Source organism: Dermacentor variabilis, chromosome 6, assembly GCF_050947875.1.
Source record: "Dermacentor variabilis isolate Ectoservices chromosome 6, ASM5094787v1, whole genome shotgun sequence".
Lineage (NCBI taxonomy): Eukaryota > Metazoa > Arthropoda > Arachnida > Ixodida > Ixodidae > Dermacentor > Dermacentor variabilis.
Window position 1 is genome coordinate 31,562,626 of NC_134573.1, and position 72,089 is coordinate 31,634,714.

The 72,089-nt window shown below is 46.6% G+C and overlaps 1 long non-coding RNA gene and 1 pseudogene across 1 annotated transcript; one reads left to right on the forward strand and one right to left on the reverse strand.

Annotated features, from left to right (window-relative positions):
• Nucleotides 1-28,961: 28,961 nt before the first annotated feature.
• LOC142584117 (uncharacterized) lies at nucleotides 28,962-32,209 on the reverse strand. Its single transcript, XR_012828703.1, has 3 exons — nucleotides 32,147-32,209; nucleotides 30,093-30,167; nucleotides 28,962-29,001 (listed from the first exon to the last, which is right to left on the reverse strand). It is a non-coding gene; the product is annotated as an uncharacterized LOC142584117 (long non-coding RNA).
• A 4,305-nt stretch (nucleotides 32,210-36,514) lies between these two features.
• Nucleotides 36,515-38,296, forward strand: LOC142586084 (uncharacterized; annotated as a pseudogene).
• The last annotated feature ends 33,793 nt before the right edge of the window (nucleotides 38,297-72,089 follow it).

Consider the following 72,089-nt stretch of genomic DNA (forward strand, 5'->3'; position numbering starts at 1 on the left):
AGAGGGTTCCAGAGGGGGCAAGGGCGTTGGAGTGACGAGCATGCCCACTGCCCCTCGCCCCTTCTCTGCATGCGTTGGAACTAACGAAGAAGCACCGGTCCTCATCGGCTTGGGCGCTTGGGTCACTTCTCTGAAGCGAACTTTGCCCCCCAAGCTCTTCGCAGTCCTCTTCTTTAATTTGTGCTTCGACGGCTCAGACTGTGACGGACCAAGACGCTATGACAGTGGCAGCATGTCGGCGAAGTAGAAGCTGAGTATGCTGCCAATATATTGCACAAGACGCTCCCGCCAGTGACACTGAAACTAATCCACTAAGAAGGGGCTTTGCAAAGCCCTGGCAGTCTTCAACGACGCCAAGGAATGTAAAACGTTAACAAGCCCCTCGGTATCTCCTGCCTCAATAGTGCTCTGTAGCGCCGAGCGTTCACGGATAGCAAGCCGTGTGTAGGATAGGAACGTGAGGACAGAAATCCCCGCATTAAAATCATCACGCTATTGCACCATTTCTCTGATTGTTGACCCAAATTACCTGATGCAATTCTTTTTCACTGGCCTTGTTTCTAACAAGGACGAATATTATAAGCAGCGAAGAGAGTATTTCACATATATTTATTCCTGGGGTAAGTGTTTTATTCATAATATTCATTCCCAGAAAATGTGATACAATGAAACAGATCGCCGAGAAAGCGTAAGTCTTTATATGAGTATGATTTATATGCGTAACGCAGAGAACAAATCCTTTAGTCGTGTTTGCGCCCAAGATATTTCTTTGCCTGTTCTTGGCTTTAAGTTGGTTGCACAAAAATTGGCAAAGGTGCCGCCGATATGTTACATTTTACATGCCATAAAGGCATAGGAACATCACTAGTGCCTTTTCTAGGGATGCGTCATCACTGATCTCAACGCTTTCCTGCTCATAGCCGCAGATGAGGAGCCTTGTTTCCCCCCAAACAATGCATGGTCTTATAAGGTCACTAAGCGCGATCTGAAAAAGAAAAATGCCGTCGCACCAAAAGTATAACATTTTAGAGGTGAAAACATGTTCCTTTTAGACTAAATGGAGTAACGAAGGCCGCTTGGTTTTTCACTGCTTTAACATTGACTGCGCTTCTTACATTTCTCCTACTGACTGCTCTTAATTAAAACTTATTTCTGGGTGAGTTGATGCATACTTGACATAAATATTGTAACAGCGCAAACACATGCAACCACAAAGAAACATGGACGAAACACAAACGCCTGTGTTTCGTCCTTGTTACTTTATATTTGCATGCGTTTGCGCTGTTGCAGTTTTTATGTCGTGACTGCTCATAAACTGTTGCGGTCTGGAAGTTTTTATAAGTAGGCGATAGGGTAAAGAGGGTCAAATCACCGCAGTCATGAGAACATGCATTGTAAGCTTGGGTGGCAAACACGCTTCTAAAGCGACCTATGAAAGCACAGGAAATTTTGTATAAGACCAGGGAACTTTCCCAATTTTTGTTTATTTTAATCAATCCTACATCCAAACATTTATTCGTTTTCAAATGTGACCTGAAAAAATAAAGAACAAAGTGCAAAACGCATTGAGGTGACACCCATAGCTGTAACTTATTTTATTCCATCACGCTATTCATAAAGATAAAGTTTAAAAATTCGAACAAAAATGGCAACGCTTTCGGTAAAACCTTTATACCTAAGGAAACAAAACAAGCTAGAGAAACGTAGCTACGCTTAATTCTTAACCCAATGCAGGTGCAAATTTTCACAAGAATAACATTCTACGAGCGCTTACCAGACGTGAACTCTGACTGTGGGCATAGATGGGATTGCAGCTGGAAATCAAGAGCTGCGATGGGCAGAGTTTATTCATGTTCATTGAACGCAGTCAAACTTCCTCTGTTTAAAGCCAGAAATGTAAAATATGCGGAACTAGATTAGACAGATACCCTAATTCAGAGATAAATTGAGGTTGCAAATTAAGTAGCACGTGTGGGTATACGACCTTGCATGCCGCGTTACGGAGATGCTGGTTACTGTCTGTCGACAAACAGCTCACAACATTACGAATTTTCACTTTATACACACCGGTATGCTATGAGCGGCATACGCGGCCAGTACACGGCATACACGGCATACCACACATTGATGCACCACGGACAGAGTTCTAAATCATGAGAAGAAGCACGGTGCAAAATGCAGAGTGACATCACCCAGCTCGCCACCCTTGCCCGAGGAGAAATGGCAGCGGGCAGGGAGACGACGGTGAGTTGGCGAATATAAAATAAAAGCAACAGAAATATCGGGAATTTCGTACTTCAGCACAATGAACTGAACGATTCAAAGGATTTTACCAGCGGCCGGTGTCAAAATTTGTGAAGAAACCATGAGGCTGACTGCTCTCTATTTCGATCAACGCTACTGCTCGTGTAACATGTTCTCGCTTTCCAATGATTGTACCATTACGGCAAATTGTGCACCACACATCATACAACCACATAGTGGAAATCATGACAACTTGGCAGTTTGCAGCTATTTCAATAAAGCAAACCATAACTAATGTTATTACCTCTATATTTCAACGTCAATAAATAGGAGGTGAGGGACCGCCACATATCCCTTATCGATATGGAAATGTTGCTCTTGGGCCGTCAGACCGCGCTGGATTCTCTCTCGTAAACTCTCGTAAACTCGGCACAGTGCACAATGTATGCATAAACCACCCGCGTTGTATGCGTTGAATGTCTGTAGAAGTGAACATGGCCATACGCACCAAATCTAACAATTAGACTGGAAGCTCTGTGCTGCAATGAACGACCGTCACTCGTGGCAGTTCGCCGGAAAGCCCACACCAAAGATTGACACCCCCCCCCCTCCCGATCGCAGCCTTCAAAACACTTAAGTCTCCTGCAGCCTCCCCAAGAAAAGTTTCGCATTCCCCGCTGTTCCCCGCGGGGCAGTGAGAAGACGCAGAGCGTTGTTCGCCCTCGCCCATGCACCGCGCAGATCACGTGAAATATCACGGAGCCCTACTTGGACTTTTGTCAGCGTGATGGAGAGTTCCCACGCGAGCACTCCGTGGGATGTTAAGCGTGTAATTTGCGTTTCTCATGCGTACGCGGCTCGCTCACGCTAGCACAAAACAGAACCATGGCAGGCGGTCTTGCCTTCACGGTTACATGAAGGAATGCCAAGTTTATTTTCGGTCACGTGGTGCTTCAAACGTCATCCACGCCTCATTTACATGCGCGTCACGTTTGAACACACAGTTTTGCGCGACAGAACACGTGGCATTTTTTAGAGTGTAGATGGAACTATACAGCGAGAGTATGGGGAACATGCGTGTCTGTAATAATCACCATGTTGTCGATTGGTGTACTCTGCATAACTTGTAAGGAGGTGGGTACTTCATTCTTGCTTTGCGTAAAGCTCGATGATTTCACCATATGCAAGAATTCTGGCCTTCGCGTGACCGCGCAAGAAGACGACTGCGTCACTTTGAGGCTGCGGCGCTGAGGGTCAATGGGATGGGGGTAGGAGGAGTCGCTGCTCCGATAATGCGTGACGTACTCGGTGGACGATTTCTCCGGCAGCGCAGTGAGCGGCTTTGTTGCCAGCAAGGACCAAATTGGATCATCATCATCATCATCATCATCATCATCATCATCAGCCTGGTTATGCCCACTGCAGGGCAAAGGCCTCTCCCATACTTCTCCAACTACCCCGGTATTGTACTAATTGTGGCCATGTTGTCCCTGAAACTTCTTAATCTCATCCGCCCACCTAACTTTCTGCCGCCCTCTGCTACGCTTCCCTTTCCTTGGGATCCATTCCGTGACTCTTAATGACCATCGGTTACCTTCCCTCCTCATTACGTGTCCTGCCCATGCCCCATTTCTTTTTCTTGATTTCAACTAAGATATCATTAACTCGCGTTTGTTCCCTCCCCCAATCTGCTCTTTTCTTATGCCTTAACGTTACACCTGTCATTCTTCTTTCCATAGCTTGTTGCGTCGTCCTCAATTTAAGTAGAATCCTTTTCGTAAGCCTCCAGGTTTCTGCCCCGTACGTGAGTACTGGTAAGACACAGCTGTTATAAACTTTTCTCTTGAGGAATAATGGCAACCTGCTGTTCATGATCTGAGAATGCCAGCCAAACGCACCCCAGCCCATTCTTATTCTTCTGATTATTTCGGTCTCATGATCCGGATCCGCAGTCACTACCTGTCCTAAGTAGATGTATTCTCTTACCACTTCCAGTGCCTCACTACCTATTGTAAACTGCTGTTCTCTGCCGAGTCTGTTAAACATTACTTTAGTTTTCTGCAGATTAATTTTTAGACCCACTCTTCGGCTTTGCCTCTCCAGGTCAGTGAGCATGCATTGCAGTTGGTCCCCTGAGTTACTAAGCAAGGCAATATCATCAGCGAATCGCAAGTTACTAAGGTATTCTCCAATAACTCTTATCCCCAATTCTTCCCAATCTAGGTCTCTGAATACCTCCTCTAAACACGCTGTGAAGAGCATTGGAGAGATCGTATCTCCCTGCCTGACACCTTTCTTTATTGGGATTTTGTTGCTTCCTTTATGGAGGACTACGGTGGCTGTGGAGCCGCTATAGATATCTTTCAGTATTTTTACATACGGCTCGTCTACACCCTGATTCCGCAATGCCTCCAAGACTGCTGAGGTTTCGACTGAATCAAACGCTTTCTCGTAATCAATGGAAGCTATATATAAAGGTTGGTTATATTCCGCACATTTTTCTATCACCTGATTGATAGTGTGAATATGGTCTATTGTTGAGTAGCCTTTACGGAATCCTGCCTGGTCCTTTGGTTGACGGAAGTCTAAGGTGTTCCTGATTCTGTTTGCAATTACCTTAGTAAATACTTTGTACGCAACGGACAGTAAACTGATCGGCCTATAATTTTTCAAGTGTTTGGCGCCCCCTTTCTTATGGATTAGGATTATGTTAGCGTTTTTCCAAGATTCCGGTACACTCGAAGTCATGAGGCATTGCGTATACAGGGTGGCCAGTTTCTCTAGAACAATCTGCCCACCATCCTTCAACAAATCTGCTGTTACCTGATCCTCCCCAGCTGCCTTCCCCCTTTGCATAGCTCCCAAGGCTTCCTTTACTTCTTCCGGCGTTACCTAAGGGATTTCGAATTGCTCTAGACTATTCTGTCTTCCATTATCGTCGTGGGTGCCATTGGTACTGTATAAATCTCTGTAGAACTCCTCAGCCACTTGAACTATCTCATCCGTATTATTAATTATATTGCCGGCTTTGTCTCTTAACCCATACAGCTGATTCTTGCCAATTCGTAGTTTCTTCTTCACTGCTTCTAGGCTTCCTCCGTTCCTGAGAGCATGTTCAATTCTATCCATATAATACTTCCTTATTTATTTATTTATTTATTTATTTATTTAAAAATACCTTACAGGCCTCAAAGTGAGGCATTGAGTAAGGGGGGCAGTACATAGAAAATACATTGAATACAAGACATCTATAAACCGTATCTGTTTACAACCTACAACCAAAGTACAACTGAGATGAAAAAAGAATTATTTAGATCACGATTCACTAGGGAAAAGAAGAAACATAAAAAACATAATATAATAACAAGGAATAAATCACACAGATTGTTGTCAGTGAAGTTGTGTAATTAAAAAAAAACAGTTATGATGAAAAACAATAACAGAAAAGTTACGGACGCGACATTCCAACGAAACGGTAAACATAGCGACATAACAGTAATAATGCGAAAATAAGCTGTAAATATAGTGCAAGTATAGAAAGCATTGTGCGACAAACGTAAAACTTCACTTTTCTTTAGTCATGTAATCAATCAAGGCATCACGGAATGAATCGTAGTTAGATTGGCTTGCAATGCTGTCCGGGAGTGAATTCCATATTCTGATAGCACGAGGAAGAGCGGAGTAATGGAATGCCTTTGTAGACCCGTAAAGGCGGGCATAGCTGAAATGATTATGAAGCCTATGTGACGTGGAATAGGGTCGTTTCAAGTGGAGTGAAGGAATTTGTGGAACAGTGTTAAAAGGGCAATGTCTCGGCGAGTGCTCAAGGATTGTAATGAAAGCTTAAGTTTTATTTGTGTAACACTAGACTGGTAGCTGTAATCGTTTATGATGAAGCGGCTTGCTCTATTCTGGATCCGTTCTAGCGTTTCAATTAGGTCAGCTGTCTTACGCTTGTTGATTAACTTCGAAAGTTCTGCGAGTTCTATTCTAGCTGTAGGGTTAGAGGCTTTCATACATTGGCGTTTCTTGATCAGATCTTTCGTCTCCTGTGATACCTTACTGGTTTCCTGTCCAACGGAGTTACCACCGACTTCTATTGCACACTCCTTAATGATGCCAACAAGGTTGTCGTTCATTGCTTCAACACTAAAGTCCTCTTCCTGAGTTAAAGCCGAATACCTGTTCAGTAGCTTGATCTGGAATTCCTCTATTTTCCCTCTCGGCGCCCAATGTTTCGTTCACTATCCCTCCTCAAGCCTAGGCTAATTCGAGCTCTTACCATCCTATGATCACTGCAGCGCACCTTGCCGAGCACGTCCACATCTCATATGATGCAAGGATTAGCGCAGAGTATAAAGTCTATTTCATTTCTACTCTCGCCATTCGGGCTCCTCCACGTCCAATTTCGGCTATCTCGCTTACGGAAGAAGGTATCCATTATCCGCCAATTATTCTCTTCTGCAAACTCTACTAATAACTCTCCCCTGCTCTTCCTAGAACCTATGCCATATTCTGCCACTGACTTGTCTCCAGCTTGCTTGTCACCTACCCTGGCATTGAAGTTGCGCGCCCATCAGTGTGTCCGTCATTAAACAACTGCAATTAGGCACTTTGTACTGGGGTCTTCACCTGCTGTCTTCGAAGTCTTGCAATCATCTTCTGATATTAGGAATTTTGACCTTGAGTATGCAGAATGTCCTTTGGCATATACAGTGTATTTTGAAGAAATGGTGGAGATTCCTGCAATACGCAGAGTGACAGACAGAAGGTAAGCAATAATGGAGGCTTTAAAGCTATTGAATGTAGACTCTAAGTTCCTTCGTATAAGCAATAATGGAGCCTGCAAAGCTTCATGATGGAGATGCTGCGTTCCTTCATGAAATGCGTATTTTTTCGGTTAAGGGAGCACAGTTATAAACGCTAAGAAAGAAGGAACTTTCTACGGTAACGACTCCATAAACAATTAAAACATGAGAACACGCTTCTACTGCTTAATGCAGAACAGCTAACAACGCTCGAGCGCACATAGCGTGCTGCAGAGGGTGAGAGGGGACGCGTTATTGCCATACTCCAAATATTGCACTTGTGCTGCTTCAGAAATAGCTACGTTTCTTTTGCAAAAGTGGAGCACCATACTTTTTCAGCAGTCGCTGGGCATAGTATAAAGATTCCTGCCCCGAACGGCTTCTGTTCATAGGCTGCATTTCTTAAAGGGATACTGAACAAAAAATTTGGCGCCGAGATTTCTGTCTCCAGTGATAGCTGTCGCACCGAGAGCGACCAAAACTACACTCTTTCTGAGAAGTGAGCTAAAAGTTATTATTAAGGGTAAAGCGATGGAAGCTTCGTCGCCCTCTTCGATTTGCGTGCTACCTGTGGACCTACTGGTGGTCGTGGAATGGTTCGGTCACGTGACCCCATCTGGGGTCAAGGCCGGTAATTGCCGGTACTCCGCTGCGTCAGCGTAAGGTACATGTGCGGCTCCCTCGTAAAGCTTGCTGTTTCGAACGGTCGGCGCACCGTTCGAAACAAATGAAGACAGGGTGCTTATTGCGTGGGATGGGAGAAATGAGCCTGTCTCGAAAGTCCGGAAGCATATGGACCTTGACTCTGGTGTGTACGAGGTATTGGATGTCCATGGTGCGGAGGATATGGCACCCGCTCTTTCTTTGTGAGAGCCGCTCGTAGAGTGCAATGCGCTGCGCCTCAAATAACTCATGAACGGTGTTATGTAGGCCTAATTCTGCTAGCTTCTCATTCGCCGTCAATTGAGGGACGTGCATGACTTGCTTTTATGCCTTCCTTATACTGCTGCTGATCCTGTATTTCTTGGCGTTGAAGAGGCTTAGGAAGGGTGTGACATGCACGATGCGGCTGATAATAAAGACTTCCCAGGCAGCACACCAGCATTGGTCCAACCATGGCCCAATGCTGGCAGAAATTGGTACCAATGTTGGACCAATGTTGGCATATTGGCAAAGAGCAACCCAATCCAATGCTGGCCCAGCGTTAAAGCCAAGATAGGACCAATGTTATGCCAATGCACCAGCCATTGTGCTGCCAGCGTAGGACCAGCGTTAAAGCCAAGATTGGACCAATGTTATGCCAATTAAGCAGCCATCGTCGGACCAGCGTTAAAGCCAAGATTGGACCAATGTTATGCCAATTAAGCAGCCATCGTAGGACCAGCGTTAAAGCCAAGATTGGACCAATGTTATGCCAAGGCAGCAGCCATCGTGCTGCCAGCGTAGCACCAGTGTTGAGCCATATCGTTGCCATTATTAATGCCAGCTTTGAGCCAATGCCCATTGCATGACGAATATTTTAGATACGCTGGCTTTAGAGCACGCACGCATTCTTACCGCAAACCTTTTGCTAGCGGCATTTCTTGTAGCAATTGTCCCCTTACCGTCTTCCTCAATAGTAGCTAGGAAAGCTCGACAAAAAGATGTCAAGAAGCAGAAGTCATATATGCTTGCAAATAATAATAAAAGAATACTGAAATTGACGTTTATGACAGTTTATTTGCGAATAAATTTTCATTAACAGGCATTTTCCGTGGACCTAGATGGGTGACGCTCGGTTATCTTCAAATGAGTTTAGTTGCAGGCACTGCCCTCAGGATAGGAATTGGGCAAGGTGCCCAGGACGGTGGGCTGGCCAGGGGTTTCAGGGCAGGGAGCTGACGTCGGTAGGCAAGTTGGTCAGTGCTTGGATGACGGCGGGCTGATCAGGCCCCCGAGGACCACGATAACGCGGTGGTTTCGTTGATATTGCTACCATATCCCATAGCGATTTCACCTTTACTTGGAGGAAATGCTTGTACTGTAAAATAAAAAGAAACATTATCACAGATGTTGGTATGACAAATGTATGTGGCAGCGTTTTCATTTGAAAAATCGCCATACTTCAACAATATTATAAGTCTGAGCAGAGAGTTCGAAGGGGTGAATCAAGAAACTTTCTTGCAAGAGATTTGTCAGGTAACACTTCTTAATATTTCGACATATATGGCATATCTTGTACAAGGTGTAACGTAATATTGAGAACAGATATAAAATGCGCAGGATCCGTCCGCCTTCTTTACAGCCCACACCTAGTCAGCGTAGCACTGTATAATTAAAAAATTGCAGCAATACCTGCTACAGCACAAAAAGCCTAGTTTCAGACTGTGTAGACGAAATGCGGCCTTCGTGCGAAATTTTGAATGTGGAAAGCGAGAAGTTCCGTCAGGAAACACTAGTAAAAGAGGCATTTATTATACGAAAAGAAAGAAATACTGTCGGCTCGAAATGATGCTTGACCTATAACAGTGAGAAGAAGCGTAGTTCCTCGGTATCACTAGCAGGATCAGGCCGCGCGCGTGGCTTGATAAAATCATAGTCCTGGAATTTGGGTGAAATTCACAGAGATTTACGCGTGGTTCTACTCCGGGTACTATTCAAAGGCTGCAAATAAAAAGAGCTATGTAATTACAGGCACTCTACATTAGCCAGGCCTGTTTCAGTAATATATATACCGCGTGATAATGCTTGGGTGATATTGCTCCTTATAAAACTTATAACATGCGCAAGAAAAATGCACTCACCATTGTAAGATCCATGCTTCTGTGTATCCGAGTTCATCCCACATCGAAGACGGTGGCCACGAGCGCCGACTTTTTTTGTAATTGTTGTTTCGCCTATATTAATTCTAACACTCACAAAAATTCGTGGCCGCATTGCTGCGTATTTCAAGATGTAGGCTTCCCAGTAGGAATGACGACCGCAAGTGAGCATTTTTCACGAGAGGAGTGCGCTGGCAAGAACGGACAAGACGGAAAGCACTCAGGCGGTGTGGCACCCAGTCGGCGTGCTAGCGACGCATAGAAGGAAAGAGTGAAAGGAAAGGGTGAACGAAGAATATAGCGTAAACGCCACTTTCCCCCGCTGGACCTAGCCCGACCGCGTTTTGGGGTGGCAGCGACGGAGGGCGACAAGGAGGACAATAGTGACCCCGCCGCTTTCCCCCATGCTTCCGAGAGCACCCAATTCGACACAGCAGCTTATGGCTCTCTGAACGCTTGACTGATAGCATTGACCAGGCTCACGTGGGTGCGTGGGGGAGAGGCAAGTGGGGGCTGAAGGACGGAAAGCTAGGCCGAAAAAAAAATCCGGAGTGAGCCGTGCCTACTAAAGGCAAAGACAAGAGGTTGTTGACACGCAAATGCCAAAACGTGCAATTAATTTTTTTTCTGCCAGGGGCATTCATACAAGGAGCTTACTGCACATGCACGAACAAACAAATATATTAGAATGGGAGCATGATGATTATGTCGCTGCAACATGCCATGCATGCTAAACAAACAAACAAACAAAAGTTTCACTAATACATATGCGCTCCATCTCGATGCAATATAACACGGTTCCATCAGCTCTGAGGCCACTGTAATTCTCGATTCTCCTCAGAATCCTGACCCACCAAAGCCGCGGAGCGCACATGCAAAATATACAATGCGCAGGCAAATTCGCAATACCGTTGCTTCTTATGGAAAGCTCATGTTCTTATTCACGATCAATAAAGCAACGGGTAAATTTATGCGACTTCCCCTGCTTGCTACGTGGTACACTGGCTTTTCTCTTTAGGGGACGCATTTCGGTAAAGGAGAAGTGCAAAATGGCGGTATACCACGCATGGAGTTGACAAGGGAGAACATATTTCTGGTTCCTGCGCAGTGTGCCTGTGATCAGTGCGTTAGTTTTCAAAACACGTTGTTCAATCTCAAGTCGTAGAGCACTAAAAGCTGACAAGGCGATAATTGGCTTATTACGGGCCAATGTCCTCCAAAGAAAGCCAACTAGTAACCCATATTGGCAAATCCATACGAAAGTTGGTCCAATAATTCCCGCCTTGTTGAACGGCAGTGCCAATATTGTTTACTGACTGTGTAATGTGGGCCAACATTGGATCTCTATCAGAATGGCACAGCCAATATTGTTTACTGACTGTGTAATGTGGGCCAACGTTGGATCTCTATCAGAATGGCACAGCCAATATTCGCGCAACGCTGTTAACCTTAGGCCATCATTGGGCCAGGAATCAGAATGGCACTGCCAATATTGGAACCACGCTGTTAATCTTAGGCCGTCATTGGGCCAAGAAGTGCCAATATGTTTCCAACGTTGGCCCAACCTGACGTGCCGCCTGGGAATTGTGCCGAACGCAGGATGTCGCCCTTTTTGATCCAAGTGTCTTTGTTGGCGATGTTCAAGACCAGCCTTCCTATTTGAGTAGCTTAAGTAGCTTGGTTGCTGAGGAGTTTGTGGGATGGCGTGTCTGTCGAAGGACGAATCCCAACATAAAAACGTAACGCTTCTTTATTCGACTAACGATGGCAGCGGACGGGCATACCAACGCTACGTTCGTCATAGTAGCGGAAGGTAGAAGGCGGTCTTTCTCAGCCAGGCAGCCTGTATTTATAGCCACCGTCGGTGACGCATACCTCGGGTGACGTGGCGGTGGCGCTATGTTTTATCGACCATGCAGACCAGCGTGCAGCTGTGTTATTCCGGGCCAGATGATAAGAAAACGGAGGGTGCGCCGAAGTATGCGCGGAGTGTGTCGCCACATCAATCCCCCCTTCCCCCGCGGAGTGGAGAGCCCTCAGGGCTTGAAAAAATCTGGGCAGCGTACGCGACGTCCGCTGCGTGTAGTGACAGAAACAGACTCCGATGTCAGCGGTCGTGGATGGACGTCTGTGGGTGTACTGGTATTCTCTAGTTCGGCGGAATCGGTGTAGGCCGGCTTCAGCCGGTCGATAGAGACGCGAGCGCCGTTTCCTTTAATGCGCAGGGTGAAGGTTTTGTCGTCGCGACGGAGAACTGGGTAGGGTCCGCTTTAAGGTGGCTGTAAAGTCCGGCGGACGGTGTCGTCGCGGAGAAAAGTGTGCGAGCACGTTGCCAGATCCTTGAAGACGAAGGGGGCGGTCTTACAGTGGTGAGCTGCAGGTGACGGGCGGAGGGTAGCGATAGTGCGTCGGAGCCGGGCGATGAAGTCGGTGGGATCTGACGTCGCGGTGGTGGATGGCGGTGCAGCGAGAAGTTCTCCTGGGAGGCGGAGGGGCTCCCCGTAGACGAGCTCTACGGGTGTAGCCAGAATGTCGGGCTTGAAGGTGGCGCGAAGACCTAGGGTGACGGCTGGGATGGCTTCAGGCCAGGTTGAGTCCGGGTGGCACATGATGGCTGCTTTGAACTGTCGGTGGAAACGTTCGCTCATCCCGTTGGCGCATGGGTGGTAGCTGGCGGTCCGCGTGCGTTCGAACCCGATGGTCAGCCCGAGCAGCCGGAAAAGGTGCAATTCGAGCTGTCGTCCTTGGTCGGTGGTGACGCGGCGAGCGGGCCCAAAGCGGGCAATCCAGCCGGCGAAGAAGGCCGAGGCGACGTCTTCCGCAGTGATTCCCTCGAGGGGCCATGCCTCAGGCCATCGAGTGTACCGATCGATGGCGGTGAGGCAGTCGCGATAGCGTCTAGCTGGAGGCAAGGGCACTATGATATCAAGGTGGACGTGTTGAAACCGACCAGAGGTCTGAGGGAATGCGCCGAGTGGTGAAGTGACATGCCTGGTGACTTTAGCGCGCTGGCATTGAATGCAGGAGCACGCCCAGGTGCGGCAATCCCGCTGCATGGAGGGCCAGACATAGCGGTCAGCCACGAGGCGTACAGAAGCGCGTATGATGTGATGGCTGAGATTATGTAGCTGGTTAAAGAGGCCACGGCGATGGGAAAAGGGCACGTAAGGCCTGCTTCGTGCTGTTTATATGTCGCAGTAGATAGTCTTTTTCGATTCAGGTATGGGGACTTGCTGCAGCTGTAGCGATGACCCGCCCTTAAGAAGCTCCTGCAGTTCAGCGTCCGTAGTCTGAGCGTCGGCGAGGACATCAGCTGTTATCTGCGAAGGGCTAATAGCTGCCACACGTGAAAGCGCGTCGGCGACCACGTTGTCCTTCCCGCTGACATGTTGGATGTCGGTGGTAAACTGGTCGATGCACGAGAGCTGGTTCTGCTGGACCGGCGGGAGTTTGTGGCGGCGCTGAGAGAAGGCGTAGGTCAGAGGATTATGGTCTGTGAAGATAGTGCAGTGTTGTGCTTCGAGAATGTGGCGAAAGTGCTGAACTGCTTCGTATATCACCAGAAGTTCTCTGTAGTAAGCTGGCGAAATCGACGGCGCGGGGGTCGTGGTTTCTTCGGTCGGACTGGCCGCAGAAGGGGTCGTTTTGCGAGCTAAGAGTTTCTTGGAGAAGAACACCAAGGGATGCCAGGTGTTGTCTACGTGCTGCATAAGGGCGGTGCCTACGGCGATGCTAGAGGCGTCCGTGAAGAGCCCCAAGGGAGCGTCTGGCACAGGGTGGGAGAGAAGTGTGGCGGTGCAAAGAGCAGCTTTGCATTTTTCGTAAAGTTCCCTTAAAGCTGGTGTGCACGTGACGGGTTGGTTTCCTCGTAGACCAGCCAAGGCATCATGGAGGGGAGCCTGGTACTTGGCTGCGTGTGGCAAGAAACGCCTGTAAAAGTTCAGCATGCCGAGGAAACGGCGAAGGTATTTAGCGGTGGTTGGTTGAGGGTAATTTTGCATGTCTGAGATGCGTTCAGGTAAAGGTCGAGTTCCCTCTGATGAAACTTCATGGCCGAGGAATTTGACGACTGAAGCGCCGAGCGTGCTCTTTGGGACAGTGACGAGAAGGCCGTGGTCATCGAGGCGTTGGAAAAGCAGACGAAGGTGCCTGCGGTGTTCGTCGGCGTTGAGGGAAAAGATCAATATGTCGTCAAGATAGACGAAGCAGAAGTCGAGGCCGCGGATGACTTCGTCGATGAAGCATTGAAAGATTTGTCCGGCGTTCCTCAGGCCAAAGCTCATGAAGGGAAACTCGAACAAGCCGAAAGGAGTAATAATTGCAGTTTTCGGGACGTCGTCCGGATTGACAGGTATCTGCGTGTAGGCCTTGACCAAGTATAGCACGGAAAAAATGTGGCAGCCGAAAATGCGATGGACGAAGTCCTGTACGTGGTGAACGGGGTACCTGTCCGGAATTGGGTGGGCGTTGAGGGCACGGTAGTCCCCACAGAGCCGCTAGCCTTCGTTCTTCTTGGGGACGAGGTCAAGTGGCGAGGCCCATGGGCCGTCGGAGGGGCGGGCGATTCCCTCCCGGAGCATGGCTTGGAACTCTGCTTTGGCTATGCGCATGCGGTCCGGGGCAAGGCGACGGGCGCCACAGAAAATCGGGGGCCCTGGGGTGGTCCGAATGTATTGCAAGGTGGTGTGCTGCACGTCGCGTGGCAAGCCCCTGGGGCGCGTCAAACCGGGAAATTCGGCGAGGATGGCGTGGTACGGTGAATTATGTTCGACGCTGAGTACTTTGATGCTTGGCTGGTGGGTAGTCGTTCGCTGTCCTGGCGCAGAATGTCGCTCTGTGGCGTCGATGAGATGGTCGCGGCGGCAGTCCGGAAGGAGGTTGTAGTGTGCGCCAAAAAGTCTGAGCCGATGCTTGGCTCTGTGACGTCGGCGATGACAAAATTCCAATGAAGGTAACTGCGTAGGTTTTTAAGCTGGACGTGTAGGCGGAGCGAGCCGTAAGTTTTGATAATGTACCGGTTTGCCGCGCTGAGCTCGAAAAACGTAGAAGGACGGGGACGTTTAAGGTGGGCTCGCGGATAGCAGCAAATGTCGGAACCGCTGTCGACAAGGAACCCCTGCTTTGTTATTTGGTCGGTGACGAAGATGCGACGGCCTCCAGGTTAGCAGCTCGCAGCCGTGGCTACGAGCTGCCGTTGGCGTTTCCCTGATTTCTAGCGGAGCAGGGTGGTCGACATTGCCGTGCTCTGTCCCCGAAGCGTCTATGGTAGTAACACCGGTCGTCGTCACCAGGCTGCTGCGACGGGGTAGTGTTCTTGCCACGGCTTTGCGAGTGGCGCGTCGGCAAGTGTTGATCCAGGCGTCGTTGAATGGAGCTGAGCTGTCGGTTGATATCGTCGATACGCCGCGCAAGCTATATGGTGTTCAGCGCTGCGGCGGCAGCCTGGACGGTGGGCGACAGCGATGGCAAAGAGACCTCGATGACGCGATCACCGATTCTGGCGATTTCGTCGAGAGGTAGCGTAAGCTGAGCCTGCAGAATTGCCTGGACGTGCGGTGGAAGTCGTTGAAGCCAAAGTGCTCGCAGTAAGGAATCCTGGACTTCCATGTTGCCCGCGAGAGCACGCATGTGGCGGAGGAGCTGCGAAAGCTTGCGCTCGGCAAGTTCTGCGGACTGAAGTTGTCGCACCTTCTCGTCTTCAGAGAGTGACAGGCGGCGAATGAGTTCCGTCTTGAGGTGTTCGTATAGGTTGGCCGTTGGTGGGTTGGCAATGTTGGCCCAATCTTGGCATTTTCGCAAAGTGCAAACCGATCCAAGGTCCAGCCAATGTTCAAGCCAACATTGGCCCTACATTTTGCCATTGTAGTATCCGATGTATTTCCAGCATAGAGCCAGTGCCCAGCCACTTTGTATCCAATGTTTTTCCAGCATAGCCAGTGCTCAGCCATTTTGTATCCAATGTTATTCCAGCATAGCCAGTGCTCAGCCATATTGTACCCAATGTTTTACCAGCACAGCCGGTGCTCAGCCATTTTGTATCCAACGTTTTACCAGCATAGCCAGTGCTCAGCCATTTTGTACCCAATGTTTTTCCAGCCTAGCCGGTGTTCAGCCAATTTGTACCCAATGTTTTTCCAGCATAGCCGGTGCTCAGCCGTTTTGTGTCCAATGTTTTTCCAGCATAGCCGATGCTCAGCCATCTTGTATCCAATGTTTTTCCAGCATAGCCGGTGCTCAGCCATCTTGTATCCAATGTTTTTCCAGCATAGCCGGTGCTCAGCCATCTTGTATCCAATGTTTTACCAGCGTAGCCAGTGTTTAGCCATTTTGTACCCAATGTTTTTCCAGCATAGCCAGTGCTCAGCCATTTTGTACCCAATGTTTTTCCAGCATAGCCGGTGCTCAGCCATTTTGTTACTTGTGTGCGGGCTTACCGCCTATACTATTAGCTAAAACGTGATGGAAATAAGTGCAGGAAGGAAGTCCTGCAGATGCAAGCAAATCGTAAATGAAAATAACTCATTTATTTATCATTTACATGGCTGCAGGCCTTGTGCAGAACTGCACGTCTGCAGGGTAGGCAGCTGGATGGCTGGGGTCGGACGGGCCAGGGCTCCGAGGGCAAGGGTGGGGTAGGGAGAGGGCAGCAGTGGTCAAGCAATGATCCCTGTCCTGAGGGCAGGGATCACTGGGCTCCTCTGCTGCAAACGTTTCGACGAAACGCCTCTTCCTGCCGCCATCCCTGTCCACAGACCCCGGCAACCACTTCTTTAAGAAGCTCTGGGCTTCCACCACGTCAACGTGGCCCTTCTCACAGACAACATCTGCACACAAACATAAAGACCACAAATAGTACATACAAGATACAGTGTGCTTGAGACGTTCAAAATCCTTCATCCTAAGTAACTTCATTGCAAATATCATGCACCATAAAGATCACCCAGAATCGAGCAGGGCAGACGTATTAACAAACGAAAACCTTCATTATGAACTCAAGAGACCTAGTGATAAATTAAGTCTTTAGCGCACACTTCATGCGAGAGAATGAGCAACTGCAGCGAACCTTATTGAATCGAGGTTCACAGCATGTTCTGCGGCAAAATGCAGGAGCTATGCAAAGTAAAGCTGCAGACCATCAAATGCTGCTAGCACCTTCCTCGCCGTCAAAATTCTTGATCCATTTACAGGATATTCATCCCTGTTGCCTTCGTTGGCATTCCTGCTTTGTCACCCTAACATAGCATTGATGTCATCAGTGATCATTATACCATGTTTTTACCAACCGAGACATATTCATCAACGATCTCGCCCGCTGATGTATTACAACAGAGCGTACTAGTTTAGCAATCGATCGGCATGCTTGTCAAGCAATTCACCTACGCTGCCATTGGCACTAGCACCAGAGCACATCTTGGTTACATCTGCGATGGCCGTGGTGGGTACGCTATGTGGATTTGATAGTGAATAATGAAACCAGCTGACAGGGACGCCTAAGTTCGTTCAATGTAGAGGTTGGCCAGGATTTTGGCCAGGATATAATCTTTTGCTATGCAAGTCATTCAATGGAAAGTTCGGCTGTATACACAAGACTTCAACAATGCAAGAAGATGGCCAAGGAAACCTAACCTGTGACTATACGGCAAAGCTTCAAATTAATGAAGGCTCGTTTGCCTTTTCTGCCATGAAGGCTGTAAAGCACTTGCACTGGATGTGCCATTACAGCCTTCATGGCATTCGATGCCACCTCACGCAGAGACATCCCTCCTATCTGTAGGAGGTGCTTGCGCTGGAAGAAGAAAAAATGTCAGAAATGTGGAAATGAGCACTTATGCGGCAGTGTCTTCATGTTGAAAAAAGCTCAATACTGCTAGAATATAATTTTTAGCCGAGTGCAAAGCCAGACATTTTTGCTACAAGAGGGTTTGAGGCAGTGCTCTTTAATTGTAAATGTGCTCCACAACACCTGTGTTACTGGAAGACAAACACGAAGCGTATCAGATCTGTCTGTTCAGTACATTTCATGTTTGCGTTTGATCATCCTTAGTACTGTAACCATGTTTAGTAACTACCTTGCCAAGCTTTCACCATCATTAAAATTACTGTAAGCGCACCAATTCTATTCAAATGCAAATTTGCAGTGCATAATTAGGAGATGCAATATCAGTGTGCAGGAATGACAAATACACACACATTTGTGGCGCAAAACAGCTACTGACATACCAACATGATATTTACAGATTTTCATATTTTTGTTAAATGGACTGACAATCTATTTTTAGTGACTTAATTTCTTTAAACTGTAACGAAACACTCCCTCTCAGCAATGTTACTGTGAATATCTTTAAAGAATATTTTTATTTGAGCAGCCTCTAAAAAAGAAGAGTCCCTCCTCTAGCAACACAACACCGAGAAGTGAGAGCAATGCAGATAGCCCACTTTGCAAATTATGAAAGCAACTCATCATTCTACTTTCACAGGAGTGAGCGCAACTGCGATCAACCATCTACATTTTGACCTTGTCAACCACTTTGGAAAATAAAAAGCTGGTACAGTAAGTTAGCATTGCCAGACCTTACACCTGTGTCATGGCTGGCTGGCCCCAGTTGTCGTTATTTTGTTGATAGACTTGCCAAGCCAACTACCGCATTTACTCGCATAATGACTGCACTTTCTTATAAAAAAAAAGTGCAGCAAATTCAGGGGTGCAATCATTACGCGGGTTAAATTTCTCGCGAAAATAATTTTGCTGCGGGATTACAACAGCTCAACAAGCAGGCGGCTGCCGCTGTAACAGTGTGGGACACCAAAACAAATATGGCGGCCGGCGGAGCAAGCCGAACGCACCGAATGAGATTTTTGTTCTTCTTGAGAGTCTATTACGTGCATTGAAACAGTTTCTTCTCTATCAGTAATGAATAACATCGTTAATATCTGCAAGTTTGTGACAATAACATAGCCGTGTCCACTTTGAGGGCACAGAAACAGATGGGTGCGTGTAGCCGTAAGTGATATAGAAACACATGGCAGGCATGCTGCGGAAACTTCTACATTTGTCTTCACTATCCTAATACGGCATGTTTCCATTAAGGGTAGGCGAATATCTTACCTATATTACAAGCATCGGCGTGTGAATACGGTAAACTTCTAATGTATTAGTGTAAACATGGCCACTATAGTTGCCGCTCGAGACTAGTTGCGGTTGCCTGCCCACAAGTGTAAACTAGAAGAATCGAAAGGCGCCTCTTTTGTTGTTGGTAAACCATAATGAAGCCTACAAATAATAAAGCCAAGGCAAGTTTGGTTGTAGCTTTTCTTTTTCATGGAAGTGTGGAAAGTGATGAAAGGAATGATATGGGGCACCTGCTTAAGGATGTTTGGTGTGTGCAGACCGCTTGGTATGTCTTCAAGAGTCGTTTGCATAGCATTTGACAGCATTCGACAGATGGTAAGCACGATCATCATTAGCTAGACAAAACAATCTAATTTTGACGACAAAATTCAGATGTGCGATCATTACGCGAGCGCGATCATTATGCAAGTAAATGCGGTAACTCATCGAAAATAAAGGCAGCGCCACTTTTATACTCACGACTAACAAAGGCTTGTCTGCACATTCTAAATGAAAGAAATAACAGAAAAAGTGGACTGCACTTCAGTACTAATAAACATATTATGAACCATGTACACTAATGGAAAGTCACGCGATAGTTCTCCGATTCATGGTAAATAAGGAACAGCGCACTGAAAACGAAGGCAGACATAAACACATCACAAACTGGAAAATTAATTGAACAAATAGGTTAATACACACTTGAATTGGACATGTGCCTGCAAGGCAGCGAACAATTCGTGACGTGCATTCGTGGTTAGCTTGCATGATACCAAACAATAATGAATTAACAAAAATCAAAACCAGCGTGCTGCTCTGCTATCAACGATTTGCTTGGTCTAAAAAGAAACTTTTTTTCTTTTCACCAAAGGAAAAGGAAGAAGGTAGCCATTATGCCACACTTCCACCAGCTTTTGCAAAGGTTGAAAAAGGTGGGGTCTTGGCATGGCCTAGATGTGGTCTTTTTTAGCAAAAAAAGAAAGTGGGTAGTGTCTGCGCAGTGGTAAGAAAACATGTGGAAATAGGTGCAACTGCAAAAGATGTCTGCCCTGTTAGGCGAACTGATATGTTTATGCCTTGCACCATTGCAATCATGTACAGCATCCCCCTCAGGTGTGGCCAAGTGTACATGGGACAATTAGTGCAGTGTGTAAACGTGCCCATGAGGGAGCACCAAAATGGACTGAAAGGCACTGTTTGCTCCTCGCACTTGGCAATGCATTGCCGTGACTATGGGTGCACTGCAGAATTCGCCATGACCTAGATTATTTCTCGCCACCCAGACCAATTGACATGTCAGATTTGTGAGGCTTATAGAATACAGAAAGCAGGACCAGAATGCATTAGCCAGCCTTCAATAGCAGTCCAACAAAAGGCAAGTTCCGCTGTAGACCACGCAAATTGTTGATAGCCAAGCAGCAAACTGGCTTTTTGTTAATTATTGTTTAGCGTCACCTAATCTAACCACAAATGCATGCCATGAATTGTTCAGTGCCTTGCAGGTGAATATGCAGTTCAAGTGTATATTAACTCGTTCATTCAATAAATATTCCAGTTGAAAGTGAAGTTGTGGTGTGTCTACGTTTCCTTTCATCTTCCGTTTTCAGTGCGCTGTTCCTCATTTATCATAGATGAATACTAACACGACCCGAGTTTTCCATCCTCTTCAGGGCTGTTATGAATATGTTCTTGCTGCATGAGGAGTCAAAGGTCATTTTCCACGACTTTTTGCAAACGATGAAGAATATAAATACATGTTTAATGAGAAAAAGATGGCTCGTTTTACCCAGTAGGATAGTAAATATTTTCATAAGTGTGGTTTTCTCAATTCATGTTCTGAGCAGTTGTCTATCCTTTTAAGTAAAAGTGCGGGACTCTAAAACCCCAGAATTATACTGGCAAACCCCAGAGCGCGGTAAATAATTTATTACAATAGATTTTCTACAGCCAGGTTTGGCTCAGCTTTCTCCCCCATCACATCATGGCACAGACGGTAGCCACTTACGACATTGGAATGTTTGACACTTGCTTTGACTTGCTTGTCGAAAGGATTAGACGTTTTGGCTTCTACACAGAAGCCAGAACATCTAACCCCTTCAACAACATTATTTTGGTCAACGTTACATTTATTGCAGGTCTAACATTATCAGGAAGAAGGATGGTGAAAAACAACAGGTGGCAACCAAGGTGAAAAAATATTTAGAACAATGTTGTGACCCCTTTGTGGGAGCCTTGTTCACTATGGTTGGCATTTGTTTTCACCATGAATGTTCATATGCAATTGTTCGAGCTGTTTGCAAGTTGACTGACTTTCCCAACTAACCTTTGGAATTCAGGCATGGAAAATAAGCCCAAAATAAATACTCATATATAATGTAGCATAAAGGCAGATAAAACAAGGTGCTGAAAAATGCAAGTAGCGGAATAAAAAGTAACAGTGGCTGCAGTGTATGTGTGTTTACATCCCTAAAGTAATTGCTAGTGTTCTGGAAAATGCTTTGAATCACTGCATGAAACTACATAGTTGAGGAGTTTGTTTCATGGACTTGTAGCAGAAGAAAAAATGTGATGGTGCTGGTTAGTATGCAAGCAATGGGGCAATTCAACAGCCTGTACAGTAGACTCTGCAAATGCTGTTTTGATTACATATCCAATTGTAATGCAATTTTCAAACAATTTTTTTTCAGAAAACTGCACATTAAAATGACTTCAATAGAATTACCGCCCCTCTTTTTCTGTACCGTGTCCCACTTGTTTGTAATGATATTTATCATCACAATGGATCAACTAGTCCAACAAAAATAACTTATTCGCAAGTGTTCTGCAGCATTGCGTCCTTTTACAGAAAGCTGGCACAGTTTACCCTTTGTGTCAGCAATGCTTTTTATCATCTCAACAACCTATTCTTGAGTCATAAATGTATCTCTACAGAGAGAGCAAGCCACTGAGGTAGCTTAGTGGCTAAGGAGTTGCTGAACTTAAGCTCACACATTTGACCCTGGCAGCCACTGGCACACTGCTATACTAGTATACACTTACATTTAGATGGATGCTAAAGAATGTAGGCGCAGTCCAGATATGCCATTAGAAGCTATACAGCAGGGAAAAAGAATTATTTCTATAAGATCTTCAGTGTGTGCGACGCTCAATAGGTAGTTAACATAGAACCCACAGCATGGTTCATGAAACAGCACAGAACATCTACATGTTACATAGCCTTACAATTAAAAATAAATGGGCAGTACAAACCAAGGTGGCAGCCACAGCCTCGTCGCCTACCGCTGCCTCGGCTGCCTCCAGTTCCTCCAAGCTGTTGGCCTGCAGCCGAGGGAGACTTGCAGGCACCGTACGCTGGGCAGGTTGAGGCATGGTACGGGTCCTGTCGAGAGACTCAATTTCATGTAGCCTCTCGGGCATGTCCCGTACCTCGTGCCTCAGCTGCTGCAGCTCATGATGCAGCTCTCTGTTTTGCTGCCGCACCTCTAGCTGCACCCGCAGCACCCGCAGCATCACCGCTGAAACACAAGAAGATTAATTTCATAGCAGAAGGAATGCATTTGTCGCGCATTTGATTGGTTGTTCCAGAGCACTCTGGTAAATGTAAAAGTACCAGGATTCGTACAGGTCTCAGCGACAAAAGTTCACGGGTATTCAAAGACTTTCAAGGCCAAGCCAAAGCCTTTTCAGGTTGCAGAACAGCATCACATGTGCCACTTTCTACTATAACACTTCCAAAACACTTTAGGTAGCTTTATTGCACCATAAATACAAAAAGTTATATTCAAAATGTCCAGCCTTGATCACTCGCAAGTTCCTTACTTCTAGCTTCTAACGAGGAGTGATAAAAGCACCATAAGCATGGGATGGGAGCCAACACCAAGTGCCGGTGTCTTGCTCTTGCCCAGTGTGGGGTTTTTCCAGTTCTATGCAAGTCATACGAAACGAAATGCCCGAGCACTCGTGGCGGTGTCAGCTTTTCATGCTATTGTTTTTAACGTGGGAAGTTTGCGGGGTCCACATTGATTCACCATAGAAAGAGTCGCATAATCGATTTTAGATTGTATCACTCATGAAATTCAAAGGCTTGTCAAGGGCCTTGAAAACACATTTCAATTTCAAAGATTTCAAGCACCTGTGCAAATGCTAAACTGTAGGTGTGAATCTGTTTAAAGGTGTCATCAAAATAAGTAGGACCAGCAAGGATAAGGCTTTGTTCTTGCTTTTCATGAGAACAGTGAAGTAGTTACTATTTTCCACAAGTTACATTATCAAAGTTCTGTGTGCTTGACCTACATTCAAAAATTCCATTGTTATAAACTGAAGGTATGAAAGAAGAAAATTTAGATATGAAGTAGTAAAGCAACAGAGCAAAGTACTGAGACAGCTGGTGAACTAAAGCACAAGTAAACATACTGACAAGATGCATACACAAGACTAAGCATGCAGCTGTATGCATCATAGTATGCCGAGTTAAACTGCTACGTGTTTAGATGTGCCAGGTTCTTGTTGCTTTTTTATGCTAAAATTTCTTGCCTGTTGCATAAAGTAACGACATCTCAAAGGCCCTGAACCACCTTTTATTGTATTAAAAAATGCGTTTGAAGGTAAAATAAACTATTTCAGAAATACTTTCCCGTAAGAAGTACAATGCATTCAGCAGAAGCAATCAAAGATCACCCTGATCCCCTCCCCGGGGCTCCTGGTCCTTCAATGCCTTTGCACTGCGAAAGCTACGGCAGAGTGGGGCATACCTACAACCCTCCACGTATTAAATGTCACCATGGTAGGCAGTTTAAATTTGAATTTGTGTGCTCGCGAAGATACCACTACATCCGATTTTGGCACCTACAATGCACCAAAACTCTGAGGCTGTTCCTAAACACACAGTGGAGTACAGTGTCGCATACCTTTGCTCTTCTAGTCTACCAGATAGCTACATGCAGCTTTGACACACAATGCAACAAGCCACATTTTTTTCACACTTATTATGGCAATGGTACAATTTCTGACAAGTGAACGAAACATTGTATTTATGTTCACTCATAAAGAGCTCCGGCCATGATCGTGGCACACCTCAAAGATATGCAACTTTGGAAGCAGACGACCTGTTCCAGTAGGATATTTGCGTTTAGGCAGGAATTTGTGAAATGTGCGGACATTTGCGCCTTGTATATCTCGCTGCCTAGGCACTAAGGAGAAGTATCTTTGCTTGTGTTGTATGCATCTGTCCCTGGGCGTGCCTGCATTGTCGAGTAGGGTCAAGTTTACGCCCGGATGCTGGCGCAGTGAAACAGGTGACGCAGTGGGTACCGATGCCCAATTTGAAGATCACTGTGCCGGACAAACTCTCTTGTACTTACAGTGCTCATGCTGAGTCAGTCGTGCTGGATGATATCTCCCTCGCGCCAGCCTTCAATATAACATCACCGATTTTCCCAGGGGAGAAGTAGGGACCATGTAGTAGAGGCCGGGCCGCATATAATGCGGCCCGGCCTCATAAGATTTAGAAGGCACAGTGCCTAATCCTCACAGCATGACATCAAAGCGCCGCCTGTGGTGTTTCAGGCAATAGCGTTCATCCGCAGTTGCAAAGGTGCCATGTGCTTATTTCACTCAAAGAGGATCAGTCCAAAATGCTGCTGAAATGTCACGGAGAGCAGCATATGAAAAGCCTGCAAGAGCAAAGATAGTGCTCCAGGAGAGCATGCCTAGCCTCTGCTACAGCCCCTACTGCTCCACAAGAAAAATCAGTGGTTTTTTCTTTTTGTTTTTTAGCATAGAGCACCGCAAGGCTCCAAAAAGGTATAATCCAGCATGACTGACTTGGCACCAACGCTGTATCCGCGAGAAAAGTCTGTCTGATGTACCTGTAGACGCAGTGATCACCAAATAGGGCGCCCGTTCCCACTGCATACCTGCTTTACAATGCTGGCAGCCAGTGTCGGAGCTTAACCTCAACCCCACTCCACAATACCGGCACACCTAGGGACAAATGCATACAAGGCGAGCATAGAAACTTCTCTGTAGTACCTAAGCAAAGTCACATATTCAAGGAGCAAAAGTCCCGAGATTTTCTCTCTTGCTCCTGCTCTTACTCGCAATTGCACAAACGTCAGGTGCATCAGGAAATGCCACACCCTGCTGTGGTTACCAGTGATTGTAAAGACACTGCCCGGAAACCACTCGGAGCACCTCAGCGAGCCACAATGAGCTCAGTGAGCAGGCTTATCGCAGTGACTGCGGTATGAATGTTCCATAGCAGATACAGCTACATGCAACTGTATTGCTTTTGCTCTGGCGCACGACAGGACTGGAGTGTGTGCGCTTATGCTCAATTCTGGCCGTGCTAAGTGGTCTGGATCGGCTTTGAATTGCACCAACTTGTCCTACGGATATAGTAGCCACATCCAAATGCTGCATTTAGAGGCACTGTCAACAGTTTAATAAGTCTATCAATTCATCTATACAGGAGCAGCCAGGAGTGAGAGTGAGCTAGCAAGTGAACATGTGGTCTCACCTTAAGTCGAGTGTGGTTCAAGGCTAGTCAAATGTTCTCGAAATGAATCGAAATTAGCGAGACCTGACGGATACAGTACCAATAAGCAGTGTGGCTAGACAATACTTGGGCTTCTTCTAGAAGTAATCACATTTTATAAAAATTCTAAATGCAGATTTTCCTTAACCACACCACAGGCTTAGTGAAAAACGTCTTCTGCAGATAGCACACGTTACTGTACCTCAGCCAAATTTTGCACTTGTGTGCAGCACGTACAGCTCAGAAGTGGAGTGCGGAGTCATCTTTTTCTCAAACCTTCTTTTCAATAGAGGCCTTCTCCTCAACCTCTTGGGGCGGCTGGCAACTGCCCCTTGACGTGAGTGTGCACATTCCCAGACAGTGCTGCCATTGGCCCATAGCCAACACCAATTAAAAAAATTGTGCACTTCTTCCTGGCTGTTACTGGGTATATTTATAGACAGAGTTTACTAGACAGGCTCAAATAAGTGAAAATCTGCACTTCCAAGAGAAGCCAACTATCGTCGGCTGATGCTCAGCTGCACCCACCCACATAGAAATGAAATTTTGGCCACACTGCTTATCAGTGTTGTAGCAGTAGGGCCTAGCTAATTTCTATCAGTTTTGAACACTAAACTAGCCTCGAACCGCACATACACAGGCCACACTTCGCATGGAATGGCAGTTAGCATCTACAGAGGACACACACCACTGCACACCTAGGCTGGGCTAACATTGCTTCCAGCCAGTCCTGGCTAGACACCTTGACAGATATCGCTTCGCAATGAACTTTTGCTAAAGCTTTGAAATGCACAGTTTGGATTTGTGTACTATCACTGCGGTGCAAGGGTGAATGTGCAATCCAATCCTGCCATGCATATAGCAAGTGAACTACACTTGCATGTGGTTGTGTCTGTTGCCTAGTGTACAAACTGAGAAAACTCTCCCTGCTAGCTACATGTAGCACCATGCAACTTTTTCTGTTCCCCATATGCAAACTGGTGCTCAGGGGTTTCGGGGACGGGACTACAATTCAAAAGGAAAGGACATTGCTGCTGGAGGGCTCAACTGAAGGACTTCCAAGAGGGCTTTCAGCAATAGGAAGAGAGGTGGAACCAAGCTATTGTGTCTAATGGGGAGTACTTTGAAGGTTAGCGAAATTATATCTTTAAAACATACGTCAACATTTTTGCTTAAGCATCGAAGGGTTGGAAAACATCTGCCTGTAGAAACTTTGCACCATACCGATGGCACTTATTTAAGATAGCCATTGAACACATTGTGCTCTTCTTAAGATATGATGCAGGAGAGAGATTTCTAATAACATCGCCATTTCAAAGCCTAAAGCTTTCTGCTGCAGAAAGATACAGATAACATTTGCTCAATAATATCTGAATTGACCCCCTCCTTCACCCCTCCCTCTCCCCTGATGGATCCACTTTCTGGGGGCAGCAACTTTTTATGGTTATTTTAATAAATGTTTTAACAACAACATTTGTGTCATACCTTTAGGTGCGAACAATGTATTGTAGGATAACAGCAACCTCGACATTAATCAACTTTTATAGGCCATGTAAAGATGTAAGGAGACTCACACATCATCTCCTCGGGGCCTCCATTCCCAACTGGCTCCAGGGATGTGTCTGCGATGCTCTCATGAGCTGGTGCAGCTAGGGCTGAGGAGCAAAAATCCACAATTAGTGCCAGAATAACAGAACAATAAACTGCTATTTTTATAGACCATTAAATAAACAAGAAGACCCCAGCCCATGATTCGCTGCAAGAAACCTTGTGGGCACACATTTCCTTCATTTCTATATTGCCTAAATATTGTACAATTACAGACATTCTGCTTAGTTCTGGCATAATGTGTGCATAGCGTAGCAGCCCTTGCATCCCTAGTGTAGTAATGATTGTAACCAGCTTGAAATATACCAATAGAAGTGCTATTTCCATCCTTGTCTTGCATAAGCATCGCAGTGACCAAGTGCAGACAGGAAACGCCATGCGCACATAGAAAAGAGGGCATACGCAGTGGTGTTTTCGTGAAGTTCTTGATTTTATGTGTCGAAATTTTCTACGAAATGGAACATTGAGAACGCCAACTGCTCTTGAAATAGCATTGCACACAATATGGTGCGATATCAAAATAAAGTTGCTTGATAACTTCCGAGTTTTGTATAGCGATCTGGTGGAGTTACAAAAACGGGACTGAAGGTAGGCCATCATCAGCACAATGTACAATAAAGCCGAAAAGGCATACAAAGAAGTTTGTTTTTGGGGACGCTGTTTTTTAAATGCACTATTAAAATCACTTTTCAAACTTGCCTATGACAAAGTATGAGGGCTTAACATACAATGGGCCATTTTATAGATTGTAGGAACTTCTTAAAATCTTTCTAAACTTCTTGCGAACATTTAAAGGTTGCCTTCCTGGAAGAGCTCTAGGCATTTGTAAGCACATAGCCCGTTTGATAGCAACATTTAAAGGGGCCCTGGAGAACATTTTTCGAGATCTGAGAAACAAATTCTGCCGATAAGTGCAGCATCTTTCAAGGAATACAACTCAAGAATTTTTTTTTAAAAGGCCTCGTATAAGCAAAGGAATTAGGAGCATGATATATACGTTCCCTATTACCCCTCAATTCAATGGTTCTTTCCAGCAGGGGCAGTGCCACTAACAATGACAGGTCTATCACACCTCACCTTTACTTTTCCAAAGCAAACTTATGGGATGGGCCTCAGAAAAAAACATTCGAGTGATAAAAGGGTGGCGATGCAATAATAATTGTCGGTTTTGACTTCCTAATAATCTGTAATGAATCTGGCAGAGTGTGAACACAAGTAATTCATCAAAAAGAATTTCCCAATGACCATTCTCTATGGGCTGGTACCATATAATGTCAACTGGAAGCTGGCCACCACTTAAAAAAATGGAGAAGCCTTCTGGAAAGTTAACGGTACGGACTGCTTGTTAGCTCCATCTGCTACATGCAGAATGTTTGCTTGGTAAGATCAACAGGTGGTTCAGTGCTGCTTTAGAGCATTAAAATAGCAAGAGAGTTTCAGTGTCATCTGCTTTTATATTTGTCGCTCAGATAAGCCAAAACAAAGGCCGACTTGTGCATATTGGTCTGCACAGCAACACAGTGACAAGGTTTACAGCCACAGGCAAAATGAAGGTGCTACTACAGCAGACATCCATTAAGTCAACTCCAGTGTATAAGATCCGAACCAAAGGTTGTGGCTGAAGCCCATACATTTCCATGAGACGAAATTTTTTTGTTATTGAGATCCTAAAATTCAACTTTGTTGGAGAATTCATACTTGGCTGGTCATCGCACATGTGTTAGACCCTAATGGTGACTGCATTGGTTTTAAGAACTCTAATAAAAAGGACCAGAGTTGTTCAATGAAAGACATTGCATAGTTATTGTATAAAAAGCTTACAGGGAGGTGCAGGCAGCTTCAGTCGAGGCGATGCAGCTGCATCCTCGTCGTCATCCCCATGGCAAGCATCATTGCCTGAAGATTTATGCATGTACAATTATTTTTGACGCACTATGCAGGGTGTTTCACATAACTTCAGCCAAACTTTGAAAATATGCGGAACAAACCAAGGTAATGTTGCTTGCCATCGGTAGGAGCTGCTCAGATTATTTTTACATTCTGCTTAAACACATAATTAGTCTTAATTAACTTTCCAGTATTATAACTAAATGAAAAGTGTCAAGGAGGAAATTGTAGAGCAACATGATGAACTCCCGATACAGCTTTCTGTTGCTCAATACATGCTACATAAAAGTGTTTTCCCGAGAGTGAAACAAGCCCGCTAATACACGCAAAATTGCCACACGACTGGCTGCTCAAGGCACTTTGCGTGTATTCGCAGGCTTCTTTCATACTTGGAAAAACAATTTTATGTAGCACGTATTGAGCAACAGGAAGCCGTATCGGGAATTTTTCATTTTCTACAATGTTGTCATTGGCACTTTTCATCTATTTTGAGAAGATGATTAGTGAAGTTAGAGAGAACTTAAAAAAAATATCTCAGTATCACCAAGCGACAGCAAAAAACTGCTTGGTTTGGTCCAGCTACATGGCATTTGCATATCTTTAGTTTGGCTCAAGTTACGTGGAACACTCTGTATACTAAATTAACACTTCAGAACTTTTCAAGGCAAAGGTAGTCGTGAAAGAAAAAGTGGGCTGCTTAAATAGGATGAAGCTCAAAAAAAGGGGGGGGAGAGAAAATCCCCCATACAGCTTCCTTGAAGAAAAAAAAAGTACTGCAGTAAAAGAAAGATCATTTTGGTTCATGTACTCAACAATATACCACCATTTTTTGGGACAGTTATAGAGCTACCCAGGAGGCAAGCACATGGCAACACAAGGTTAAATTAATCTGGAAGTTGCTGTACTGTATCCTGCTAACGTTTATTGCATGCACTTCGACTTGCCAGTTCTGCCTGATGCCTACATCTGCTAGCTTCCTGGTCAGCCGTCAGCAAAGCGACTGCTCTGTAAATGTAGCCCTGATCTAAATTTGCCTTCCCTTCTCCCATAAGCACAAACATTAAAAAAACAAAAAAGAAAAAAAAAACAGAAGCACTTACCCGACTGCTCTGTTGTGTCAACACCAGACAGAGCTTCTGCTCTTTTCACTCGTCTCGTAGCCTTGTCATAAGTGCCTTTGAACAAAGAACAAATATTTCAATACAGATTATAACAGACACTAGAACAAGCAAGCTGCTAAGCTGTGCAGGCAACATTCTGCAACAGACAAATGTCATGAACAAGAAATTTGTGACCACTGAAAATGCCCACAGCAAACTGCAGACATTGTGCACAAGGTTGCACAGCTATGATGACATCAAAGTATCAGTGGTACAAATTAACATAACACAGGAACTGAAGAATGACACTAAAGGATTAGTTTGCCATTTTTTTTATTCTTTGCAAGTTTTCAGTTCCACAGTGCCCACAGCCAATGTTATGACACATCAGACTGTCATGCCCCTGAGAATATCTTAATAAAGAAATAGCCAGTTAATACATGTCCCTTTCACAATGCAAAAATGCAGATTGCATTTGCTATAACTTAGAATGGAAACATCCAAATGGCAAAGAGGTTCAAGCCTCTAGGTGCACTGTTTATAAATTTAGATGTTAAACAAGCTTTGAAATTTCTAAGCTCGTTTTACACCTGAAAGCTATTGGTCAAAAATGACAAGAGTGAATGGACTGCACAAAAATGCGCTGTTAATATTCAAGCCATTGCTAATTATAAGGCTACAGGCACTGCAAGCTAGACAGGAGAAAATTGTTCATAAGAAGACACCACAAAGGCTTGTTTAATTTTCTGGACATGCAACAACGGCGCTTGCTAACAATAATTACGACTTTATTTTATTTATTATATATTTATTATTTACACGACTTCATCATACATAAACCTTAAAACAAATTTAAGGGGGGCACGACAGAACTGTGTTCGTCCCAACCACCGTGGTCTTAAAGGGACACTAAAGAGAAAAATTATTTCTTCTGCATCAGTAAATTACTCATCAGCATACACAAAGAAAAGTAAGTGCATGTTCTTCAGAGTTCAGTTGAACTAAACTAGTATTCATAACGCCCAACATCCAAGTAGCAAAGCTAAGTAATGACACAATGTTTTATTTGTTCTAATTGTCAAGATGTCAATTAGGTAAATGCCATCAGAACAGCCTGTTTCCAGCAAGGAACGCATTATGTGCTTATTCTTTCTAGCAATGAGCGCCCCCCCTCCCCCATAATATATGAAAAAGATAATGTGCATGCATTTGCACGGCCTTGAAACTGTCTTGGGTAAGCAAGCTGTCAATTTCCTCCCTTCTGTTGCTTCCGAGCTCCGATATTTATTTATAACACAAATATTCTTTCCACAATGCACCAACAGCTCCCGATTATTATTAAATACCAATACAAAAGAAATCCACAACTCTGAGTGGTGAGCCTGCGACGAACAGTTTACTGTTCTGCTGAGACTGTTGGATGGCACTGCAACCTTTTGAACTGGGTGCGCAGACACATGGTATGAACTGGGGAGGAAGAGTTAACTTGTGACACAGGTGTGGATGGTAATGTAAATGATAAAAAAAGCACTGTGTGATATATTTTGCAACGACCAGCAAGAGACGGTAGAGTACAAACAGTATTGTTCGATATCATTTTAATATTATGCGATGAACTTTCTTGAAATGAATCCCGTATTGATGCAGAACATTCAAGCTTTGATATAATTAATTAGTTATATAAGAGATGCTTCAATGAATAAACGATATGGAAAAACTGCGACGAACATATCCAACCAAATGGTTTGTCATTTACAATGTATGCTATGTGCACATCCCAAGTTAGGTTAGCGGTGATATGTGCGCCAAGATGTTTGTACGAAGATGTATGTTCCTGTAATGTTATTTAGAAGATAAACAGGCATTGTGTTAGTAGATCTAGACACGCACAAATTTGACTTAGTAATGTCTAATTCCAGTGTGTCAAAAATTGAGAACTGTGTGACCTATTACAGATCATTTCAGTCTTATATTTAATCTCACGTGTCCAAAGCAATACCAAAAAATACTAAAGCAAGCAAAAGGCAGATTATGTTATGAATGTAGTCACTTACTGCACCTCGCCATCACAACGACGGGATAAGTCCCCCAATCTTGCTGTGGCGCAACTTGGTTCTTTTATCATGCTCTTTACTTCTGACCCCTTGACACATTGGGGCCGGAAGCAAAGGTCTTCATTTTCTTCTAGCCATGATGTTGGCACAACTGCCAAGCAGTCGTTCTCTTCGGGGAATTTCACCACCCTATATGGTTTTGGCATCCTGCATAGACAAAGCAGTTGAGGAGGTGGCCAGAAGGTTGTACCGATTTCATTCACTCATAAAGCACTGCGCGAGTCAAAATTCAGGCCAAGAATGCTGCTGCAACAACACTCAGGCTAGAACTTTTTAGTAAGAATTCAATATCTAATGAGATGAGGAACTGAGGGGACCAATCTTTTGTTACAACTATATGAAACCAGCAGACAATAAAGCAAAGAAATGGAAAGGAAGAAAGCATAAAAGTAATTGTGAATTTTAATTTAAATGGAGAAATTATAAGGAAAAGGGAAATGAGCGTGGAAAGAAGGCAACTGGACAATGTTGGAAACGAACCCACCAGCTCCCACATACACTGCTGTAACATTTGTGCTGTGGCAATTATCCTCCCACCCACTTATTTTGGCACTTGCTCTTGTGTACAAAATCTGGCAATGGAGTTTAGCCAGCACCGTTTCAGGTCATGGCAGCAGACGAAGCATATGCTGTTTTAACCACAGGAACCATTCAGTAAAAGAAACTTAGGAGCAGGCACCTGGTAATGCAGATGTGGTTTCGGCTGCCATCAGCAGCAAGTTGCCTTTTCATCAACATTAATTTCTCATAATACTTATTCATCTAAATTAAAACAAGAGCCATTTGTCTGTTGGATTCATTATGTTCTGCGAGGAAACAGACCATGCAGGTATCAGTCATGGGAGCAATATTTGTAAAGGAGGTGCTTCGTAATCCCTCGCTGGTGAAATAGTGAATAGGCATCTCCATATATCAACCCACGAGTTCCTAGAGAAATCCCCTGTACTGCAGACTCCTTACCCCGAGTGAGTCCTCAAAGCAGACATAGCACACTCCCAATTTCATATACATTGAAGTTGATAATAAGTACCATCACAGCAGCAGAAAATTACTGAGCAACTATAGAATGCAAACTAGGCTTGCCTTAGGCTAGAAGATGGTGCAACACCTTATTCTGAACACAATAGGCAATTTGAATCGGAAGGCAGCTACACTAAAATGCTGTTCTCAGAACAAAATAAATTTGTTAACTGACCCATCTTTGCATTTCTTTTATGAAAAAAAGACAATGCACCATTGTCTGCCTAAGCAGATCCCTCTATTGAAGTGCGACTTTTTCAAGATCTGAAATGCTTTGCTATGCATGTTAACAAGCCATAGTATGACAGATAATCCTTGTTACTCTGACAGACAAGTGCAGCCAAGCTAGGTCTGGAACAGAATCCAATTTCTGAATTAGACTTTGGGAAAAAGTAAATTAAATTCAGAAGTCAGGCTCTAATTGCAGAACAATGGCCAGCGCCTCATTTGAACACCCCACACACTTGATGCAGAAATCTATTGTGCTAATGACCTTTTGGTGGCGAGTTTTTGTTGTGCAGGAAAGCGAAGTAGCCAGTTTTGCAAAGTGTTCATGGTGTATTATCCACATTCCGCGAACTGGTCTTTCAAATGGATTTCCACTGTATGTTCCATACTTGTAATGAAATGTAACAGTGAATGCAATGAAAAGACATGTCTGGTTTGTAAAGGACGAAAATCGCCTGTGTGGAAGCGCGACTGTCCCGAAGAAGAAATTGGTGTGCAAATTGGGTACAGAACCACTTCTACTGATGCAAGCCACTTTATAAACTTGCTGCGAAGCGGGTTGACACTACTGCAAATTATCTCGCAATTTTTGCCTAAGGATGCTGGCAAGACATCAGCACCTTGTCTAGCGTGCCAATGTTCGCATACATTTGCCACGAGTATAAGGAGCCATTCTACACCTAGTCTCCGTGTCGAGTACGGGGCACGCTGCAATTTTGATTTTTTTTTCTTCTATGCAGTGAATCTGTTTTAGAGGTTTTGCTAAAGGGTCCATTGGATTCCACAAGCCGTCCGCTATTTTGAAGCGCCGTTTGATTAACATAATCGATCCACGGCATAAGGCTGGAGGTTTCTGTGCACGCATGCGAAATCGGCCGTTTTATTAGGCACGTATCCTTTTGCACGACGTACATTCTCGTCTCCCATGAAGAATACAGCTAGCGGAAGCTGGTGAACATGTTTGCTCTAAGTTGTGAACAACACGTGGCTGAAGCGAAATGATACACTCCGACCTCATTTTGTGGCACTAAACCATACCACTCGTACGGGACGAACAAGGATCACTAAAGAAGACTTTTAGATAATTTTTCAGCCGCATTACTGTTCGCATAGAATTCACGTGGCTTTTTTTTTCTTAGCACCACCGCAGGAGCAGCGTCGGAATTCCTCGTGATACGACTCATTTATTTCCTGGCCGGCACGGTTGCGTGTGGACTCTGCTGCCCTAAAAGATGCCAGAGATGACATGTGGCCGGGTGACATTCGCAGATCCCTGACAGACCTCATGCAAGATCTGCTGTAGCTATTTTGCGCAAGTTGTGCATGAATTATACGCTTAGTGTCTTTCTGCGCTTCAAAAGAGCGCTCTACTCAATGCCATTCCGGAGTATAGCACATGTGCGCATGATCAGAGCTCATCTCGATATCACATAGTACGCGACCGATCACCTGGCCACACGTGCGCTGGCTGCATTGGGCACGTGCCGTTAACTACGCACATACTCGCACACGACGTTGACCCGTAGATGAGAATGCATATAAGGTACAATCCCGACACGAAAAACCTCGTACGAAAAAAAAGAAAAAGAAATGCGTACTCACGTGCACGTTGGGAACAAGGAAGACTGTCGATGGCGATGGCGCGACGATGTATCCCGCAGCTCTGGACGATAGACGATAGGAGAGAGAAAACCGAGGAACCGACGTTCTTTTATAGCCGCGAAATTTCTTGGCTTCACTATGCGCCACCTCTCGAATTGCCAGTCCAAAAGTGCATTATTACTTCATGAATTACGGCTCGTCATACGCAATGAAAACAAGCGCACCGGGAAGTGTGTTCGAGTCACGTGGGTCGCACCAGAATCAGAGAACGACAAAAACAAAAAGAAGTGTAATAATCATTGTTTTAATCCGATCCACAATCCAGCTATCCGTGGCGGCTTCGCTACGGTTCGTATCTGATGTAGGTGAATCGAACGCACCTAAGGTACGTTCGATTCACCTGCACCAGTTCGCAAAGTGCTGCACCTCGCCATTCGTTACAAAAGGTGCAGGAAAAGCGCAGAGCTGATTCACGATTATATTGCGCCCTCTCTACGCTCTCTATTGTCGGCGCCGGCTTCGTGCAGACCACAGCCTATTCTTACACCGTGGTGCAGACGTACAGGTGGTGGTATACAAACTTTATTTAGCAGACGTACAGGTGCGAAGCAGCGGCGCAGCAGACGACATAGCCCATATGCGCAAGCGCCGTTAAAAGCCCGCATACGTGCATCTGCCGTGTCCACGCAAGCGCGGGTGTATGAGCGCCTCAGAAGCTGATCATACCAGAAGTTCAGGATCTTTCAAACTTACGCACTCTGTACACATTAGTCGGACAGAACGCCTGCACCGCGTCTGCACCGCGTCTGCACCTTGTCATTCATTGCGAGTGTCGCGCTGTGCCTGCAGCGCAGAAATGGAGCTCCGAACTTCTCGCGAATCGATGTGAACTGGTTTTTAGTGGTGCGGGCGAATCAAACGAACCGTTAACACGAACAGACGAAAGTCCGTTCGATTCTATTTGGCTCATGTGCTAGCTGCTCGGCTGTTCCTTGCTGTGACTGACTGACTGCCCCACTGCGCTGCTGCTGTGCACGCCTTCGCCTCGCTGTCGTTTTGCGTTTTTTGGCACGGGTTGCAGCGTTGCGGCTTGGGCTTCTGACTCGTCTCTTTCGCACACCATGTCTTCCAAGTGGAGAAAATGTAGAGTCGTAAGAAAGGAATACGACAATATACTGAATGAACTAGGACTCGCGCGGCTTGTTGCTGGGCCTTCATCGGTTTCCCTGTCCAACGACAGAGCTGCAAGCACCACCTTTACGGACAGTGCTCGCGTAGCGCCACTTTCGCCTCCGAAGCTGGGAAGCAGCAGGCAATCGGGAAATTCAATTTCGACGGACGACGGGGGTGAGCCTCCACTCAAACTTGAAAGAGCAGTCGGGAAGCGAAGCCTTAGTCAGCAGCGTCTGCGGACAAGGTGCACATTTTGTTGAAGAATTCCAATCAGAAATTGTGGATATGTCTTCACGTGAGCACAGCGACTCTGATAGTAGCTCAAGTGACAATCAAATCTCAAGCAAATCTTGGGATGAGCCTGATGACTTTGTTGCTTCAGACAGCTGCACGGGGCCAGATGAGGGAACAGCGCTCACTTGTAGCGTAGCGCTGTCTCGTGTATCTCCTGAACAAATGACAGCAAGTGAAGAGTTTGCTGTCATTGCTTCCAAACATAATATGACTCATGCATGCATTAACGATGTCCTCGATTTCTGCCGTCGAAGAGGCTTCTGTGACCTTCCAAGGGATGCTAGGACAGTTTTGAGAACTGAGCGCAAAGCTCAGGTGGAGCAAAATGGGTCTTTTGTGCACTTTGGCCTTGCAGCCGGAATTCGTCAAGTGTTGCCGCCGGGGCAAGTAGTTCCAAGTGAACTGAAGCTACAGGGCAACATCGATGGAGTCCCTCTTTACAGAAGTAGCCAGCTTGCCTTTTGGCCCATTTTGTGCCTCATTACAAACGTGGAGGCATCACCACCATTTGTTGTAAGTGTGTATTGTGGTGCAGGGAAGCCACCATCTCTGCAGGATTATCTAGAGCCGTTTGTGCGAGAGGTCTCGGAGCTTGCGTCTGAAGGGTTAAGCATAGGAGATGTTCGAGTACAGGTGAGCATTGAAGCCATGGTGTGCGATGCTCCAGCAAGGAGCTACGTGAAATGTATTGTTGGCCACACTGGCTATTATGCGTGTGAGCGATGCAACCAAAAAGGGCGGCACATTGAAAACAGGGTCACATTTCCCAAACTGCACGCACCAACACGAACGAATGCATCATTTCGATCTCAAAAGAACAAGCGCCACCATTCTGGTTTTTCACCATTCCTATCGCTTGATGTTGACATGATTGCATTTTTCCCATCTGAATACATGCACCTCGTTTGCCTGGGAGTCATGCGACGACTCTTAAAGAATTGGGTATGCCAAGGCCACAGTAATAGATTGAGCAGACTGCAACGTTGCCAACTAAATGAAAGCCTGCGAGAGGCATCCAAAGCATTTCCAACATATTTCCAGCGAAAGACAAGGGGTACAGAAGAACTTGATCGTTGGAAGGCAACAGAGTTTCGAACATTCCTCCTTTATGTGGGGCCTGTTGTCCTAAAGCCCCTTCTGCCTCCATCACACTACAAACATTTTCTCATGTTTCATGTAGCTATCAGAATTTTAGCATCACCTCAGTACTACTGTGAATACAATGATTTTGCCAAAGATGTGCTGAGGTATTTTGTTCAAGAGTTTAGTGAGCTATACGGAAGAAACCAGCTTGTGTACAATGTGCACTCACTAATTCATCTTGCTGACCAGTGCCGGGACCATGGCCCATTGGATCAGTTTAGTGCATTCCCTTTTGAAAGCTACCTTGGACGAATGAAGAAGTTGCTGCGATCCTAAAACAAGCCACTTTCACAGCTAAGTAGGAGAATCTCTGAACTTAGGCACTCGACCAAGAACCAAGTCGAGCAGAAACTGCAACATGTGAAGCCTGGGGACTGCTTCCTGATTGACAGTGCTCCTGTGGTTGTTCTGGAAATAATGGGAGACTACTTCAAGGGAGGGATTTTACCAAATGCCAGGGACTTTTTCAAACTTCCACTCAAGTCATCTCAGTTGAATATTTGGCGCTGCAACACCTTAAGTAATAGAACTAAGGTCTGGCCTCTTGATGAGCTCCGGAATACTGCTCAGTGCCTGAGGCTTAACTACAAGCAAGGACATGTTGTTGTTCCTATTTTGCACTTTCACTGAAGCTGTCAGTGGTCGGCGGACTTATATTAACCCAGACTGCCATAGTCAGTCATCTGACTGCCATATTGCTATGCCTCCAATGGCCACAATGTCTGTTCTATATGAGGCCGACAGTTGGGCTAGTTGGAATTCAAAGACAAAGACATTTTCAAAGAAAAGTTATCCTTTTGTCTCTGCACCTCTTTTCATTTTTCTTATGTGCTGGAACATGTCCTTGTTTGTTCTATTGTCATTGTCGCGAATCACCTATTCAAGGCGTGTTCAAGCTTTCTGCATCAAGCATCATGTCATTAATACAGTCATTAGCACTATTGTCCAGAGTGCTTGAATGGCACCCTTTGACCTGCCCAGGTGGCATTTGGTGGCAACACTGGATTCGAGGTAACATACAGCTGTGTATAGATTGCTGCACTTACGTTACTTCCCTAATCTTTCTCCTCACAGGCCTTCGTGTCTTCCGCAGCTGCAATTTCCTGAAGGCACTGCATTGCCACTGAGCAAAAGTAGAGATAACACATGGCAAAACTTTCAGCAGCACACGCCAGGATGTGTTATCTTGACTTTTATTCCATGGCACCTTCAGACACTACAGTGATCAGTGCAGCAGTGCAAGACCCGGTCCAATGACAGAGCTGCAAGCTCCCCATTTGAGGACTGCACTTGTATAGCACCACTTTTGCCTCAGAAGCCGGGAAGCAGCATACAATCAGAAAGTCCATCATATCAGTGCAGCAGCGCGTTCTCAGATGTAAGGTATCTAGAGCCAGGTGTTATCGATAAATGTCGCCCAAGCAGGCTTAAGCATGCCGTTCAAGCACTTAAGCATGCTGATAACTGTACAACCCGGACAAATTGCATTTCAAGCCTTCAAGGTTCAGCCCCAGCTTTCATTTTTGCTGCTGATGTGTTTTCACCACATCAGGCTCATACTGCCATGTCTCTTGAGAAGTCACCGCTCTCACTTGGGCACATCACCACCTCCACGACTTGGATTTTGTTTGACACAGCAGAGCATCTGAGCCATCCAGTTCTGCAACACAGAATCCAGCTGAGCCTGCACCTAACTTGCTGAAACTGTACTTGTGCTTAGATACCTCCAGTTTCTACGTGTTAAGTGCACTTCACCTGTGACAAGCTGCAGCATGGAACACTAAACGGCCCTTTCCTGGGCCACCCAAACTATATGACTGGTGGGGATGTGGCAGCTCCTACTCTGCTCTCCCTGACCCTCTAGAAAATTAGCATGTATTTATGTATGTCTGTGTGCGAGTAGAATATCATTTGGAATCTTGGGAAGTGCTTCTGGAAAAAATATATATACAGAACAGTCTTTCTTTTCTAGAATAAACAGAAGGAAAGAGCGAGAGAATCAACAAACCATTTCTTTAGTAATCACAGAAAATTCCAGGTTTCCAGATTTGTGTGATCATGGCAGTAACAGAGCAAAATGACAATGCAATGCCATTTGAGACTTCATCTGCGCAAGGGTTGAGCGTCTCTTAAATGCTGTTGCAGTCAGATTAAGCTTTCTAGTGCTAGGCACCCTGTTCTTGCAATCTGATACTCTCAAAACTCTGGGGTGAACTTCTGCAACCAGCATGTTTTAAATACAGCCGCCTTCTTTTAGAAAACAAACCACCATAAAATTCAGGAAGGTGCAAGCAAAGTAAGTGACAGAACAGAAGCTGGACTTACAAATGTTAGTTTATCTTCACAATGCCCAGCATATAATTTTTGATATGCCGAGTTTGATACCTCAAAATGCCAATTTAAGTGTGGGAAAGTTTATGTGAAGTTCACTCTAGTGTCTTTGACACACCGAACCTAAGGTTTCATTGTGGGTAGCTCAGATAACCAATAATAATTAGTAAGTTGTAAATAGGGTGTGTCTGCACTCACCTACACAAGATTCAAACATTATTCTAAACGTCTGCATTCTTTCTCAGTGAGTATAACTGATGGAATGCTTGCACATCTAGAGCGGTGTTTCTTAAGTATGTTTCCAAAAGCTCAATTTCAAGAGTTGTGCATGCTTTTCCTATTTGATACACACAATTAAAACTGGAGGTAGAGCCATATTCACAACAAATAAATATTACAGGTAAGTGGTCACCTGTGTGCCCATGGGCAGCATAGAGTAATGTTCACGCATTCTATCATTGATGTGCTTACCAATCTGGAGGATGTGAACCATGCCACATGTCAAAGGGTCCTGCAAATTATTTTTGTGGCATGTGAATTCTATGGCATATTTTGACATGCAGACACCCTTGAATTGGTTACCAAATGGCTACAGAAGCCATCAAGCATGCTGTGTGCAGAAAACAGCAGATTCACATTATGCCCCTTCTCTACTTATGCGAAAATGCACAAACATGAGATAATTTGCTGTTTAGTCTCCGCGCTGTCATGATCACCTTGTTACGTATATATTGCTGCCTATCTCTCTTCTTTCACATTCACTGTGACACCACAGCAGTTGCACTACTGATGCTCATCACCTTCCAGGCAACCAGTTTCTTACTGACCGCTTAATTCATTTGAGTGAATGCAGCACTCTTTCCAAGCGTTAATAACAACATGCCAACACTATAGAAATGAACTGCAACAAGGCACAGCAACTGAGTTTACTAAAGCCTGCCTAGATTGCAACATGTGCAGTCCCCATCAGGCTTAGCCCAAGCAATCGAGCAGGTTATTGATTTTCAACACCTCATCTATCTAATCCTCACACCTTAACTGCAGCAGTTCTAGCTGCTTCCACACATGCAAAAAGATGGCACCAACACAGTATATACATCTGCATATATGCATGCAGCATGCACATCATCACTGGAGCAGCCTTTTCGTGTGCTGCTAGCATAATGGAAGCAAGACTTATTCCACACTCAATTTTACGTTATCTTCAGCTGTGCGGTGGAAGCTGAGACACTGCACCATTACTGTATCTGTGATTCCTTGTGACGTGTTCTTATATTTGTCATGCACGTGTTGTTTTCGACATGACGCCAATTACGAATAAAGCTTATAAGTTTAACCACTGCCTCCCACCACATCAAAGGTACACTAAAAAGCAAAAATAAATCATCTTACACTCGTAAAGTATTCTTTCATACTTCTTTCATTCACTTGGCAGGAACAGATTGACTTTTACTTCAGAATATAAGGGCCAAATGTTTTTTCTTCTTTCTTTTAATGTCGTAGTGGCATATCGATATGTATGAAAGATGTCAGTGTTCTCTCATATTCGGGATCTGCTAAGAGAGGGGAAGTACGAAAAGGTTTCTAAGGTTATTCTTTGACTCCTTTAGAATGAAGTAATTTTTACCAGGTAAACCAGCATACCCATTTAGATCTTGTCAAAATTCAAAACGTCGCATTGAGCTGGTGCCGGAACTTTGCTGCAGCACCACCACTCATCGTTCACTTGTGTCTGACTTCTAAGCTGCCGCCTAACAGTGGCCGTTTTGCTATTGCAGTGCATAATTTACTAATACAGCATAAATTGGTAACCCTGTCTAGCACATCTTTAACGTAAAATGTAACATTGCTGTTACAGTTGTGCCTAACTTGAGGTGACCACGTGGTTATGAAAACAGACACAAGAACCATGAGAATTTTTTTTTTGCGGAATGCCATGGGATATAATGACGATTTGGTTTGAGTGAAAGCACTAGCCACTCAGGCTTGCACTATGTAAACATACTCTGCTTCTCAGGTCGCGTTATATAACCTATGATATACTATATTAGCAGCAGTGCATAAAGACAGGCTTCCTTGTAGGAGCACGTAGAAACAATAAACAACATACAAATTTTGTGCACATGTGACTTCTTGAAGCTTAGCACCATTTTATTTGCCCTATATAGAGGGACAGATTAGAGACATGCAAGTATTTGTTTAGTATTCAGGAAACAGCATGCAAACAAAGAAGACTGATATAGAAGCAAGAGGAAGTGCTGATTTGCCACTGAGGTTTTGTAGATGCTTTGTGCAGTGAGATATACAACAAAAATGAAAACATAGCAGACTACTAACTTGAAAATAAAAAGTGCAGCTATCTATGCACTAAAGAACATCTTTATAATTCAGGGAAACGGAAGGATAACTGCTGTGTCTTCCATCGATTCGGGTGTTGTACATTTGTGTTATATTCTGCATGGTCAAGCTGCGTAGTGCTGTGATAGATGATTCTTTAAACAAGTATGCGGCTGCACTGTTGATAACCGACCACAATGTGGTTGTTTGTTGGCTTTTATGCTCCTGCAATGTTACATCAATGCAACTTCATGTTTCTCTTATATAGCCGAGGCCATACAAGAAATTTCACCTCCAGCTCTTCAAATGGCTGGAGCTGTTTCTAGCACCACTGTCCCTTTTTTAAATGAAGCATTACTTGTTTATAGCAGCGTAAAATTTGTAAGCTCATATTTGATTGCGTGACAGGATTATGACTTGGAACTTGCACTGGGCAACCACTTCATCCTGTAATATGGCATGTGCCTATGGGGCTGTAGTAACTCTCCATGTTCATTTCTTCCCCATACATATGCTCCCTGCCAGTTCGAGCTTTCCTCGAAAATCACCTTCTGGAACATGCATTTGCTAAAAGGAAGTTTCTCATCATCAGTGTGTTACCTGGAGAAAGCCTCATTGCATCAATAACTCAAACACGGAAAGAAGGGCCTAAGGACAGCTGGAAATGCTCATTTTTTAAACAATAGTAGTAGTATAAGACTTTTATTCAGCCAAAAATTACAGGCCGAGCATATCGACCGCCTGGGTGGCCAGTCGACGCTGTTCTTCTTCACCTTCAGCGCCAAGCCAGTCGAGCCAGGTGGTGATGGAAAGTGAAGGGGGAGGATAGGAACTTCATTGCTGAGCAGCCGGACAGTAGAATAGGCAATGGGATACGTCTGCATAAGTAGAGGGGCAGTTGGGACAGGAGGGGTCGGAGCGATAGCGATAGAGAAAGAGGCGGGAAGGGGTTACCAGTGCATTCATTTGGATGTGCCGCAGAAGGCAAGCCTCCGGCACAGTGAGTGATGGATGAGGGGGAGGGTAGAGGCGCTTGTCGAGACGGAGCTGGAGGTAAACTTCCTTGATAGTGCGGCGCAGGGAGAGTCCCCCAGAATCCTGCGAGGGCCCCGACCAGGGTATCAACGGTGCCCGGTTAAAAACGTCACGGGCGAGCTGATGGGCCAGCTCATTGCCGTCAATCCCCGAATGCCCAGGGACCCAGCGGAGGAAAACGGTGGAAGGTTGCAGCGCGGAGACCGCTCGTTCGACCTCTTGTTGGAGTGAATGGGGTAGGGTGCGGTTTTGTTATGTGGCGAATGGCGGCTTGGGAGTCGGTGTATATCGTGTACTCTGGGAGCGAGGGCAGGGAGGGAAATGATTGTAGGGCATGTACAATGGCAAGGACCTCGAGAGATAGTGCATCCGGAGGGTGTAGGTACGGCCCACTCGTGTGAGTTTCAGGTGCTGGGAGGTGGGGATGGTAGATAGCGTAGCCGCAAGAACTTCGAGGGGCTATGAAAGAGGCATCCGTGTAGGCTACTCCCTGGGTAGTAAAGAGGGGGGAATGATGCTGCGCGGCCGCGTGACGACGGCCGGCATGCAGGACAGGGGACATATTGGACGGCAGGGGAAGAATGCGAAGATTGGGCGCCGGGGTGGATTTTGGAGAGGTAAAGGAGGAAACGGGAATGGGAGAGATACCCGCCTGGGCCAGTAACCACTGACCCTGACGGGTAAGAGAAAGCCGGGCAAGCTGGGAGTCAGGGTGGAGAGAGAGAAGAGAACGAAGAGGATGGAAGAGGCCTGTGGCAAAGAGCTTAGCAGTGGAGGTGGTGATAGGGAGGTTGAGAGCTGCCTTGTAGAGGCCCACAAGGGCGGTCTCGAGGGTGTTAAGCTGAGTGGGGGTGAAGGAAACGTAAGGCACAAAGTACAGGAACTTGTTGAGGGCGAGCGCATGGGCAACTCGGCACGCATGAGCCTCGTGGAGGCCCGAGCGCCGAGTGACCACGCGCTGCAGGAGGTGAGTTACCGAGTGACAAGTCCTGACAGCATGGTGTAGGGCTTGCACATTCTTGGCTGCATGCAATGGGAAGCCAAGAACTTTGCATTGGGGGACAATAGGAATGGGAGAGCCGGAAAGATGGAGGGAGATTAGTGCGTTGTGGGAGCGCTGGTATGAGGAGTAGTTAAGAAGGAGAAGCTCGGATTTCTCCGGAACAGGTGACAAGCCAGCTGTGGAGAGAAAGGAGTTGATGAGATCGAGGCCACGTTGCAGGGTGTCCTCTACGTGACCGGGAGAACCAGACGAACACCAGAGGGTGATGTCGTCGGCATAAAAGATGTGCTGGAGGTTAGGAATCTGGGCTAGTTGGGAGGCGAGAGAGGTCATCGCAAGATTAAAAAGGATAGGAGTGAGAACAGCACCTTGAGGAGTGCCACGGGTGAGCGGGTGGGGATCGGACAGATGTGTGTCCACTCGGAAACGAGCCACTCGGTTAGAGAGAAAGGAGCGGAGATAAGAGTACATCCGGTGTCCGCAGTCCAGGGAGGAGAGTTGAGACAGGATATGGTCGTGGCACACACCGTCGAAGGCCTTGCGGACATCAACAGTCACAAGAGCGTGGATCTGGCTGGGATTGGGTGAGAGAAAGGTGTGCTGGAGGATCAGGAACATGTCCTGTGCACAGACGCGCCGTCGAAAGCCGATAAGAGAATGGGGGAAGAACTCTTTCGCTTCAATAAAATCAGAGAGGCGAGTCAAAGCCATTCGCTCAAGGGTCTTGCCAACACACGACGTCAAGGAGATAGGGCGAAGGTTAGAAAGGGAGGGAGGTTTGTCCGGCTTCGTAATCATAGAAATAAGGGAGGATGTCCAAGCGCTCGGCAAGCAGCCGGTGTCCCAGGCATTGTTGAAAGTCTGAAGGAGGAATTCCTTGGAGTGGTCGGGGAGGTTGCGGAGTGTAGTGTATGTGATGGTATCCTCACCGGGAACCGAGCGAGAAGCATTAGCAGCCAGGGCAGCTTCGAGCTCCCGGAGAGTGAAAGGCCGGTCGAGGTCTGGGTTAGGATCACCAGAGTAGGTTGGGTAGGAAGGTGGGAGAGGGGGTGGGAGATACAAAGAAGTGAGCTTGTCAAAGACATCGGAGGGAGTCCCCTGAGTGAGGGCTTTTGCTAGAGTGGGAGCAAGGGCAGGCTTCGTACCTAAGAAAGATTTAAAAAGGGACCACGTGGATCGCGAGTGTAATGCAGAATCGAGGCCGTCACAAAGCGCACTCCAACGAGAATGCTCGAGGGACGTGCCATGGGCGACTATCTCGGCCCTCAGAGCAGCAATCCGGGAGGAAAGTTGGGTATTTTGGGGTTGGGAGCGCAAGGAACGTTGGAGACGTTTCAGCCGACGCCATAAACGGAGAAAGTGAGGATCCGGGTCTGGGATAGGGTGACGTGAGCGAACGCGACGGCTACTGGTCGAAAACGCTGCGGAGATGCGCGGCGTCCAGTCGTCGTAAGATTCAAAGGAGGCGGAAAGGAGATTAGTGCGAAATGCATGCCAGTCAGTGTGAGTGGTTGAGTGCGATCGAGGGATGTGGGAAAGAGAAGCGCTAATATGAATGAGGAAATGGTCGCTGAGGAGCATTTCAGCTATGACCTGCCAGTGAAAGGAAAAGGAGTCCCGAGAGAAAGAGAGGTCGGGTGTCGTGGAGCGCTGTGAGACAGTGCCCGCTCGAGTAGGGGAGCCAGGGGTATTAAGAAGGCTGAGGTGGCGCTCCTGGGCAAGACAGTGGAGATTTAAACAATATAAACGTCACATGCCACCCATATGAAATAATTTAAAACAGCATGTTGGTGTAGTTCTCAAAGATGTTCCAAAAATGAAATCTCCTTGCGACAGTGCCAGCAGCACGCAGTTTCTAGAGAACACCTGCAAACTGGAGCATGTAAACAAGTTATTTAAAAGCAAGAACATTCACTCCGGCATTACACTTTTATGAGGCTATACATAGGCAGGCTAAACTTAAATGTACATCACTGAAAGGCTCAGGGAAGAACATTGTACATGCAAACAAACTGACAACACACCCAACGAAAGCTGACCATACATTGTGAGATGTGTACCTACACATCAAAGCTCAGTGATGCAACAAGAATGCATTGAAATGATAAATGTAAAAGCGTGCTATTGGCCGCTCTACTGAAGAAATAAGTATTGCATGTGCCAAAGAGAGAGACTGCACATGTGTATGAATAAAAATGACATCTTCATTGTTTTGACAGAAAAGGAAATGGTATACAAAAATGAACAGATGGTGAGTTTGGAACTCATTTCATCTGTCCCTGTATCTTCTAATTATATGTCTGCATTAATAAGTGCCACTAGCAGCGTGCATTGCCATGAAGTGTTGTCAACTAACCAGGCTTGTGCATTGCTACTCTCGACCTGGTTCCAAAATACCGCAATCAGTTCAAAACTATACATTTAAATGTTTTTGCTTGCTACCACAAAGTGTATGTTACTTGCAAGCACCTAGTGCACTTCTTTCAAGCAAGTGCATCGTAGCAGTATTCTCACACATGATAAGTTGTATGCTGTAAACAGCTTAGAATGTATATATATATAGTAAGGACAGCTGAGGAGTTGGTGTGGGAATGCAATGAAGTAGCACTGAAAAAGAACACAAAAGGAGAAACAGATAGTGCACGTGACTATCAACTAAAGTTTATTAGAAAAGTTAGTGCTATTTCATCATGTTGCGACGCCAACTTTCCAGCTGTAATTAGTTATGCAGACTTTAATCCATTTGCAACGCTAAAGACGAACACAAAAAGCAGAAACAACAAACCTTTCCAATAAACTTAAATTCATATAAATGGACTATTAGAGTGCCTAGGTGCCTATATGGCATGATTTCAGAGAGATAAAAAAACACAGCACGCAAGTAAGGGTAGACATGAGACAAGTGCTTTAAGGGTTTAGATATTTGGCTATGTATGTGTCAGATAGTGCAACATTTAACAAAAAGGCCTTCTAAGAGTTGCCATGGAACTGTATACATTGCCTTCCAGTGTGGACAACCCTGAAAGCACTTCTATTCTCTATTCACCAGATGTGGTATTCGCTGGTGAGGCTGACGGTTTAACTCGATCCTACCAGTTGTGGTCGCAGTACTATGAATGTGGGCAAAATGCAAAATAATGCTTGTGTATAATGTGCTTTGACTGCATGTTGTGGACTCCCAGGTGGCCAAAATGAACCCGAGTTCATTACATCATCTCCGACAGCTGTATACTTGTCGCTTAGGAACATCAAACCCCATGAATCAAGTTTTTCTACGCACAGTATTTGTTGGTCACTTGTAGGAGCTGTTATTGTGCACAATGTAATGGACGACTGTGGAACTTTTAATGATGAACTCAAGAGTTTGTGATGACACACAATGCTTCGTATTATACTCTGTGACTATAGCAGCTTCTAACATGTTTTAAGTCAGGCATACTAGCCTCAACCACAAATAACGAATGCTGTCTGTAGCTTTGACTGCAGTTAATTTTTGGTGAATGCATGGAGAAAAAAAATGAACACAATTAATGTAACGCAAATTGGGAACATATATGGTACACAGCCGCCTTTAATGAAATAATGCTATTGCACTTGTGTGGATCATGCACAACATCAAAAACCTCACTTTCTTAATGCTCCATGAGTTGCACATAACGTTAGTGCTAGTGCTAAATTGCTGTACAAGATAAACTAAAGTAGTGTATGGCAAGATAAACTAAAAAAAAACGTTAGAATGGAGTGAGTACATTGCTTCAAATTAAGGGCGGATCCAAGACAACTTCACAGGGAGCAGAGGCGGAAGCTATAAAAGATGGGGGTGCCGCGGAAGTCCCCGAGACACGCCGACACGGAAGCGGATTTCGCCCAGTAACCGCAGATTTATCGGTAGGGAAGCGCATGAAATTGCAAACGTCAAGCACGCAATACTAAACTGCTAAAAAAAATAGAAATAAAAACCAACAAGAGCGGATTCGAACACACTCAAGCTGAGATATGAACAAAGGTGCCCGCAACGTATGCACAGAACCACGATCGCGTTAACACCGACAGGTGCTTTAAATAAGGTTTTTAATTTCATTCTTTTTTTATTTGGTTTTACAGAATTATTAACGTGTAAATGTCTGTGTAAGGTTTGATCAGATTTGAAGGACAAACTATCGCCATGCCCGTCGAGACCGATGACCGAGTCGAAGGCGTTTTTGCGCCGACGGCGCCGAGAAAGAAGGCAAGCTGTAGATTGCGCCCCAGGTCTTCGGCTGGGGCGCAGACTTCGACTTCGAAGCACGTATGCTAGCATAACCTGATAGCAAACATTACAAGATTGCAGTAGTTTGCTTACTTCTGCCCAAGGTGACACGAAATAAATTAGCGAGTGCTAATATAGAAGCTTCAAGCACTGGGCAACCGCCCATAAAATGGATCAGTTGACCACTTGCGAACACCATACTACGCAAATCTCTGATATGCTGCCAGAGCCCGTAATGCAAACGTATGTGTTCGCCGTAATTGGTTTTCACAATTCAGTAATTAATACACCATCGGTTATCACGTGCGTGTGGAGCACACTTAAGCGGAAGGCGTTAGAACCCCTACCCTGCTGTGAACAACCCCGTCTGTCGCGGAAGTGAGCCCGCCTCCCGTGGCAGATAAGCATATAAGTGAGCTGTTATTAAACCTCAACAAAAATGGTATTGCTTATATGCCGTGTCAAGCGAATTAACAAGCGTGGTGCCAGCTCTGTTGAAGGGGTCGCAGCTTGCAAACATATTTCTGGTTCCTGCGCAGTGTGCCTGTGATCATGAAGTGCGTTAGTTTTCAAAACATGTTGTTCAATTTCAGCAAGTCGTAGAGCACTAAAAACCGACAAGGCAAAAATTGGCTTATTACGGGCCAATGTCCTCCAATGAAAGCCAACTAGTAACCCATATTGGCAAATCCGTACGAAAGTTGGTCCAATAATTCCCACCTTGTCGAACGGCAGTGCCAAATTGTGTTTACTGACTGTGTAAAGTGGGCCAACGTTGGATCTCTATCAGAATGGCACAGCCAATATTGTTTACTGGCTGTGTAATGTGGGCCAACATTGGATCTCTATCAGACTGGCACAGCCAATATTGGCGCCACGCTGTTAACCTTGGCCCGTCATTGGGCCAGGATTCAGAATGGCGCTGCCAATATTGGAACCACGCTGTTAATCTTAGGCCGTCATTGGGCCAGGAAGTGCCAATATGTTTCCAACGTTGGCCCAACCTGACGTGCCGCCTGGGATACCTCGGGCGAGTCGGCCCAAAACGGCGGAAGCTTGACAACGACACGCCAGACGCCGTGCGGGGCAGCGTGCGGGATGCCATCTGCCGGGTTTGTGACGTCCTCGGCGGAGCCGGCAGGATGCCGCTGCACGGAACCATTGAGCTGGTCGTGCCGTTCCTGAAGCTGTTCCTCTTGCTTCTGGATCACCTCTTGGTGCGTGTGAAGCTGTCTGTTGAGAAGTTCCAGCTGGCGTTGAAGGGCGTCTTGTTCGTCCATGGCGATGCGTTGTTGTTCGTTGTCCGGGTCACCAGATGTGGGGTGTCGTGTCTGCCGAAGGACGAATCCCAACATAAAAACGTAACGCTTCTTTATTCGACTAACGATGGCAGCGGACGGGCATACCAACGCTACGTTCGTCACAGTAGCGGAAGGTCGAAGGCGGTCTTTCTCAGCCAGGCAGCCTGTTTTTATAGCCACCATCGGTGACGCATACCTCGGGTGACGTGGCGGTGGCGCTATGTTTTATCGACCATGCAGTCGAGCGTGCAGCTGTGTTATGCTGGGCCAGTTGATAAAAAGACGGAGGGTGCGCAGAAGTATGCGTGGAGTGTGTCGCCACAAGTTGAATAGTGTCTGTGTTCTTACGGTTGTGATCTATACGGAGATACAGGCATTGCAGGGTAGGCTCTCAGAGTATTGGATGTCTTTTGGCCTCAAGCGCGATGGGCTACGCGCTCTCCCGAGTTGTTCGATGGTGTGTAACGGGACACAGGATGAGTGATTCGAATTTAGCCGGCGAACACGAAAGTCCTTTTGGCTCGGCGTACCGTACCAGCGTGTGGATTGCTTCCAGCAGTCCAGTGGGTGATGTCATATGCGAATAGGCACGGGCGACCAGAGCACTGCAGCTCTGGCTAGCTGGCAGGAGCAGATGGCGGCGGCGTTCTGGCCAGTACGCTAGACGTAAAACTCGGGCCGGTAGCCCGACTACTTTCGCTCTGCCCACGAGCCCAGAAGCTCGCCGGCCTCGGGTAGCAGTACACGATCGGGTAGATTGGCGACGCACAGTAACGGGTTGCGAGGAGGCCCCGGTCGGGTGAAGTCCTGATGGCTCGGGTCTGGAACCCGATGGCCAGTCTTCAACTTCCGGTCCGGTGGACGACCTTCTCCTGGCGTCGCTTCCTGGAACTCTCCCTTCTGCCAATGCGCCTCGCTTTCCTGCCGCTCCGGCCGATTCGTCGTTTGCTCGTTGGCTGCTTGAAGCTCCATTGTTTCTTCTGATCGGATTGGCTTTCTTTTTTCTTTTAGTATTTCTTCTTGTGCCGCGTGTTGACGTGCCAGACGCTCCTCGACGTTGTTGTTTTATATCCAGCACTGAATTCGCCTCGGTGCACGCACTACTTGTCGTCTGCTTCCTGTCCTCTCCAACCACCGCATCGTGTCGCGCACTGCGCACATCTCATAAGCCCCTTTGTTACAAAGTTTTTCTAAGGGAAAACTGCTGCTTAGTGCCTGGAGATATTTCACGTGTCCTCGGAACAACCCGGTGACATAGGCAAGGGTTGGCCGACAGCTGCCCTGGTAGGCCACGCAGGAAGTGAGGGATATGGGACATAAATGGTACAAATGTATACGTTTGCCATGCTTGAAAAGGAAGGCTATCTTGGCGTGTTTCCATGGCGCAGTCAAGGAGCAGAATTGCCAGACGGTACTGATATGTGTCAGCAGAGTCGCTAAGTTGTCGTTGTCCACGTATGGAAGCAGCCAGTTGGTGACTTGATTGTGCCCCGGCGCACAGTTCGGCGCGGAGTATGCAAGAAGCTTTAGTGAAAAAGGGTAAAGCACGTAATATAACAAATACCACTTATAAAATCAGTGGTAAGAGCTACCATTAGACTTCATGTTACAGCGCGATATGTTTCGCAAGGGCGCTTGCTCAACATATGGTTGCGTATCGAGTGCGAACGGGGATTCGTGGCTTTCGATTCGTTGGACTTGTAGCTGTGGTGTTCAACAGATCCGAAAAGCTGGTGCAGCTGACATCGTCACACGTAGGTCCAGCGTCGTCCCGTATCAGCTGAGCGCCTGCTCTTCGCTGCTTTTGTTCTTTCCGCGCGCGATACCGGCATGCCTTGCGCGCCTTCCCCGCTGGTGTGCCTCTCGTAACGTTCCCTTGGATGGTTCGCCAAGTTGCCGTTTAGTTACAGCGCTTTTTACAGCGAAGCTATTTATGCAGACTCTGTGCCATCGTTCTCGGACTTCGCTAAAAAGGGGCTACGTGATCTAGGAGGAGAGGAACCGAAAAGCTCAACAGGGGGAAAGGAGGTGGAGTGACTCGTTTCCCCCTGTAAGCATGCTATCTTATAGATGAAACTTGTACGGTTGTCGAACTGTGCATTTTCGGCGATCGAGTCGGATCGGCATCGACTTTATCGATGATTGTTTCTACCCTGCCCCGAAATAAATACATTTTATGCTAGCGGCCTGCGCCAAATGAACAATGCCCAGTGATTGAAACGCGATACTAGGAGCGAGTGGCTGCCGGCATTTCTTGCGCCAACAAAAGTGCCGGCGGCTACGTCAATCGTCGAGCCAATCCAGCCAATCGTCACAACGATTACGGTGCCCGCGTCATCAGTGGTGGGCCTTGTGTCCAAAATACGGAGCTCTGGATTAGTGTGTCCGAACGGTCCATCCCAGCTACAACTATAGGAAGACCACGAGTACTGCGTATTTCCAAGGAAGAAGCCGCCTACCGTAAAATCGCAAGCGACGTGAAAAAAATGGTAAAGCAAAACATTTGCATTATAGACTTCTTGCGAAGTTTGACTTGCGTAGTGTAAAATTCGGCGTAAAAAGCACACCTTCGCTGTTCGACCATGCTCATGCAGTGGAAAGGGCGGTAATTTGTTTGCTTATTTAAAATTATCTGGGAAATTGTGGAACAATTCTCTTCTCAGGCACGTAATCTAAAAAAATTACCGACGATTACGTTACTTCCTAATGCGAAATGTGAGCGCAGCAAATAAGCTGTTTCACCTTTTGGATAGATTGAGGCAAAGAAATCGAGCAACACATGTATGCGCTATCACATAATTTTTTTTTATTTTTCACACGTATTCCTTTAACAAAGACTCCACTAACAGTTCTTGACAGTCATGAAGGAAGCTTTGTGGTCGGAGAAATAGACTGATATATGTTCGACTTGGTACACCAATGCTTGATTCTCAAAGACGAGATCTATACAAGTGCCTCGCGAGGTTGTCACAGCCGTGGGGGAAGCAGAGGCTAAGCGCCGCCGCCGAGAAGACCCTGCCGTTCGCGCCGCCGAAGCGGAGGCTCATCGCCGCCGTCGAGAGCAACCAGCAGTAAGCGAGGCTGAAGCAGAAGCTCATCGCCGCCGCCGAGAAGACCCTGCAGTTCGCGCCGCCGAAGCGGAGGCTCATCGCCGCCGTCGAGAGCAACCAGCAGTAAGCGGAAGCGGAGGGGGGCGGCGTGTACACCCAGCGGCAAACCGTGGGGGCAGAAGCGCGCGCAGCAAGCGGACAACACGATAAAGGGAGGAGGGAAGAGATAGCAGCGACTGACTGATGCCGCTGACGGCGATAGTGAGTCAACCCCAGCTATCCGCCACACAAGAACAGGGGGGGGGGACCCTTTCCTCCTCTTTCTGCATGGCGGCGACGGTGTTCTATGCAGTCACGTTATCTTGACTCTCTAGCGGCGTCAGCGGCATCCAGCGGTATCAGTCGGTCGCTGCTAGCGCTGGGGGGATGAAAGGGGGGCGGAGCTGGTTACGAGGCCGACGACGACGCCGACGACGACGACGACGCCGACGACGACGCGAAACCCAGGAACGGACGCCAAAGAGCTGCGCTCTAAAACTTCCGTTACACTGACAATGTAAGAAAGTCGCCGGAGTTGTCCTATAAGCGTCCGATAAAGGCAGTTGCCTGCCTGAAGGGAGGAACGTGAGCTTGTAACGAGCACACACTACGGGAGTGATGAAGGTAGGATTGTGGCGAGCTTGCGTCTCCACCTTTAGGCTAGTCGCGGCTGCATATGGCGCAGGCGCTTGCCGGTTCCCGTGCCATCGCGTCTGTGGCGGAATGGGCGTTTGGAGCTGCGTCGCTTTCGCGACAGAGAAGGCAGCAAGGGGGCGCCGAGCAGGGCAGTACTGCTTGCATCGCGCTCTGCGTTTCGATGTGTTTTTTGGTAGATTAGTGATTCCACCCGCGGTACCAAGATACCAGTCGACTCGTGAGGATACAAGGAACACGGGTGTGCTACCCACGTGGCCCTTGGTGAAGCTCGTGGAGCCCAGCGATCCTACAAACTCGGACTACGGGGCAGCGTCGATTAGCCCGACGCCAGCTCGGCGCAGCAGCCGGTGCTGCTCCGATGCGTGAGGAACGCGAACGGCAGCAACCGTTCTGCCTGGGCATGGCTACGGGAACGCTTAGCGAACTTCAGACGACCATGCAAGGTGAGACCACACCAGCAGAGAACATGGATGTAACAAATGTAGACAGAACAGAAGACGGAATAGCAGGCACCGTTCGCCACAACGCCGGGGGACGCCAGCGGACGGACGACGACTGGCAGACAGTCCTGACACTACGGCAAAAGAAGCAGCAGGCTCGAGAGCGCAAGCGCGAAACGAGCTCGACGGGCTGCACTAACCCGGCGAAACTAAGGAAACGACGAAGAGGCATACCCAAACTTCCTCCTCTTCCTAAGCATGACTTCAAGATAGTTATCCGACCACAACAGGGACTGCCTTTGAAGACTATCAGCACGCCGGCCCTCGCCGAAGCGATCGTCACGGCCTGCGACTACCAAATAAGAGATGAGCAATTTTTGCTCCGTATAAAGCCCGGCTCCAATATCGCCATACTTTCGACATCGAGTCAGGAGGTCGCGGAGCAGGCACGCCGAGTCCACTCCCTCACTATCAACGGACGTTCACATGACGTTAGCGTATACGCTGCCACCGAAGAGGAAGCTATCCGAGGAGTTATACACGGACTTCCACCCCAAACGCCACCGGAGACCATCATAGCAAACATACGTATACGCACTCAAGGCGTCGAACTTATCCAAGCAAAAATGATCGGAGAAACAAGGAGTGCAGCCCTTACTTTCTGCGGCCCGTCACTACTTCGCGTGGTGTACTACAACAGAGGCGAACGCCTGTGTCATCCTTACAGCGCTACTGTTCAGGTGTGCAAAACATGCCATGGAAAAGGGCATCGGACAGACGTCTGTCCACAGCCCGACTTGCGAGTGTGCCGAATTTGCGGACTCAGAAACCCTGGGGACGGACACCCGTGTGAGCCAAAGTGTGCCTCTTGTGAGGGGGCCCACGTCACCGGGGACCGTAGCTGTCAACGACGCCTCAAGCAACCAAAAAAAACCTCAAGTCAGAAAGAGCACAGACAAGCGCAATGAAGGGCAGAAAAAACCACGCTGGTTTGCCTCAGAGGATGAGGAATCGGACTACACAAACGGCCATAGGAGCGACCAACGCGACCGACAAGGAAGGACGCGATCGCCATCTCCACACCGACAGAACGCTCGGTCCAGATCAGCGTCACCTCACCCGAGCAGATCCCGCTCTCGAGCACGAGAGCGCGTCCAGGGAGGAGAAGCAAGGCAGACGCAACGATCATCCAGAGAAGCACCGAAGGCGGCCTCCGTTCCACAGGTAAGCTGGGCAGCGGTCGCTTCCTCCACAACCACACCTATCACACAAAACGAGGAGTACAAGAAAAGAGTTGCCGAAAACAGACAACTTAAGGCAAGCTTGGACAGCATGAAAAGTGAACTCGAAACGCTTAAACGACAAATGGCAAGCATGATGACGCACGGAGGAACCCATAAAACAAACGCACCCGCACAACTGTCCAATACACAGACGAAAACAACACAGGCCAAACCACTATCACAAACGCAGCCTATAGAACAGACGCCTACACCTATCACTCATCTGGAAGCGAAACTAGGCGATATGTGCGCACAAATGCAATTATTTTTTGCAGAGCTTCAGAATCGTAAGCGGTACGTCGACGACTCGCTCAAAGGAGTCAAAAAAACGCGAAAACGTCGTAGCAGCCTGAGCCCGGAGAACCGAGATCCAAAGGTCACCGTAACCACAGACACAGAACATTTCGAGAGCCCATACTCTGGCTAATTACACACATACACACCAAGAGAATCTCGTAATTTGGCAGTGGAACTGCCGATCACTACCTAACAAACATGCTGCACTTACACAATATATCAAGGCGGCGCTCGTCCCACCTGACATTATTTGTCTTCAGGAAGTGGGGAATATGCGGATACATATTGGGGGATACCGCTTTTACGGCGATTCGAACTACCCTGAAGTGGCAGCATTTGCCCGCAAGGACCTGACAATCACAGTCGCCATAGCACCTGGCGTAGAAATCCACCACCAAATACTTACCATTTGGCCAGTTAAGAAGAGTCGTCCCAAGTGCCTGATAACCAACATATATAGCGCCTAGGGATAAGAGGGCCGATTTTTCATTAACTTTAAGTCATGTATCTGCCTTGCTCCCAATGAAAGACCGGCTAATCTTTCTCGGAGACTTTAACGCTTGGCACACCGCATGGGGTTATCAACGCGACACCGCCAAGGGCTTCAACCTACTACGAGAAACTCAGTCCCACGAACTTGTACTGATTACGCAGCCAGGCACTCCTACAAGAATAGGAAACAACGCTGCCCGGCACACCACGCCGGACCTTACGTTTGTCAACAGTGAGAAGGGGGTCACCTGGTGTAACCTAGACGAAACGCGAGGTAGTGATCACCATCTATTGTGTATCAATGTTAACACAGCTAAAGTTCGACAGCCCCTAGGGGTGGCAAGGCTCACTGATTGGAAAATGTATAGAGAACGACAACAGGCTGCTTCCTCATTTCCAGCCACGGCCGCAGGTTGGACAACTTTCCTGAAGGAGGCCCATGCTGCCACTACGAGAGAGATCAAGACAACAACGAAAGCACCAGCAGTAGACAGCCATCTCGCCCACCTCTGGGAGGCCCACAGAAGCCTCACCAAACGCTGGAAGCGGCAGCGGCGTGATCGCAAACTTAGGCGCCGAATAGCCCTGCTGGCAAACGAAGCTAACACCTATGCAAAGGAGCTGAATAATCAAAATTGGCGCAGCTTCTGCGACTCTCTCAGAGGCACCCTCAGCACCAAGAAGACCTGGGCCATTCTTCGGTGCATGCTAGACCCAACTAGCACGCACACCGAGACGTCTAACGTCATGCGACGGCTCTTAGGAGAATACAAGGGCTCAGAACAAGAACTACTCGAGCACCTAAAACGCACCTACACTGGCGCTGCCCAGACATCTTCACGCGTTAATACCAAGGACAGGATAACTCGAGCTTGGACGCCCCCATCACCTTCTCAGAGCTCTACGCAGCGGCACAAACCTTCAAGAAGAACACGGCTCCTGGACCCGACCAAATCACCAACGCAATGCTGCGCAACCTTAGTGACGCAGCCCTACAGCACTTAGTCGACTTCTTCAACGAACTGGTCTGGCGACCGGACGGAAGACTACCGCGAGAATGGAAGGAGGCAGACATCGTGCTTATACCAAAACCGGGCAAGCCGCGCGAGCTCAACCATCTCAGGCCCATATCGCTCACGTCTTGCATGGGCAAGCTCTTTGAACGAGTAATTCTAACCCGACTCGAAGCCCACAGCGAACGAAACTCACTCTTCCCTGAATCCATGTTCGGTTTCCGTAGGCGAATCTGTGCACAGGACATCTTTCTTCTATTAAGAGATGAGGTGCTCGATCCTCCCCATGGCAGTATGGACAGAATCTTGCTAGCACTCGACGTCCATAAAGCATTTGATAACATTTCACACACTACAATACTAGACGGACTACGAGATGTCGGGTGTGGAGAAAGAGTATTCCATTACGTTCAAGACTTCCTGAGCAGCCGCTCCGCGAAAATAGGACTGGGTTCAGCTCGTTCTGCCCTGTATCGCCTACCAGATAAGGGCACTCCTCAACGATCCATATTGTCACCACTTCTGTTTAACATCGGCTTACGTAGAATGGCCCTGGACTTACAGAAGAACCGGGACCTTGGCTGCGCCATAAATGCAGACGACATTAAACTCTGGGCCTGCAAAGGGTCCTACGGAAACTGACAGGACACGCTTCAACAGGCCATCAACACCATTGAAAGCTATATGAGGCTAGCAGGCATGAGGTGCGCTCCAGCGAAATCGGAGTACATTCATATTAGACCTAGACATACCCAAGCGACCAGGGCTCCAGATCTGCAGCTCATCTTGGAGGGAGAGCCCATCAAGAGGGCATCCCACCTGCGCGTACTGGGAATGTGCATTCAAGAAACGGGCAGCGTTAGCATAGCGCTCTCCAATCTCAGACGCACTGTTCGGAGCGTAACCGGGCTTATTAGCAGAGTTGCACGCAGCAGCGAAGGCATGACCGAAGCAGACACTATGCAACTAGTAAACGCCTTCATCATTAGTCGTCTAACATACGCCCTGCCTTTCCAAACCACGTGGCGTAACGACATCGAACATGCGGATGAGCTCTTAAGAATCGCCTGTAAAGCAGCACTCGGCCTGCCTGAAAGCACAAGCACGATCCGACTGAACGAATTGGGAATGATTAACACTTTCGAGGAATATGCAGCAGCTACACTAATGGCGCAGCGTGAACGGCTAAACACGACACCTCAGGGACGCTCGGTTTTACAAAGACTTCACTATCCACTGACATCACAATATTGCGGTGACGAAACAATAATACTGCCATCTGAAATCCGAGAGCGGATCCACGTCGTGCCAATAACCCGTCACATGCGCCCAGTCCATCATGCGGCTCGGAGACGCGCGCCGGCAGCCACCTTACTAAGGCGGCGAAGCGATCCGGATACTTACTTTACAGACGCGAGTTGGCATCAGAGGAATACAGGCACCCGCAATACTTTTGCAGCAATCGTGACTAGCCAACGACGAGCAACCGCAGCAGCATCCATACACACGAAATCGGTTGCAACGGCCGAAGCTGTGGCCATAGCCCTGGCCATACGCGCCGCGGAAGCTAAGGGCCAATCGGCCTACGTGCTGACAGACTCACAGGACGCCTGCTGCCTCTTCCTTGGGGGGGGCTTTACCGGGCTGCGTCTTCCGCATCCTAGGAACGGAACTCACCCTGGATCATTGCGTTACCTGGTGCCCGGCGCACACAGGGATAGCGGGGAACGAACGGGCGGACCGCTTGGCTCGAGGCATGACAGGCCGAGCCGCGGGCCACACCGCCCGAGAGAACACCTCGACACCCGGTGCGCCAAAAGAAATCCTCGAATTACAACGGCTAAGTAGGTGAACCAAAGCCCTTCCTCACTGAGATCTAGACAGGAGGCAAGCACGGGACTGGCGCCGCCTGCAAACAAACACTTTCCCACATTTATACAGGCTACACACAATGTACCCAGAAAAATACAGCAACAAATGCCCGTGGTGCGAAGGAACACCGACATTGGAACACATAACTTTCCAGTGCGCGTTACGTCCGGCGGCAGCCACTTCGCCGCTGCTAGACAACACTCTCCATAACTGGTCGTGGGAGGCGCGACTCGCGGAAGTGGAATTGGGAAGCCAACTGGCGACCCTTGACCAGGCCCGGCGAGCCGCTGTAACCAGTGGGGCCCTGGAGGAGGGGCTCCACCCACCATAACCAAAAAACCTATACTACAATAAACGTTTACTCTCTCTTTCGCGACAGACGCTGCATGCGGTTTCGGTCGACGGCGTTTCTCACACTGTGGCAGACGCGTCTTGGGCTGTCTACTTCGACATGTCTAGTGCAGAGGCACGCGAAATGTCTCGAAAATGGCGTATAACGGGAAGTGATCGCTCGAGAAGGTCACCCCTGAGTGCAACTTTCCACTTTGTACGCGATCGCGGCTGATCACCACTACTGGCGAGTTGCGGGATGTGATGGTACCCGAGAACCGCGGCGCGTTTCTTATTACGGTGCGCCGTTTTTCCTTGCCTCATCAACACGGTTCCCACAATGCAAGGGAACTGCGGTTTTTTCCAATTCAAGTAAACAACATTTCCGAAAAGGCAGCTTTATTTACACGTCAACTCGCTATTTTTTTGCACGGCTTTCACACTGACATTCAATAAAAACTTACCCTGACTTTGTAAAGGCGTACGACAGAGTCCGAGATAAGTACTTGCTAGTAAACCACTGACGACTTAATCTACCTCATTTTCTCTTAGACTTTATTAGGAACTTCCTTACTAATCAGAAGCAATTAGTTAATGCAAGTAATTCATTATGTTCAAGTTCTGCTTTATATTGCTTACCACAAAGCATTGTCTTGGATCCTCTTTTTATAATTTCCCTTAGCGCCCTGTCCACTAACATTTTCTTCCCTGATGCGTCTGTTACACGATGAGTGCGTCATTTATCGCCCGATCGTTGAGACAAGCGATAATCTGGCTCTCCAAGACGATTTGATAAAATATTTCGAAATAATTCCGTCTTTGTTATATTGGTGCTAGGACTCACTGTAAATTCTTGTTTTGGACACGTGATTTCCAACGTGAAAAGACAGTGATTGTGAGACAGCGAGAGTGAGAGATAGAGGAGAAACGGCGGTCTGGTTCGGGCTACTGTCAGTCGCAGTTCGCTTCTGAAAAAGCATCCCAAACAACACTTTGCGCATAGGTGAACGCAGTAAAATTTATGCATTCAGGGCCACTGAAAGGTGGGACAAATTGCGGACACACTTCTCTCATTTACGGCTAAATTGTGAATGAATTTGTTTTAGTGTCACCTAATTGTGTTTACAGCAGCGCTCCTGTAAAACCTTATATGGAGGCTACTCTCCTTGAAGTATTCTCGAGAAGTAATAAATAAATCTTGCGCAATACGCATGTTCTTTCACTGATAATCGCGTTCAACAAGTAGCGCAATTACAACTTGCCGCGCAGTACGACATTTCTTAAAATTCTCAATGCACTGGCCACATGAGGACGGCCCCGATACCTTTTTCCTGAGGTTCTCCGCGGTGTCGAACGCCAGCACAACTTCAAAGCCGTCGCTGCTGCTGAACATGGTCTCAGCGCTCGAGATATACTCTGTCTTGCTGAATGTGTCTTTGCAACTCTGTGTAACGCAAGAATACATATATTAGCGCCTCTCGCAGTGCTCGCAAGGTAAAATTTGCTTTATTCGTTACCAGGATGCTATAGCAATAATTGTCAAGAGTGACTTCATTCACCGGGTTCACTAAAGCAAACATTCGTGGAGTGTATCTTTCTTTATTATATAAAAAATCGCTGGTAACTCGGGCGGGACGTAGTCGTTAATTATTAGGAACGTTGAGTTTCACTTGCATTTGTCACAAATGTAGAGAGCCTGAGTATTGTAGATGACGCCCTCTCTTGTAAGTCACCGGTCGACACATATTACATGAGGATGCAGCTCATAAAGAGATTATCTTAGGGTTCACGTAGGCTAGACATAAGCAGAGAACCTCGACGCCCGGTTGTTAATCATACATGGTAGAGGTTCGATACGCGGCCCGATCAAAGAAAACTCACAACGCTCCATTAGATTAGAAAACGTAGTTATGTATCCTAGCGCTACTTACACGAAGCATTTTACCGTGTGTTAAGCTCAACACACGCATAAAATTTGACACAAGTGTGAGTAAGCCACCTGTACGGGAACTTACTGGATGACAAAGAGGCGGCGTTTACCAGCCTTTACCTAATTTGGTAACACGAAAATAATGTTAACGAACTTGCTTGATCTCGCGCGAAATTTCTAATCATTCATTCGCGGGTAAAATATATAGGGCAACTTCCTACAGCTGATTTCGGTTTACGTGGTGCGCACCTGACTTATTGCTTGTGACACACTACCTCCACATGTTAGTCACTTGGCTTTCCGCCTTCCCCGTTCGGAGGAAGGGATGACTGGCCTATCTAAGAGAACTGGTCTGTTGATTTGTTTAGTCTTTTAGGAATGCATCGCTTGCGTTGAGAAGAAAACCTATAAAAAAACAACGTAGCACATCGTACTTATGTATAGGACAAAGTGAATTGCAAGCGTTCTTCCGCCTGAAATATTGCTTCCGCTACCCCTATTACGTGCGGTTCGGCTAGTTGACAGAACGGGGCTCCAGAAATATCAGTAGTTAAAATAACACTAAACTGCCATGATGTCCCCGCGAAGCGCCCGAATATGCGACTATGTGCACAACGTAACTATCCCCTCTGCAATCCGCACTGGCTCTATAGATCACTCGCTTTGAACACGTAGGCTTTGAACACGTAAGCTCTATAGTGATGTCACGTTGTAGGGACAGCGAAGAACCAGACAGTAGCAATAAGGAATTTTGTGATTAAAGCAGCTGAATTCGCGCGACGGGACAGGTCAGCGTGTGGACTAGCATGACGTGGCACAGCAATTGTGTGCCAAGCAACAAAGCAAGCCGGAAAAAGATGTACCTGTCTCGCCTTAATGCATGCGGCTCCACATCATCAACAAAAATAGACAATCTCGAAAGACATGTATTTCTACATAGGAAATTGCATAATCTCTTACCTGCACGTATACTACAGGGTTCCACCATTTATATCTATAGCGCAAGGGGTCCGTAGCACTGCCCGTGGAGCCGTTTGTGATCCACACCGTGGCCGACATGGTAAATGACACCAGGATTCTGACGCTGTCGTTTATCCTTACCTTTGCCCAACTCCAGGCAGTCTCTCTCTGAAGGCACAAAGCGCCAACGCTTCAGCATGCAACATACTGCTCAATGTGCAGTACATATTTTAGAACACAGGCATAAACAGAGGATTGGAGCATTGCATGGGAAATCACGGCAGTTGCCTTTTTTCTTATCAAAATTGAGGCCTACGTCAAAATACCGTTAGCTGTAGAGGTGGATTCTAAGATGCTCACAGCAATTTTATAATCTTGTGGTGCGTACATGCTCGATACTTCACAAAAATATAGTAGTGAGAAGAAGCTACACGAAGACCCGTAGAAAAGTTAGAATGTTATCCGCCAGATATCGCAGGACATTTTAGGGGTCTCGCTATGTAAACTTGCGATCCGCAAAATTTGGCGTTCATACATACAACGCCTGGGGAATGGGGCCCGGAAGTGCATGCCGCAGTACTGGTGCTTTTTAAAAACTTTTTCAGGCTTCTCACCAGAGTGCGTGTTTATCGGGAATTGTACAACAGTATTTCACAAGTTTGGGGCACATCGTATATCAAGTGCACGTATGAAGGACGGGCATGTTTACGACGACGGTGTGCGAGAGTTCGGGATAAGCAGTCGCTTATGAAGATTCTATTCGAGACCAGTTTTCAGTAGTATACAATACGCCCTTTTTGCAAACATTTAAGGGCAGCACTTTAAGCATGAAGAGCTAAGGCATGCCTACCAGAGATTAAGAATAGAAACAAAGAAAGAAGGCGATCTGTTGCAAATAACATGCCAAATGAGGCGGAGCGCGAGATGTGTTTCACAATGCTCTTTGCGTTAAAACAAACAAAAACTTGTACTAAACTATCGTCGTGGTAGAACCGGCTGTTACCGGATACGCAAGAAATATGTTTCCATATCGCATAGGACAGAAAGCTCTTGCACAAAACATGGGATGGCTAATTTACGAAATTGTAAACACGCGTGAGACGTGCTCATTCCATGACCTGTCTTAATTTGAACGCGTCTCAAAATATTACATTTTAGCAAAGTATTCAAAGAGGTTGTTATTGAAGTACAAAAGGCAACTGAAAACCTATACTCCGTTCCATAGATAGCAGTCAGCGCTGGAAGCTAGGGAACAATTTCGGTGAATAAAATTTATCACTCCGCGCGTTCCGTCCGTGCATCGTTGCGAGTCACCAACGTTCGCTCGCGCAAGACGCAAGGTTCCTCCCGAGGGATTTCAAATAAAAAGAACCGCGAACAGAACGGCAAGAATAAACATGATCTAAAACAACGTATTGGCAGCCGTATACCACAGTGTCTTTGTTCCTAAGGCTTAAAATATGTTTGATTCAATACTGCACCTAAATAATTCACGCGTACAATTTCGGTCAAAGAACATCGAACTACAACGAAGTGCGAAGGAAGCCATTGGAAAACTATGTATGTAACGCGGTATAACTGCGTCGCCTTTTCGCCTCTAGTTGATACGGAAGAAGGGTAATTGTTTTACTAAAGTTTGCTAAGATTAACTTATCATAAAGTGCCACTGAGTGTAACATCATTTGTTACACCACTTTTAATTTCTGCATTCCACTGTTGATTTGTTTAGTCTTCAGGAATGCATCGCTTGCGCTGAGAAGAAAACCTATAAAAAAACAACGTAGCACTTCGTGCTTATGTATAGGACAAAGGGAATTGCAAGCGTTCTTCCGCCTGAAAAGTCAATGAGTGCAACTTCTTGGGGTTCTTCAACCGCATATATGGCAATGCGTCGCCAAAGAAATGCTCTTTATCAGCGCAAAAGGCGGTTGTATACTCTGTGGATACAGAAAAATGCGAATGCCGACGAGCGTCTCATTGTCGCGACTCAGCCAGATGAAACAGGCTCTTTGTTGCGAAGGACTGGTGAAAATAACAAGAGTAGTTAAGCATTATCAAGATCGATCGATAATTATAAATGCTGCTTTTCTCTCAACTTTTACATTTTCAGCAAAACGGTATGCGCGTACTCGAAGCCAGCTACCACAACAGGCGTGGCGATGCTCTTGCTTATAAGGATGAACGAAACATCAGCAAAATTTTCAATTTTTTTTATCATGTACGCCTGTTCACGCAATGTTGCGCGTCACTCGCAATTAACAGTAGCCGACCGTCCGCCATCTTGGCTTCCCTATGGTCTGTAAATAGCCTTTGTACATAAAAAATATGTTCATTTGGTTGTTTATTTAATACAAGTACCCTCAAGTGCCAAAGCTCTAAAGAGGAGAGCGGGATGACAATTGAAAAATCAATTGAAAATTCAGAAAAAGGATAAAAGGTAGCAACATTATAGAACTTTTAGATATAACACTGGAAAACATGAACTATACCAAAGAGTGAAAATGGCCTGGCATTAACTAAATAAAGTGTCTAGCAAACCAAGACGACAAAAAGAACAGTATGCCAGATGCGTACATAATGTGATATGCTCAGCGAACGTGCGCCACGCGCACATATGCATATGATACGTATTGGAACAAGACAAAAATGTATATCAGGCTTTAGTATCAGAAGAAATGAAACAAACATTTTCGAAAATCGCACTGTCGGTCACAGAGGGAATAGAAGCCGGGAGGTGGTACCAGTCCCGAGTTATGAGTGGCGTGAAAAAGTTAGAAAAAGTCTGTATTGGCGGCGAATTCAGCAGTCCTTATTTTTGAGGTCAACCCGTGACAAATAATTCGTAGGCGTACAAATTAGCTGGTCTCTCAAAGACGTGCAAATATAAATTTTATGTAAAAGTCAAATACGGAAAGCATTTCGGCCTTAATGACAGCGATGGCAATAATAAGCTATTTTGCATTAGCGTTACGCTGGCTGTGCGGTTCTAATTAGAAAGGATAAAGCCAGTCGTGTTATTCTGGACAAGTTCAAGGGCTTGCGATATGTTAGCTGGGTGAATGTGCTAGATTGAATCTGCATATTCCAATTATGATTGAACAAATGTTTTATACGCGAATATTTTTAGAGAGGCTGTGCTTTTCAAGTAGCGCCGAAGATATCGAAACGTGTGGTCAGCATTAGAGAATATAGAGTAAATGTGAGGTATTATATTAAGAGTAGCGGATATGAGAACACCTAAGTAATTATAGTAAGATAGTGTCTCTAGTGAAATAGTGCATGCTGTAAGACGGAGGACAAATGTTCTGACGTGAAACGCGCAGTTGGTTACATTTCCTAACGTTATGTTCCATTTTCCAAGTTTTACAACAAATTGCGACATAATAGAAGTCGGCTTATAAGGCCTACTCGTCAACGAGGTCACGGACTTCGCGGAAGAAAACGCAGTCATCTGCATATAAGAGCATCAATGAATACACTTGGTTAGGCAACTCAATAACAAACTAAAGCAAGTAACAGACCAGATGTTGCCTCATGTAGTGGTGAATCGTGGTCAATAATAGTAACATATTGAAAGCTATTAGTAAGAAAACACTCGAGCCATAGTATTAGATTAAAATCCAAAGTAAGTAAGGACAGTTACTTGTCAAACGTCTTGGAAAAATTAAGAAAAATACAGTCAGCACGGGAACCCTGATCTAGTATAGCGTGCAGTGAATGCGTGAAAAGAAGTTGCGTTTCGCAAGAAAGCGAGCATGGCAAACCATGCTGTCATGATGTAAAAAGGCATTGCTTACATGAAAGGTAAATATTTGTGAGTTTAATACAAGTGTATATGCTCCATTACATTTCAGCGAATGCTAGTCGAGTAAATGGGTCCCTGGTTTAGCAGTGACAGTCTATTTCTCGATTTATATGTAGGAACCATCTTCCCGGTTTTTCTAGTGCTGGGGTAAAGCACCATTTTCCAATGATTGCTGAAATATTTTTGCGAGATGGACGTGGAAGCTTTTGTCTGTTTTAGAAATTTTTGGATGATGTGGTCAGGCCCACAGTATGACGATAATTTTAGCTAATCAATTATGTTCACAATGCCAACCGAATCAATAAGAATGGGAACATCGGAGAGAAATCGAGATTAGAGGCATCAGGAGTGTCTTCCAAAATTGAAGCACAAGAAATGCTACTAAACACGTTGTTGAAAACAAGAGGGCAATCTTTTGGCACGACTGGCTCACCAGATTCATCCCCAGGAAAAATATTATAGTTATATTTGGTGTTAACAATCGGCGACAACTTCTTAGGGTTCTCCAACCGCATATATGGCAATGCGTCGCCAAAGAAATGCTTTTTATGAGCGCAAAATGCGTTAGTATACTCTGTGGCTACAGAAAAATGCGAATGCCGACGAGCGTCTCATTGTCGCGACTTAGCCAGATGAAACAGGCTCTTTGTTTTTAGTAGAAAGGCGGGTGAGAGTTTGATTATATTATGGTAATGTAGCATTAGTTCGAATATTATTCGCAGGTATATAAGTGCCAATGAGCTCGTTAATTTTTGAAAAAAAACAAATCCCAGTTTTCCTGAACCGAACGCTGATCAAAGCAGGCAAGAAATAAGTTTAGATATATTGACAGCTGTTAATTCATAATATTGAAATCGGCCCTAATGTAATCACTAATCACTTAAATTTGATGTTCTGCGTGGGCTTGTAATCTTTAATTTGAAGTGTACCACAGCGTGGTCGCTTAGAACGGGTAGCAAAGTAATACTGGACAAGAGTTCGGGGTGAGTAGCTAGTATTGAATCTAGTATGTTAGCACAATTTGCGGTTGGTCTAGTTAGGCTGGTAATGAGTTGAGTGAAATTGGAACACGCGCAAAGGTTTCAAAACTTTGGCATTGTGACAACAACGGAGAAATGACGAGATGAGCGCCGTCCCAACAGATATTAAGAAAATTAAAATCATCTAACATTATAATAGGGAAAGGAAGATAGCGAGATACAGTGTTTTGATGACGTCATGAAGCTCATCAAGAAATGATAATGCAGAATTCGGAGGGCGGCAACACACGCCTAATTAAGTTCTAGTGTTTTATAAAGTGATGCTTTGCGTGCTCTCTATCAGAAAGTGGCTTTGGCACGTTAAACCACTTTCTAAGGGTTCGACTATGCGAATAAACACGCGACATGCGACTATGCGAATAAACTACTATGGTAAACTGGCCAAGGTGTTAGATAGGGCATTGAAGAAAGCGGCGTTGATGGTGCATGTCGGTGAACGGCCGTGAACTACGTAGAAAGGTGAGTACCCCGTAGTTCATTGGACAGCGGTGTTGTGAGGAAAAGTCACAAAAGGCAAAAGTTTGTCCCAGTTGTAGTTTGAGCCGATATACATTCATATCATATCTGTTAGTGTGCGATGAAATCGCTCTGTTCAGCCATTTGTTTGACGGTGATATGCGAATGTCATCTTATGAATTGTGCCACAAGCTCCCCAGTACTTCTTCGATCATTGTTGACGTGAAAGTCTTGCCGCGGTCACTTAACAGTACACGAGGTGCACCATGACGCAGCACAATTACATCCAGAAAGAAGATGGCAACGTCGGAGGCCGAGCTAGAGCGTACAGGAGCGGTCTCTGCGTAACGTGAGAGCTAGTCAACAGCTGTCACAATCTATCGATGACCTGCCGGCGTTATGGGCAGAGGGTCGACTAGGTCTCTCCCAACCATTGCAAAGGGCGTCTCGCGACGTTGGATTGGTCTGTAAAAACCGAACAGGAGACGAAGTCGGTCGTTTCCGCCGTTGACACTGGACGCAGGAAGCGACGTCCTTGGCCACAAAGGTAGACATGCCTGGTCAAAAGAACCAGCTCTTAACGCAGTGGTATGCTTTGTGAAAATCCAAATGGCCAGCAGATGGGTTGTCGTGAAAGGCTTCAAGGGCCCGCGTGCGTATCGAACGTGGAAGAATAGGTACCCCGTGGTGTCCATCGGAGTTGTAAATGTAGCGGTTGAGCACATCTTTGTCGAGCTTAAATAGTCGCACTTGTCAACGTAATCCGGCATCCGGTGCAGTAGTAGTTCAGCACAGGCGTTGGATATTTCTGTTTCAGTAGGGATGCGAACGTTGACACTAGGCGAGCTGAGTGACGAGATTGGAAGACAGCGTGCTAGTAACCGCTAGAAGTAATAACGGGAGTGGAGAGAGTCTCAGCATCAAGTGACGAGAAATGGGGAGATGTGCTCGAAGATAGTGGCAGCTGGCAGCGTAAGAGAGCGTCGCATCTTGATGCCTTTTCCCTGACTTGGAAAAGGAAACGGAAACAATGTGGAAATTGTACACTTGTACACAGTCACTAAGTCGTCCAGAAAAATTTTTGATGGACGATAACCAGCATAAGGCGTGGTGGTCGGTTATGACCGTGAAATGGCGTCCATAAATATATGGTCGAAATTTTTGTATCACCCAAACTACTGCGAGACATTCCTGCTGTGTGATCGAGTTGTTCTTTTCGGCAGCCGTTAATGCATGGCTGGCATAGGCAACAACTCTATCCAGTGCAGTAGTATCACGTTGTAGAACGACAGCCGCGATCTCATGGCGACTAGTGTAGGTGTACAAACAAGTTTGTGCATTCTCATCCAAGTGACAGAGGACAGGCTCGGTGGTTACTGCTTGCTTGAGGGCTCGGAAAGGAAGTTCGTAGTTGTCTGTCCAAAGGAATGCAGTGCCCTACGTGAGCAACTTGTGCAGCGGAGACGCCATGGCAGAAAAATGACGGATGAAGCGGCGGAAGTAGGATGCCAGGCCCAAGAATCATCTTAATTGTTTTTGATTTTCTGGGCGAAAGAAGCGAAGCAGGGCGCCAACCTTGTCGGGATCTGGTTGAACGCCATCTTTGCTGACAAGCTGGCCCAACACTTTGGTGATCTTTCTGTCCAAATGGCATTACTTTGTGTTGATTTGGAGTCCAGCGTTGGAAATGCACGTGAAAACCTTGTCCAAACACTCAAGGTGTTGACGCAAATTTGTAGAAAAAATAACGATGTCATCTAAATAGCACAAATAGGTCGTCCAGTTAAGGCTACGTAAAACTGTGCAGATCATGCGTTCAAATGTTGCAGGAGCATTACATAAGCAGAAGGGCATGACGTTAATCTCATACAGTCCGTCTGGTGTTGCAAAGGTTGTCTTGTCTTTGTTCGCTTCGTGCATGGAGGTTAGCCAGTACCCTGATCGGAGGTCTAGACTAGAGAAATATTCAGCACCCTGGAAGGAGTCAATGGCATCGTCGATTCTTGGCATCGGATATGCATCTTTGCGGGTGATCTTATGAAGGGCTCGATAATCGACGCAAAATCGTACAGAGCCATCTTTCTTGCGAACCAACAAAACAGGAGACGACCAAGAATTGGGCGATGCCGAATGATATCTCCTGTGAACATGCTATCAAAGTTACCCGCAATGATTTTCCGTTCTGCGGATGACACGCGACACGGGTGGCGGCGTACAATCGAACTGCCTTCGGACTCGATGCGATGAACTGCGACGGAAGTGCGCCCCTGAAGCTTGGAGTAAACGTGAAAAAGGGCGCTGTGTTTTTGCATTAGGGCCAGAAGGTCTTCTTCCGGCGCAAGAGTAAGATCGGGATTTATCACGGCCGTTAAAGCCGCAGCACCAGTATGATAATCAGTTGCTGTAGACAAGGGTGGGGATTGCGTTTGTAGCGGTACCAGTGAAAGGGGTTCGGCGTCAGTAAATCAAGTCACAGTAGTGCCCTGGGAAAGCACAACTGGCGGAGAAGTAGGGTTACGAACAGCGACGAACGCGCTACCATCCTGACACCGCACCAGGATAGGAGCAAGGCTAAGCCCACCAGAAATGCAGTGACCGCTCGGCGCAAGGTATACATCATCACTAAAAATAGTGTCGGAAGTCAGTATGAGAATATGGTCATTGTCCGCGGGAATGAAACAGTCGGTAGACATGACGCAACGTATGCTCTGAACATTGGCTGTGAACGAAGATTCAGTGTCCGTCATATGAACAGTTCGCTGACGGTAAGAAATGAATGCTCAGGTAAAGGACAGAAGTCCCATCCCAAAATCATCGCATAGGTATACGAAGATAGCATGCCGAACCGAATGTAGTGAAGCAAGGAAAACAAGCGCAGTGCAAACACCGGAGGGCCGAACAAGAACTGCATTAGCGCAACGAAGGGGAGGGCCATTATACGGTGGTCTTCATTTTCCGCAATCGAGAACACAAATCAGTACTAACAACGGAAAGCGATGCACCTGTGTCAACCAAGGCTTCGGTTCGGACACTTTCAGCACGCACTGAAAGTACATTTGACGGGGGCTCAGGAGGAGTTTCCCCTTGTCCAAATGATGCAGCTTTCGCTCCTGAAGAAGCACCATTTAGTTTTCTGGGTGGTGATCGGAGGACGAAGTAGCTGGACGAAGAGGGGAAGAGGAGCACACCTCGGTGATGGAGAGCGTCGACACGGGAAACGCAATGAACCCGCAGCGTTGAAGTCTTATGGAGATGGGGAACGTCGTGATTAATGATCGGAGTAAGAACGCCGACGTTGTGGTACGGGGCCAGAAAGCTCATCCCTTTCAAACCTGTCATATCATCGCCTTGCATCTTGCTAACAGCGTCGGCAATATCTTGAAATTTCGCCACGGAGGGCGCAATACAAGCAAACCGGTCGGGGTGGGCTCCATGCGTAGTAAGACGGAAAAGGTGGTGGTCGTGTAGTGATAGGATTTAGGGTCCCGTGCGGTGCATGTGCACGTTTTGGTGGCTTGCTGGGAGGGTGGCATTATAGAGGCAACCTGAGCGTGAGCTAGCGTGGGGTAGGGTGCGGGCTCGGGACTTGCGGGCATGTAACGGCAGCTATCTCTTCGCTCACGATATAGCGTAGGCCGCCACCAGGAGGCGTCATTTGGACGTCATTTGGCCTTGGAATCACATGTGTCAGGGTGTCAGCGGAGAATACGAAGCTCGTCGGAATGCTAACATGTACTGATGCTGTCTACGACGGTAGTGGCGTTCAGCACTACACGAGCATGAAATGCCACATTCTCAATAGCTTGGCGTATACGCTCACTCTCTGCCATCGAGGTGTTCACGCGGCAGCAGAGGGCGAGGACGTCCTCTATATACGAAGTGTACGACTAGGCCAAGTGCTGAATCCGCTCACCAAGCTTCTTCTTGGCGATATCCGAGCGGAGAGACGAGTTGGCAGACGATCTGGCGTAGGTGGTGTTTAAAAGTGCTCCAGTTGACGAAATCGAGCTCATGATCGCAAAACCAAGTTTTTGCGCCGCCATTTATGTAGAAGGGGACGTGAGCAAGTTTTGTAGATTCGTTCCAAGGGTTAAAGTCACTCACGCGCTCGTAGTGTTCCTACCAGTCTTCAACGTCGTCACCTGGAAGTCCAGCAAACACCGGTGAATTCTTATGAGGGGTGGTGACAGTCCAAGAAGGGGTTCCCCAGGAACAGGCAAGGTGGATGTCCCGGTACTGGCCTGCTGGTCTTGGACCATGGTCGAGTACTGTTGGTAGAGGTGGCGACGTGAGCGGAGCTTCAGGGATATAGCGTAGGTGATGCTGGAGACAGACTGGGAGCGAGAGGGCGACGCAACCGCACAGCACACTCCAATAGTTGTGAGAGAAGGTTTAGGCAGTCAGACTCTGCTTTATTTTCCGGAGTGTGAGCCGCCTACCAGGCACCAAGAAATGTGGTGATTAGTAGGTAGAGATTAGAATATGAAGCGTATGTACAATTCT